This window comes from Silene latifolia, chromosome 2 (genome assembly GCF_048544455.1).
Source record: "Silene latifolia isolate original U9 population chromosome 2, ASM4854445v1, whole genome shotgun sequence".
Classification (NCBI taxonomy): domain Eukaryota; kingdom Viridiplantae; phylum Streptophyta; class Magnoliopsida; order Caryophyllales; family Caryophyllaceae; genus Silene; species Silene latifolia.
This window is the reverse complement of record NC_133527.1, coordinates 129,615,227-129,687,315: the sequence shown is the minus strand read 5'-3', so window position 1 is coordinate 129,687,315 and position 72,089 is coordinate 129,615,227. Positions and strand designations below refer to the sequence as shown.

The 72,089-nt window shown below is 38.5% G+C and overlaps 3 protein-coding genes across 3 annotated transcripts; all 3 read right to left on the bottom strand.

The window, feature by feature from the left end:
* Nucleotides 1–27,093: 27,093 nt before the first annotated feature.
* Nucleotides 27,094–31,900, bottom strand: LOC141641310 (protein FAR1-RELATED SEQUENCE 7-like). Its single transcript, XM_074449980.1, has 5 exons — nucleotides 31,870–31,900; nucleotides 29,545–29,756; nucleotides 28,569–29,072; nucleotides 28,216–28,457; nucleotides 27,094–27,718 (listed from the first exon to the last, which is right to left on the bottom strand). Exons 1-5 carry the CDS (start codon nucleotides 31,898–31,900, stop codon nucleotides 27,094–27,096), a joined length of 1,614 nt encoding a protein of 537 aa, XP_074306081.1.
* A 75-nt stretch (nucleotides 31,901–31,975) lies between these two features.
* On the bottom strand, nucleotides 31,976–37,799 carry LOC141641309 (uncharacterized). Its single transcript, XM_074449979.1, has 6 exons — nucleotides 37,499–37,799; nucleotides 37,157–37,351; nucleotides 32,962–33,581; nucleotides 32,486–32,632; nucleotides 32,308–32,362; nucleotides 31,976–32,208 (listed from the first exon to the last, which is right to left on the bottom strand). The coding sequence occupies exons 1-6, from the start codon at nucleotides 37,797–37,799 to the stop codon at nucleotides 31,976–31,978; spliced, it is 1,551 nt and encodes a 516-aa protein (XP_074306080.1).
* Nucleotides 37,800–40,235: 2,436 nt separating this feature from the next.
* Nucleotides 40,236–45,196, bottom strand: LOC141642977 (protein yippee-like At5g53940). The gene is made up of 5 exons (XM_074451978.1): nucleotides 45,006–45,196; nucleotides 41,696–41,739; nucleotides 41,196–41,304; nucleotides 40,568–40,623; nucleotides 40,236–40,447 (listed from the first exon to the last, which is right to left on the bottom strand). Exons 1-5 carry the CDS (start codon nucleotides 45,099–45,101, stop codon nucleotides 40,375–40,377), a joined length of 378 nt encoding a protein of 125 aa, XP_074308079.1. The 5' UTR covers nucleotides 45,102–45,196; the 3' UTR covers nucleotides 40,236–40,374.
* Between the last annotated feature and the right edge of the window lie 26,893 nt (nucleotides 45,197–72,089).

Here is a 72,089-nt window from a genome sequence, read left to right as displayed (position 1 = left end):
GTACAGTCAATAGTCACTCTGTAACTCGAGTCTATACCACGAGGTAGGGAAGGTAATCGAACCGGTATCTTGGCTCAGAGGTTCTATCAAAACATGGCCAAGACACAACACAGCCCTAGCCTAAAATCTGCGCAGACCTAGACATGCGGATACACACCACCGCACCCAAGACCCACAATTTTATAAAACCATGTGAGTACCCTAAGGAGTCCACCAAAGGGTTGGCTAGTACTTAAGCTGACCACTTACTCTCAAAATAAGTAACGAGGTCATGCCCCAACTTGGATATAAACCCACCAAGTCAGGAACACAAAGGCTATTGAGCGGTGAACATACACTCGTCAAAGACTATAATGGCCTATCTATGATGAAGGCCGAAATACTCACCTAGGACCTAGTCCCAGCTAGTCCCAGCTTGAATACTTTAGCCCACACCACACAAGACAAGTAGGATACCCAATTCAGCTGACAATCCAACAATATCTCCAATATCAATAATAATCCAAATTCCAGCTAACTAACAGTACCATAATCCATGAGAACAAGCTAAAATGGCAACAAGGCAAGAAGACTCAAGTATAAGGCATCCAAAGCATCCAACAACCAACATGTGAAATGATAATTACAAATATCAAGGCATAACATAAAACCTCCAATAACAACCAATCTTACCTCAAAGACAAACCCTCGACCCGAGTCCCGCGACGGGTCATCGGTCAAATCGAGTCGATGGTTTAAACCTAGTTTGACCAAACTCGTTCGGTCAATCGGCCCCATTTCGTAGTCTTTGCCTACTTTGGCCCAAATCATAAAATTTATCACAATATACTTCTCATGCTATTTCTAATTTCTATCATGTGAAAAACGAAAGTAACACATTATCAATCACCTAAACACTTAACAAACAACAGGCACAACATTAACTACTAATGTGACATTAATTCGTCGAGTAATTCGGAATAGTTACCTTACGCTAGCAAAGAGACAAGTAATAACTTGAGAAAGCTTCTAAAACCCAAAATTACTCTTCATCTTCAACCACATATGAGCCACCTAAAATAATTATGTGAAAGGACGATATTAACGAATTATCTTTATATAAAATATGAGACGGAAATTAATTTAATTATATTTTAAATAAACCAAACTAGCGTCAAAACAATTTATGGACACGGCTCAAAAGTTATTATGACAACCTCAAACTCGGCCTAACCACCAACTACACATGGCCTCAAACTCGTGACTTAGCTAGGCCACGGCCGGCCACGGCTAGGCCACGGGAGTCCGACACGACCACCACCCGACTACCCATAGCCACCCTTCACCCTACTTCATAACTTGACCCAAAAATCAGTCCAAAACAGAACCCAAAAGATGCCTAAGTTCGACCCCAACTCCAGTCCTCAAATGCAAAGTGAAAACCCACGATGACGGCTCTCGTCCCCGCCCAAAACAGTACCAATCGTCCCCTTAAGACTCCATTCTCGCGCCTAAAAAAAACAGACCTAGCGAGCCAACTAAGTCAAGCATTTAAAACGGTTTTAGAGCGGAAATCCACAAGTATAAAGCCACTCAAAAACAGACCCTAAAGACTACAAAAATCGCCCCAAACACGAGTCCAAATTAGTCCAAAACAATCCCTACATGTCAAGTATACACCGTCTCAACTATAAAACACACCAATTATCACCCAAAACAATCCATACATGTCAGCATACACCGTCTTAAATATACCACTTACTAGCTAGCATCCCAAATGATCCCTAGAGGTCAGAATACACCGTCTCAATCATCTCCACATATCAGTATACACCGTCTCAACTATACAACTGACTAATTAACATCCATAAGGATCCCTATATATAATTATACACCGTCTCAATTATAAAACAGACTAACCAGCATTCGAAATAAACATATTTTACAAGTAATATTGAGTAACCTATCATTGTTACCTTTTTTCGATTGAACTAATCATTTATGACTAACAAATCTTCTACCGGACCGTCTATCTCAAAGACCTACAACCGTCTTATAATAAATAAAGCTGAAAATATAAATTGGGTTTGTAAAAATACGTAACGAAAATGAATTTTACTTACAACGGATTGACAGAACGATGGGAGCAAAGAATATGGAACGAAAATCATTGATAACGGATGACAAACGGAGTGGCAGGATCAATTTAAAAAAAAAAAAAAAATCAAAACGAAGCGAAAAGAAGAAAAAGGAAGGAGAAGAAAGAATGTTTGCGTGAGAAATGGGAGCAGACTTGCACCTGCCTGCTATTTATTATACGTACGTTTCTTCATCGTTAAGAAACTTCGATAGTTATTAAAACCGTTTCGAGTTAAATTTAACCGGTTTAAGTAAAAGTTTCAGTAATAAAACGGAATCAATAATAAATAAATTTAATGAGTGAAAATAAAATCAACTCAGCTAGTTAACTTAAATAATACAATATCAGCTTGAATCGGAATTATTAGTGATTTTTTACAAAACTAACGGATATTAATAAAAATTGCTAATTTAGTGAAATAAGTTCAAAATAGCTAATTGGACGGTTTTGTTCCCAAAATTCATCTCGGGTTCACTTAAAACAACTTTCATAAGGACTCGTAAAGAAACGGAAATTATTAAATAAATAAACTCGAACTAATTTCAATAAACTCGAACTAATTTCAATAAACTCGAACTAATTTCAATAAACTCGAACTAACTTTAAATAAACTTATTAATGATTATTAAAATTAATGTATCGAATTATGATGAAATTAATTAATTAGCTAAGCATATATATATAAATCGTTAAATGATGTAATTAAATTCAAAATAGCAATTAAAAAAAATTTTATCCAACTTAATAAAATACGGGGTGTTACAGAGTTCTAAGCAGGGAATTGCTAGTCTTTTCGGAGAGATGAGCATCTCAGATGAAGACGCCACGATCCGCTCGTCCAGGAGGGGAATTCGCTCGGATTGTTGCAGAGGTGGACGAGCGTCTTTGGGCAAATCTGCTCGGATTGTAGCTAGGGAATCCGAGTGTCTTCAAGGCTTGGACGCTCGGATTCTGTTTCAGAATCCTTCTCCTCACTTTCTTCTTATTCTTGTGAAATTAGTCTTTAGTTCTTGCCTCCTCTTCATACTAGTCCATCTAATATCATCAATAAGCTTCCAAGTATGCACGAAAGACGGGAATTTCCGCCTAATTATCTTCTTTCCTACAAAACATACGAAATGCACTAGGAAAGCAAAATAGGAAGCATTTGACGGATAAAATGGATATGGAATGTTATATTAGTATGAAAAATGGGTTCAATTAGGGGACTAAATGTGCGCAAATATGAGTCACATCAAAGAGTTGTCCCAACGACCTCCCTCTCATTAAGCACTGGGATCGGAAAACAATGTCTGAAAGGTTACATGGTGAGCTAGACAATAAGCGTTTGGATCGCCAAACTTTGTCCTGGTCAAGTATCCTCGATGCCTGGAAAAGGAAGTGTTAAGCATTGGTGGTATCCCCACTAATAACAAAGTTTTGGCCATTGGGAATGTGGTCACTGGTGCGACAAAACAGCTGGCTTCCACTTCGGACAAGAAGAAGTTTATCGAGATTGAAATCTCATTCGGTGTTGAAGATGATGAGGAGTTGAAACCTCGGGTTGTTGCTGTAAGTGTTCTTCACTACATTTGTCAATTATAATTACACTTCTTATTTAAAGTTACTCTTTCTTTCATTAAAATTATATTTTTTGTTGTTAAAATTACACTTTTCTTCACTACAATTACAATTGATTTCGTTAGAGTTACACTTTCTTAGGACTGTTGTAATTACACTTCTCTGCACTAGAAGTGCTATTTTTATTGTTAGAGTCACACTATTTTGCTGTGCAATTCTAATGCATCTATACCTTTTTGTTCTCTTTTTGAGTGTAGATTGTCCCTGAGCGTTATTTGAAGTTGCAGAGGATTGCTACCGTCTTCTATTCATGGTATGCAGATGCAGCCATGACGCACAAAAGGTTAACAGGAGATCTTATGGATTCAAGTGATCCCGTCGCTACACGATGCACCCAATCATTCTTTCAAAACCAAAAGATGAAGGAATATGTTGTAGAAATGCAACAGATAGCTGAACGAATAAACGATTCTGTGAAATCAGCGCCTATGCTGCAACACAGTGGGTCAGGAACAGTTAGTTCAGGCGATTAGGAGGAGTGAGGAGGTGGATAATGAGGCAGACGGTGAGGAAGGCGAGGAAGAGGCAGACGAGGAAGAGGATCAGTCGGGAGAGGAGCACGAGGGAGAGTTTGATGAAGATTTTGGGAGAGACTTGAAAAGTGGGGTAGCCGCTACACTTGAATATGTTGAACAAGACAAAGATAGAGCACGCGTAGTGTCTACAAAACAAATTATGGAGGCCGTGCAATTTTACAACACGGCTGAATTTAATGAAGCTGCTAACAGAGAGGATGACAGTAGTGATAACCGTTTGGACTTTGGTAATTCCCGAGAAATTCGTGTCATTTACAAAAGGCGTAAAGTAGTTGAAAAGGAGGTGGACGTTGGTGAACCAATTTCAGAAGTACCACAGGTATTTGACCGTGAAGTTGAAGAGTTTTACACAAAAGAAGAGGTTGATGAAGCTGAGAAGAAATTCTATGCGATGATTGTGCCTCAGAAGGAATAAGATCAGCCTTTAATTACGAAGGATTTAGTTGCTGGGGAGCTTGAGATAGCGAATAAGGAAATTGAGGAGGGTAAGTCCACGGAAGCTAATCCCCCTGTAACTCAGTTTTTATTTTCGACCACTGAGATTAATGAAGCAGAGCGCCTTGCTGATCAGCCGGTAGCTGAAGTTCAAGGAACTGGAGAGGTACCTGCACTAGCCTCTGTGAATGTGTCTGCTGAGTTGTCGGGAACGGCTGTCGATGTGCCTGAAGTTACGATTGCTGAGATGGATAAGGATAACGACCAGACTGGGGAGCGTAACGCTGATATGGACCTAGAATGGACAAGTACCATATTTTTTAGTTCGCAATTAGATGAGGCTGTACAAGTGGACCTAAGATCTGGGATGCTAATGGGGGTTGTTGGTGTGGACAAGGAAGAAGCGGACAATGTAATTGTGGAAGCTAAGTCCACGGAAAATGTAAACCCTGTAACTCGGTTCTTTATTTTGTCTGCTGAGCTTATTGAAGCAGAGAGCACAGCTGAAAAAGCCTTAGTAGAAACTCAAATATCTGGAGAAGTACCTGTACCAGGCGCATGTACCATGCCTGGTGATAGCTCGTTAAAGGTTGACGAGGTGCCGGAAGTGGCAAATTCTGTGCAGGAAAAGGATGTGATGGACATAAAATGGACAAGTACCGTCTTTTCTAACGCGGAATTAAACGACGCTTACAAAGGGGCCCCAACATCTGGTTGTGCTCTCGATCAGCCAGGGGGGAAGAATGGTGACCAAACTATGGATTTAAGTTATCAGAAGGTGGCGGAGAATATGGTGGATGATGCGGCACTGAAGGATCATGGAGGTAATCCATTGAGCTTTAGTGTTTTGAAGTGGCCCTTGTTCATGGATGAAGTTACACTTTTCTCCACTAAATTTACTATTTCTTGTGTTAAAGTTACACTTGTCAGCTTAAATTACACTTTTGTCAGCTAGAATTACACTTTTGTCTGTTAAAATTACACTTTTGTTTATTAAAATTACACTTTTGTCAGCTAAAATTACACTTTTGTTTCTTAAAATTACACTTTTTCTTGCTAGAGTTACACTTTTGTTCGGAATATTTCTTTGTTTTTATTTTCTTTTCTTAAAGCTGGTCTGCTGACATTTTCCTTTATTCTTACAGATGCGGTGGCGGAGAATGTGGTGGATGATGCGGCACCGAAGGATCATGGAGGTAATCCATTGAGCTTTAGTGTTTTGAAGTGGCCCTTGTTCATGGATGAAGTTACACTTTTCTCCACTAAATTTACTATTTCTTGTGTTAAAGTTACACTTGTCAGCTTAAATTACACTTTTGTCAGCTAAAATTACACTTTTGTCTGTTAAAATTACACTTTTTTTTATTAAAATTACACTTTTGTCAGCTAAAATTACACTTTTGTTTCTTAAAATTACACTTTTTCTTGCTAAAGTTACACTTTTGTTCGGAATATTTCTTTGTTTATATTTTCTTTTCATAAAGTTGGTCTGCTGACATTTTCCTTTATTCTTACAGATGCGGCAGCAGAGGATGCGGCCGTTAAGTCTCTGGAGTTTACAAGCACAATCTTTTCTGAATCAGAATTACGCGAGGCGGTCGATGGGGTTGGCGGCAAAAATAAAGGGACTAGCGATCATGGCGAGGTAACATCTGCTGTATTACCAGAGTCAGAAAGCGTGGAGATTCCTATCCCGGCAACGTACGTCCCTCATAGTGATCTTAGCCACCATCCATTCTTACTGCACTCGAGTGAGCCCTTACCTTGCATGGATCACGTATTTGAGAACCTCGGGTGTTCTATTGACTGTGGGGCACCTGCTCCTGATCAGTGCTTTGCTACGAGAACCTGGCATTCAGTCAACAGCTCCTTGCGCCAGTGTTTAGCGACAGGAAATATGTTATTGACTATGTGTTTAATCAATTAGATGCGTTTAACCAGTGGTAAGTCAATTGTATTATGCAAGGGGCCCTTATCATTCCTAATATAAGAAATTTGGTTTCCCTAATTAACTGTCTTTGTTGTAGGGAACAATTGGTACACTTTAGCGAATTTTATTTCATAACTCGGGAAGACATTGCAACTTTGAATCTTGGAGAGCAAATCATGACTATTGTTATTGATGGCTGGTGCTTGCTTCTCAACCACATCATGAAACCTTCGGACATTTCCCGTTGCTTCTTTGGCCTAAGCCACACTGTAAGTGATTCTTTTTTTGTGGTTGTGTATCACTATTACTCCAGTAATAGTGAGATTTATCTTGAGTTGCTGAAATTACACTTTGTGGATAAAATTACAATTTTATCCGTTAAAGTTACACTTTTGTCAATTATAATTACATGTTTACTTGTTAAAGTTACACTTTTTCTGATTGTGCCTAAAATTACATTTTTAGCTGTTAAAGTTACACTTTTCCTGATTTCAATTACTCTTTTAATTGTGAAAGCTTGACTTAGCATATACCTTCTGTAGATACCCAGTATCTGCACCTCCCAAAAACCACCCGATGATGATCGGACTATAACGTGTTTTTGATATGCGTGAGTGGATCGGCTATACATGAGACGGTTTAATGCACTACTCGGATATGAAAAATGATTTCAAAAGTTTTCTAACTTCATTTGCATTAAAATAACACTATTTAGAGTTAAAACCGTCTTCGGACCCAAAACCGACTCAGAAACCCGCAACTCGAGTCAACCCAAATCTCGAATGTCAAAAATAATGCCATGAATGTTTTCATCATGTCATTTCCATTAAAATTACACTAATTAGAGTCAAAACCGACACCGAGCCAAAAACCGACTCAAAATTCAAATCCCGACTCACACGGGTCAAACCCGAGTCAAGCACACAAAACACCTACCTCAAGTAACACCTAAAATCATCTTATTAGATGCCCATATTGTTACACGACATCTTATATGAATACCACATATCAACAATGGATGGAGAATATGCAAAATCCAAATTTGCGAAAGGGAAAGTACACCCCATTGAGTCACGGGGTGGCTCGCGCCTCAATGGGGTGTCTCCTTAGCCTCCAAGCAAAATCGACCGACCTACCATCCCACATTTCTCTATAAATACCCACCATCACACACCATAATCTTCACGCGAGAGTCCGCCCCCTCACATCTCCCTTAAACTACTATACTCGGCTTCCTAAGTCACAAAATCGACACATGCTTACGACCTACCGATCGTAAACACAAGCCTTACACATATTGTTTGGTACCGTCGCCGTGCATTCGACTGATCCATTCGACCAACTCAACTCATTAATCAACATGTTTTAATTAACATATTTTCAACTCATTTTCAAAACCAAATCCTTTTTAAGGCACTCTTTTAAACTTATTTGATCGCGATTAGTCACAACGAGAAAATCGTCTCTAAAGTCGTCTACTTCGAAAACATCAAAATACGTAAGTTTGAGGGTGTAAATATCTCACTTTAATTAATGTATTTACTGTTTTGATGAGTCTATAAACACGAACGATGCATAACACGATTCAAATTTAGGTTAGACGAGCCAAAACTGAGTTTTGGCCTGAGGCAGAAGCCCCTTATTGTGCAAGGTGGCTCGCGCCTCAATGGGGTGCCCAGGTCAGACTCAAACGTGTTTGAGTTCGTCTTTCCTTCAATACTTTCTTTTATTTTTACTTCTTTCCTTGTACGGTTTTTACCATTTCAAATGTTTCAAACCATTTTTATGACAAACCTTTTAACCATAAATCATAATCACCCTTGGTTCCTTATACCATGACGGTTTAATCCGTGACTCGGTGATATTAATTGGTTAATTACATTTTAAAAGAAATCTTTTTCTTTTATTTACCATTTTAATTCATTTTTATGATAAACATATTTTGGCCATTATAAAAATCATCCTTGGTCCTTTATATCATGATGGTTTATTCCGTGACCCGATGATATTGTTGGTTAATCACATTTTAATGAGTATTTTAACACCCTTTTCTTTTATTTACCATTTTTCTCATTTGTTTACATTTGCAAATATATTAGTCATAATTCATAATCATCCTTGGTTCTTTATACCATGACGGTTTAATCTGAGTACGATGACAAACATGACTAATTACAAATAATTGACCTTAACATATTTAGTTCAAATCAAAAAATTTCCTTTTACGATTTTACTATGCTTTTCAAACTTGCAAATCCGACAACGAATATTACTAATATAATAATAATTATTCCGAGTCATGCAAATCATACTTGCAAATCATTAATCACAAAGAACAGCTTTAAACAACCTTTTTTACAACAAGGAGACACCCTCTTGGCTCGCCCCATGGCTCGCGCCCCATGAGGCTCCTGTTTTCATATTTTCAAATCTGGGTAGAGCCCTTTCCCTCGCCAATAGGCTCGCGCCCCAATGGGGCTGCCTGGCACTATTCTGTCTCATTTTTAGCATTTGTCTAGGACGATCACGATTACGGTTAATCCGAACACATGACGGATCAGATTGACAAGCTTACGTTTTTACACTTTCTCATTTGACACCCTTTTTTCAAATAAATGGATCGTGTTAAGCATCATAATCCGAATTTGGTAAATGGATGTTTAATAACCATTTTAACATGTAAATCAATCTAAATCCAACTTGACATCTTATGCTTGATATTTGGATTAACGAACCGACTTAGAAAGCTCACATGTTAGGTTAAAATTTTTGGATGTGCATTCATGCATTTACACCGTTTTATCAACTTTTGCACTTAAACAACCACGATCGATCAGTAGAGGCCGCTAACGCGGGCGGGATTGGGTGTCCGATTAAAGTGCATCCCAATACGTACCCTCACCCCTTACTCAGAACCTTTGGATAGTGGATGGCCTTATCCAGGGCGCACGAGAGTCATTTTAGGCATAGAATGCTAAAAAGGGGACGAGTCCTTATCTTTAGTACCTATGTCAAGCACCGCTTTTTGCCTTGGTTGACCTAGGTATAAAGTGGATTCGAACGGGTTCCAAGCATCTCACAAATGCTTGGTGGCGACTCCGAACATCTCTAATCGTTTCGAGACCCTTACCGAGACGAAACCGACCGATCCAAAGCGATCCGGTCGAAAGCATTTTTACGCCGCTGAGCGTGGCTTTCAAAGAAACCGATGTACGTCCACAGATTGGCTAGGCGTGCATGTGGCCCATGTCCACGATTTGGCGACTCCGCTGGGGAGAATTAGGACACTTGTGTCTTTGTGATCCTTAGAGGTGAAACTCGAACGAAGTCGTGGTTTAAAGTGCATTAATTGATATTACGGTTATAAGTCAGGTTCCTTGTGCGGGCCCACAACCTAACCCTTTTCGGCCAATTGGCTCGTCTCGTTGGCGTGAGTTTTCTCATCTCCGCGTTTTGAATCCCGATTGAGTCAAGCATACCGTTGACGTTACACATTTCTGTTTCGTCAAAGAGCTTTCATCACTTTCGAGCACGAGGCAAGGGCACCCTCCTTACACATTTTGTTTGGATTGGTATCCCCCTCGCAAATCGGGGTTTGATTGCTTGGTGTGTAACCCACCCTCCTAAGCAAAACCCGTGTCAGCATTATGCATAATATAATGAAACTGTGAGTGCTTATGTGCTAATTGATCATAAGTCCTTCCGTATCATTTTCAAACTTTCAAAAACACCTTTTTGCGCCGTTATATTGGCCATTTCAAACCTCGGTCTTTTGCCGACTGTTGCACGCCTTTCTAGGCCGTCATAATGACAATTTTCAAACCCGGTTTTTGTAACCATTTCAACACGCCTTTCTAGGCCGTCATAATGACAATTTTCAAACCCGGTTTTTATAACCATTTCAACACGCCTTTCTAGGCCGTCGTAATGACGATTTTCAAACCCGATTTTTATAACCATTTCAACACGCCTTTCTAGGCCGTCGTAATGACGATTTTCAAAACCCGGTTTTTGCAACCGTTTCTAAGCACCTTTTTATGCCGTTATAATGGCCATATCAAAACCCGGTTTTTTATATCCATTTTAAATGCACCTTTTCATGCCATCGTAATGACGATTTTCAAACCCGAGTTTTCACAAACCATTTCAAAATCCCCTTTTTACGTCGTCATAATGGCCGTTTCAAACCTCGGTCCCTCGCCGACCGTTACATTCTAAAAGTGCCCTTTTATGCCGTTATAATGACAAATTCTATCCTCGAATTCACAAAATTCGGAATCAACTTTCAAACAAAAACGGTTTTCAAACCGTCGTAATGACGATTTCAACCCGTGCAACTTTCCAAATTTCAAATCTCGTTTTCGAAATCAAATTTGGCTTTTCTAAGCCATCGTAATGACGATTTCAATTCTCACAATTTTCGATTTGCATACCGTCTTTCAAAGGTTAAGCGGTTTTCTAATCCTTTGTAATGACGAATTTAATCCTCACAATTTCCAATTTCAAATCTTTGAAAATGAATTTAACCGTTTTCAGATTCCAAATCCAATTTCAAATCTTTGAAAACAAATTTAACCGTTTTCAAATTTCAAATTCAATTTCAAGTCTTTGAAAACAAATCTAACCGTTTTCAAATTTCAAATTCAAATTTCAAATCACTGAAAACAAATCTAACCGTTTTCAAATTTCAAAATCAAATTTCAAATCATTTGAAAACAAATCTAACCGTTTTCAAATTTCTATCCAATTTCAAATCTTTTGAAAACAAATTTAACCGTTTTCAGATTTCAATCAAATTTCAAATCATTTGAAAACAAATCTAACCGTTTTCAAATTTCTATCCAATTTCAAATCTTTTGAAAATAAATTTAACCGTTTTCAAATTTCAAATTCAATTTCAAGTCTTTGAAAACAAATCTAACCGTTTTCAAATTTCAAATCAAATTTCAAATCTTTGAAAACAAATTTAACCGTTTTCAGATTTCAATCAAATTTCAAATCAATTGAAAACAAATCTAACCGTTTTCAAATTTCTATCCAATTTCAAACCATTTGAAAACAAATTTAACCATTTTCAAATTTTCAATCCAATTTCAAACCATTTGAAAACAAATTTAACCGTTTTCATGGCCATTGTGATGATGATTCCAAATTCTTCAATTCTCGATTTTCTAATCCGTGATTCGGAATTTCAAAAATCGTCTTCGGAAAACAACACATTGTTTTCAGAGCCGTCACAATCTTAACTCAAACCGTCTTTTGAAAACAAACTTAAGACAACTCTTCAACTGATCGACTTTCGGAGATCTCTACTCTTCGGAAGCCGTCCATAAAACGACAAATGAACCTTTTTGAAAATTTCTATTTTCGAAAATTTCAGTCCACCTTTCCGATTCAGCCTCGAGTCGATTAGAGTCCAGTCGATTTCAAGTCAAGTCGTCTAGATAACGTCGAATCTCCGCCAAAGTTAATACCTACCCTCTGGTCCAGGCCGTGTCGCCTAATTGTCGAGACATCTTCAATGGCGTTAGCAGAGTCAAAACCTCTCGGGTATTAAACCCATCTTTCCCCTAAATTACGGGTCAAAGGTCAGGTTGTGTACATGTCTGTTCCAACGGCATCACGCCAAAAGTGCACATCCAAACTGAGTCGGAAGACGTCTGTCTAGGCATCATTATGCCAAAGTCGACACTCGAGTCTAAGTTCAACTTCATGCACCAAGAGTTCAGACACAAGAGGTCATTCACGATCTTTAATGAACTCATAACCTGGTCACGCCGTCGTGTCTTCACGACAAAACTACCTTTTCTACATATGTGTCGCACTTGCCTTTGTTTGTGCAACCTCTTGCCAAGACAAGTTATGACGTCTATCGTTATGTCAATAGGAATCCCTTGGGTGCCATCAATCGTCAACCAGAAACTCAAGAAGCCGATCAATCTGCATCCGCCATGACTTCTGCTGAAACAAACAACGTGGTCCTTCGACTCCTAGCTACCGTGGAAAACTTGAGCACTCGTCTCTCCCAAGTTGAGGTCAAAATGATAACCGGGAATTTTCCCTCTTCCGATATTGAGCAAAGGGTTAAGCTCCTTGAAAGCCGACTACTGGCCAAAGACCAAACCAAAACCAGACGACTTCATAGGTCCTTCCATGATCTGCGTATGCCTTATGCCACAGCCTTGGAAAGGCTAACCTCCCAAGGAAAGCTCAAACCAATTGGTCCAACTCCAGACCCTCTACCAAACAAGCGAGGACGTAGATGGGACGGAAAACTGTTTTGCCAATATCACCAAGGTCGCGGGCACGATACTGAAATGTGTCTTCCCCTAAAAGGTGTTATCCTTGACATGATTAAAAAGGGAGAATTACCACTACCCCCCTCAACAAACAACAAAAACAACCCTCCAGAAAACCCTATTGGACACAGTCAGGAATCTTCCCTAGACTGCTTTCACCTCAGTCCTCCTGACGATGAGGAAATTCATGCAATTGATGAGGATGGCATACAAAGCGGTATAATGATGCTCTCCATCTCTATCAACAACATATTCTCAAAGCTGCAAGTTGCTATCGATGACTTGAACACCCGAATGGCTAATTTGGAGAAGAGGTTTGGTAGTGCAGAAAATGAACCTGACCATTAAGGAAACCAACCCTTGGTTCACCAACCAACAGCTGTTGAAAATGAGGAGCCATCCGATGGTTCCCACATCCACGAACCTACCAACAAAGAACATGAAATTACCTCACCAAAATCCCCTTCAAAATACAAAACAACTTCCCAAGAACTTCCCATTGACAATGACCAAATCCTGCTTCCGCCCAAGATTGACAAAAACAAAAACAAAAACAAAACTCACAAAAACATCCCAAAAAACACCAATGTGAGAACCATGGGAAAACATCAAAGGGTATTCACAGATCTGGGAATAACATATGGCACTGCTCTAGAGATACTTGCTTCAGAAGGTATGCTCCAACCCATTGGTCCGACTCCGGACAAACCTGAACACAAAAGAGGTCGCTCATTGAACGGAAAGGCCTATTGCCAATACCATCAAGGCAAGGGCCATGACACCGAAACCTGTTTCAAACTCAAGCATGCCATTCAAGATATGATTTAAGCTAGCAAAATCATAATTGCATCTCTCAGTCAGGACAATCCTCCTGAATGTCTCAAGTCAAACACCAAGGTTGAATGTTCTCAAAGGACATTCACCAACCTCAACACAACCTATGCCGCAACTCTTCAAAAGCTTGTGACTGAAGGGAAGCTACAACCAATCGGGCCCACTCCGGACCCGTCTGGTGCTAAGAAATCCCGTTTCTGGGACGGCAATGCATATTGCCAATATCATCAAGGAAAAGGTCTTGACACTGAAACATGCTTCAAACTGAAACATGTTATTCAAAATATGATCGACAACCATGAACTGATAGCTTCATCCCTATGCCAACCAAGTGATGAAAACAACCCTAATGGACATCTCTTTCTGCAAGGAGACAAAAGCCTCATCGACTATTGTCCTCAAATCATCCCCAACAATGAGAGTGAAGTGCTCAAGTGGGTCAATGCTCAAGATCAAACATTCAAGCCGCTGGATGCTGCAAAGGAGATCCTTGAGGAGGAAAGTAATGATTAGGAGTCCGTATCTACGATTAAGTCTAAGTCCGAGTCCGAGTCTTAGGCTTTCTCATATCTATCCTAGTGTTTGTCCTTTTATTCCTAAGTGACAAACTGGGGGCTGTCCCCATGATTCACATGTATTCATCGAGTCTCTGCTAACATCTTATTTATTTAAATAAAAGCACAATTTCCAGCTATCATATATTCTCCTCTTTACTATTTCCCGTTGACAACGAGAATTGATTTGAGAATTGATTTAAAACAAACAACATCTTCCAATTCAATGTGAGTACACTCGAGTGACGTTCCGTACCGAGTAAGCAGAGGACTCGAAGCTCCGTGTCCATTCACTTTACCTATTCCATGTCTGGCAATAAAAACTTTTCACTATCACCCTATTTAGAACGAGCTTCTACCAAAGGGATCCTACGACAAACCTAGATAACAAACCAGGACATCTCCTTGTTCATGTTCAATGACAGAAGGCAAGCCCATTCCCCACAAAAAATATCCCATCACCAATTATCAACCTTTCACCAACGGATACATCCCCGTCTGCACCTCTACCTTCCTCGAACGAAGGACGGCAAAAAAACCAATATCCAAAGCGAAAGGCCAAAATCCAAGGCCCAAGCCAATAACCATTCAATTAAAACCAAAGCGAAAGGCCAAAATCAAAGGCCTAAGCCAAGAACCATTCACTCAAAACCAAAGCGAAAGGCCAAAATCAAAGGCCCAAGCCAATACCCATTCCCTAAAGTCAAAGGCCCAAGCCAATATCCATTCGCCCAAGGCCAAAGTTCAAGGCCAAGGCAAAAACCAAAGCCGAAATCAATTCGCTCAAAGCAAAAAAACCAAAGCCAAAGGCTACTCACCCAACGTCACGGCCAAGACCAAAGCCAAAATCAAAACAAAACAAGATTAAAACCCTTTTCTCAAAATGGCCAAAATACGAAGAAAGCATCCAACACACAAAATCCTGGACAAGTGAGTCCAGAACACCCAGTCCAGGACCAACAAGTCCAAAGCCCAAGTGATGTGAATACGGTACGATGTTTCAAAAGAAAAATTCTACGGGAAAATACCGTATCACGGAGTGCCAAAAAAAATAAAAAAAATAAAAATAAAAAAAACGAAAATAAGGCTTGAGGCTCACGGTCAAGCTTGGGAAAGGAGGAAAAGAAGATTAATGCACCATCATTTAATCCTATTCTAGTTATTTGTATTTGTTTCTAGTTTTTTGTTATAGTATTGTTTTTCCATAAAATTTAAATAAGCTTGTAGAAAACTAGGATAGATTAATTAGCATTTGAATTAAGGGTCCAAAAAACCACCAAAGCTCTCTTGGGTGAGCCGTGTGGTAGGCTATATAAGGCCTCTTTGGTGTATTTTCTTTTCATATGTTGTTTGATAAAAATTGAGTTAAATCTCTAAAATCTTGTCTCGGTTATTTGTGTCGTTACACAAGTGCTTTGGCTTAAGAGGTCGAAACGAGTATTTCGAACCTTGCTTAAACGAGGGATGTGCTCCTTAGTTTGAGTCGAGTTATTCGACGAGTATCGGATAATTCAACCATTGGCGTGGTTATAGGTCTAACCGCGACAAATATCCTTTATTTTTCCCTTATTTTCAAAAAAGCTAAAAAAATACAAAATTCAAAATGTCGAATCAAAATCACGAGTCTTCCGCTTCCGCAAAATTCACATCAAAAGTGGTATCAGAGCTTCGGCTCTCGGATATCTTGAGCATAGAAGATCCTGTGGAATGCGATTCTTTCTTCAACCAACCATCTCTCGACCTTTCACTACCACCTATCTTCGACATATACAACGACGAGGACGGACTTCGTTGGTCGGAGCTCCAACACGAGCTAGTAGACCAATATGATGCTTGGTGCGAATTAGGCCCCAACAACCGCGACAATATTGGTTTAATCAACCCAACCAATGATGGATTCATGCCCGCCACACGCATCGAACAAGGCTGCCAAGGAGGTTGGCTAACCCCTAATATCGATTTGGGTGGCAAGCAATCCTTGCCGGATCAACCCACGGCACAACCAGGCCGTGACCCCGAGACACCATCAGATTACGGTCCTGCACCACCCAACCAGCCCACCATCGACATGGCCGTTCAAAAGGACGGATTCCCTTTGCCATCCCGTAACGAGACTTGCCATGGTGGATGGCTCACGACGCAAATGGAGGAGCCAACCGAGATTGCAAGCATATATCGATTTGAAGCAAAGGGTCAAGGAGGCCTTAAGTTCATCCTTAGACGGGTTCGGACTAATGACCCACCAAAGATGGGCGGGACTCAAGGGACCTTGGAAAGGAAAGTCGAGGAGACCGATTAGATTGGCTTGAATCCTTATGCTAGAAGGGGCAGGGGCAAGACGATAGCACCGTGGGCAAGGATAAGGGAGTCAATTGGAAGCAACAAAATTGAGTCAAGCGATGAGGGCAGCACGGCCGCGTCAAGGGTTGTAGTTAAGGCATTACAACCACGACTTCCTAGGCGTTTTAAAAATGTGAACCGCAAAAGGAAGCGACGAAGAATTGGGAACCATGAAGAATCGGGACGATTATTCTAAAAGAAGGAGGAATTGATGTGAATACGGTACGATGTTTCAAACAAAAAATTCTACGGGAAAATACCGTATCACGGAGTGCCAAAAAAAAAAAAAAAAAAAAAAAAAAACGGGAATAAGGCTTGAGGCTCACGGTCAAGCTTGGGAAAGGAGGAAAAGAAGATTAATGCACCATCATTTAATCATATTCTAGTTATTTATATTTGTTTCTAGTTTTTTGTTATAGTATTGTTTTTCCATAAAATTTAAATAAGCTTGTAGAAAACTAGGATAGATTAATTAGCATTTGAATTAAGGGTCCAAAAAACCACCAAAGCTCTCTTGGGTGAGCCGTGTGGTAGGCTATATAAGGCCTCTTTGGTGTATTTTCTTTTCATATGTTGTTTGATAAAAATTGAGTTAAATCTCTAAAATCTTGTCTCGGTTATTTGTGTCGTTACACAAGTGCTTTGGCTTAAGAGGTCGAAACGAGTATTTCGAACCTTGCTTAAACGAGGGACGTGCTCCTTAGTTTGAGTCGAGTTATTCGACGAGTATCGGATAATTCAACCATTGGCGTGGTTATAGGTCTAACCGCGACAAATATCCTTTCTTTTTCCCTTATTTTCAAAAAGCTAAAAAAATACAAAATTCAAAATGTCGAATCAAAATCACGAGTCTTCCGCTTCCGCAAAATTCACATCACCAAGACCCATGAGTCAACCACACAAAGTCCAGGACCAACAAGTCCAAAGCCTAAGACCCATGAGTCAACCACACAAAGTCCAGGACCAACAGGTCCAAAGCCCAGGATTAAAGAGTCCAACACACCAAACCCCGGACCGACAAGTCCAAAACACCAAACACTAAAACCTCAACCAAAACTCCTTCACCCCTAAGTCCTTCAACAGACTGTTACAGGGACACCCATCTAGGATCCTGGGGATTCCCCTCAAGATCATAACCAACATCGCTTCACCCTTAAGTCCTTCTAGAGACTGTTATAAGGAGAACTATCTAGGCTTCTGAGGATTCCCCCTCAAGCTCGTAATATCACACCTTAACCTTTAAGGTCCAGACATGGAAATCTGATCCCATGTTATTTACCAACCATTTCGTGCTCAGGCCACATCAAGCCGGAGACCCCATTCCGCACCACACTACAAGCCGTTACCCATCGGCCTAAACACCACAAAATTCTTGCTCCAGATTTTTATCTGTTAAGCAAACCCATTATTACCAAGCTCCACATTCCCTAATGTTGAAGCCATTTTTCACCACAATCCCCACGGAGTCCTCGAATGCTTTGCTATCGAGAACGGGGCATACCTAATCTACCCTTAGAGTCCACTTTTTAGTGTGCTCAAATGATAAGGAACATTTTCACAAGTTACACCTCTTCGATTCATGATCAAGAGGTATTTATCTCCAATCAACCTTCGGGTCACCAAACGGAATTTTCCGTCGTGACGCTCAACTCCAGATTTTTATCTGTCAAACAAACCATTATTACCAAGCTCCACATTCCATAATGTCGAAGCCATTTTCACCCTGACCCAGATACGGAGTCCTCGAATGCTTTGCTACCAAGAACGGGGCATACCCAATCTACCCTAAGGGTCCACTTTTTAGTGTGCTCACATGATAAGGAACATTTTTACAAATTAGACCTCTTCGATTCATGATCAAGGGGAATTCTCTCAAATCAATTTTTCAAGTCACCAAATGGAATTTACTGTCGTGATCCTCGCACTTTAAGGTCCTAACAACTCGCTTAGACACACACACTCAGAACTACGATCTGGTTTGATTTCGCACACACGCAAATACGTAGGCAGTCTTATTGCTAGGGCACAACCACATACCCACACACATTCAATTTTCAAACCTTCAATTTGCAACCCATTGCACACACACGCAGAACTACGATCTGGTTTGATTTCGCAAACACGCGAATACGTAGGCAGTCCTATTACAAGGGCACAACTGCACGCTCCTTTCAAAACATTTCCAATTTTCAATCTTCAATAACCAGCTCAGAACTACGATCTGGTTTGATTTCGCAAACATGCGAATAGTTAGGCAGTCCTATTACAAGGGCACAACCGCATATCTATTTTAATCTCAACCATCAGCATCAATCCTCAAAAGCAACCCACTCTGCTGCAAAATTTAATCTTATACCTCTCTACTGGGGGCTTCTTCCTTAAGACGTCTCTCATTCATCCTTTTGCCAAATTCTCACCTTCCCACTCTGGGGGCTTCTCTTTCGAGACGCCACTCATCCTTCATCCTCAAACATCTTTTGAGTCTCAACTACAGTCCAAAATAAAGCCGCCCATAGCCTAGGGCTCGGTTCGGACGATGACAAGGTCTTGGTTCAGCTCTCCGAATCATCATACCTCGAGAAGGGATCTCAACCAAGCAAACAAGGGCAAAGATATCTGGAGAAGATAATCAATTCATGTTCCCCAGTCGAGCGAACCTTCTACCTCAGGTATTTGATACGCGTCGTCACCCTTTCTTGGCTAGGAGTTGCACTTACACTGGCAAAGTCTGTCAGAGTCAACCCCGTGTTGTGTCGACCCTGACTTTGTGTCACGTTCACGACTGCCCATTTGTCAGTCTGTCAGTATGCATCTGTTTGAGTCAGTGTCCCAACAGCCACGTGTCTCCAATCTATTAAGTCACGGATCTACGAGTAACAAGACTCGCCTTTAAGCTTCACAACATTCAAAACCTTTATCTCCTCTCGTGTGAGATATTATATGCTAGTTGCTTATATGCTAACTGCTTACATGCTTATGTGCTTACGTGCTTATATACTTGCGTGCTAGTTGCTTATATGCTAACTGCTCACATGTGTATGTGCTTACGTGCTTATATACTTGCGCGCTAGTTACTTATATGCTAACTGCTCACATACTTATATACTTACGTGCTTATATGCTTGCATGCCTACGTGCTTGCCTATGCGACTGCGGATTTGTGTGGTCACTAACCATGCAGATAATCTTGAGAAGAAAAAGGCACTCCAACTGAGTACTGGGTTCTTCCAGACAAACGGCGGCCCATCAAGTCCAAGAGCTTTAACCCCGCCGATTACATGGCTTGCGCTACCTCCCAGCGAGCAGCAACTCATATCCCCGGCGAGTCCTGAGAAGTTTCCGACTCCGCAGCGAGTGCCGATTTTTAAATGGATGTCACTCATGCTATTTTCCACAGTCAATCATTCGACCATAGATGGCTGGCGAGCCTTACAACGCATATGGCTGGCGAGCCTTTGTCCGCAAACAAGACACGACTCAAGGACGTATCCCGAAGATGCCTCGGGTACGACTCCTTTTCACAAGCTGGCGAGCCTTTGTCCGCAAACGAGGTACAACTCAAGGACGTATCCCGAAGATGCCTCGGGTACGAATCCTTATCACAGCTGGCGAGCCTTTTCACGCACACAAGATACGACTCAAGGACATATTCCGAAGATGCCTCAGGTATGACTCCTTTCTATGGTTGGCGAGCCTCAAAACGCACCGCCTTCAACACCGGCTGGCGAGCCTTTGCGCGCAAAAGATTCAAGGACGTATCCCGAAGATGCCTCAGGTATGATTCCTTCTTATGGCTAGCGAGCCTTTATACATAGTCTAGTAGACTTTAAACGACCCAAACCGGAAGTCGACAGACTCTAAACTATTCCCGACGGCAGGTCCTTGAGTCGAATCCCCGAGTCGCCTCAACGTCGCCCTTCCCGACGGCAGGTCCTTGGCTCAAACCCTTTTGAGTCGCCTCGACATCGCAATGGTCTTCAGGTTGTAATCTTCGATTGACCCGGAGATCATACTTTGACTTTCGCCCTGTCCAAGCCTCAGTCAAAGTGGGGGCTTTGTAGATACCCATTATCTGCACCTCCCAAAACCACCCGATGATGATCGAACTATAACGTATTTTTGATATGCGTGCGTGGATCAGCTATACATGAGACGGTTTAATGCACTACTCGGATATGAAAAATGATTTCAAAAGTTTTCTAACTTCATTTGCATTAAAATAACACTATTTAGAGTTAAAACCGTCTTCGGACCCAAAACCGACTCAGAAACCCGCAACTAGAGTCAACCCAAATCTCGAATGTCAAAAATAATGCCATGAATGTTTTCATCATGTCATTTCCATTAAAATGACCCTAATTAGAGTCAAAACCGACACCGAGCCAAAAACCGACTCAAAATTCAAATCCCGACTCACACGGGTCAAACCCGAGTCAAGCACCCAAAACACCTAACTCAAGTAACACCTAAAATCATCTTATTAGATTCCTATATTGTTACACGACATCTTATATGAATACCACATATCAACAATGGATGGAGAATATGCAAAATTCAAATTTGCGAAAGGGACAGTACACCCCATTGAGTCACGGGGTGGCTCGCGCCTCAATGGGGTGCCTCCTTAGCCTCCAAGCAAAATCGACCGACCTACCATTCCACATTTCTCTATAAATACCCACCATCACACACCATAATCTTCACGCGAGAGTCCGCCCCCTCACATCTCCCTTAAACTTCTATACTCGACTTCCTAAGTCACAAAATCGACACGTGCTTACGACCAACCGATCGTAAACACAAGCCTTACACATATTGTTTGGTACCGTCGCCGTGCATTCGACCGACCCATTCGACCAACTCAACTCATTAATCAACATATTTTCAACTCATTTTCAAAACCAAATCCTTTTTTAAGGCACTCTTTTAAACTTCTTTGATCGCGATTAGTCACAACGAGAAAACCGTCTCTAAAGTTGTCTACTTCGCAAACATCAAAATACGTAAGTTTGAGGGTGTAAATATCTCACTTTAATTCATGTCTTTACTGTTTTGATGAGTCTATAAACACGAACGATGCATAACACGATTCAAATTTAGGTTAGACGAGCCAAAACTGAGTTTTGGCCTGAGGCAGAAGCCCCTTATTGTGCAAGGTGGCTCGCGCCTCGATGGGGTGCCCAGGTCAGACTCAAACGTGTTTGAGTTCGTCTTTCCTTCTATACTTTCTTTTATTTTTACTTCTTTCCTTGTACGGTTTTTACCATTTCAAATGTTTCAAACCATTTTTATGACAAACTTTTTAACCATAAATCATAATCACCCTTGGTTCCTTATACCATAACGGTTTAATCCGTGACTCGGTGATATTAATTGGTTAATTACATTTTAAAAGAAATCCTTTTATTTTATTTACCATTTTAATTCATTTTTATAATAAACATATTTTGGCCATTACAAAAATCATCCTTGGTCCTTTATATCATGACGGTTTATTCCGTGACCCGATGATATTGTTGGTTAATCACATTTTAATGGGTATTTTAATACCCTTTTCTTTTATTTACCATTTTTCTCATTTGTTTACATTTGCAAATATATTAGTCATAATTCATAATCATCCTTGGTTCTTTATACCATGTCGGTTTAATCTGACTACGATGACAAACATGACTAATTACAAATAATTGACCTTAACATATTTAGTTCAAATCAAACATTTTCCTTTTACCATTTTACTATGCTTTTCAAACTTGCAAATCCGACAACGAATATTACTAATATAATAGTAATTATTCCGAGTCATGCAAATCATACTTGCAAATCATTAATCACAAAGAACGGTTTTAAACAACCTTTTTTAAAACAAGGAGACGCCCTCTTGGCTCGCCCCATGGCTCGCGCCCCAAGAGGCTCCTGTTTTCATATTTTAAAATCTGGGCAGAGCCCCTTCCCTCGCCAATAGGTTCGCGCCCCAATGGGGCTGCCTGGCTCTATTCTGTCTCGTTTTTAGCATTTGTCTAGGACGATCCCGATTACGGTTAATCCGAACACATGACGGATCAGATTGACAAGCTTACGTTTTTACACTTTCTCATTTGACACCCTTTTTCAAATAAATGGATCGTGTTAAGCATCATAATCCGAATTTGGTAAATGGATGTTTAATAACCGTTTTCACATGTAAATCAATCTAAATCCAACTTGACATCTTATGCTTGATATTTGGATTAACAAACGGACTTAGAAAGCTCACATGTTAGGTTAAAACTTTTGGATGTGCATTCATGCATTTACACCGTTTTATCAACTTTTGCACTTAAACAACCACGATCGATCAGTAGAGGCCGCTAACGCGGGCGGGATTGGGTGTCCGATTAAAGGGCTTCCCAATACGTACCCTCACTCCTTAATCAGAACCTTTGGATAGTGGATGGCCTTATCCAGGGCGCACGAGAGTCATTTTAGGCATAGAATGCTAAAAGGGGGACGAGTCCTTATCTTTAGTACCTATGTCAAGCACCGCTTTTTGCCTTGGTTGACCTAGGTATAAAGTGGATTCGAACGGGTTCCAAGCATCCCACAAATGCTTGGCGGCGACTCCGAACATCTCTAATCGTTTCGAGACCCTTACCGAGACGAAACCGACCGATCCAAAGCGTCCGGTCGAAAGCATTTTTACGCCGCCGAGCGTGGCTTTCAAAGAGACCGATGTACGTCCACAGATTGGCTAGGCGTGCATGTGGCCCATGCCACACCTTCATTATAGTAGTAACCAATTAACTGTAACCTTATGATAAGTCACACTAAAGGACTATTTATTTTTTTAAATTAAAGGACCCCGCGCGGGAAATATGGAAGGCCCGAAAGCGGGGAATAGAATTTAACAAAGATGAAGATATTTTTGGTGGCTGGGATGCTTGGGCTGAAACCTGTGTTACACCATTTCAGCTTGACACGGACATGGTATGTACCAAATCATATAATCTTGTTGCTTAAAATTACACTTTTGTTACTTAAAATTACACTTTTGTCAGTTAAAATTACAGTTTTTTCTGGCTAAAATTACAGTCTTTTCTTGCTAAAATCACACTTTTATCAGCTAAAATTACAGTTTTTTCTGTTAAAATTACACTTTTGTTGCTTAAACTAACGCTGAAACTTTTGTAACATGATGCAGATTTTTCTGCCTGTGTTATATGTGATGGTGATCATTGCAGTTGTGCGTGCATAAACTTTTTAGCCGAGCAGATTGACTATCTTGACAACCGAAAATACGATGACCCAATAGAAACGCTGTCTTACGGAGGGATTGCACGTATTTCGGTTAGTTTTTTATGTCCGTATTTCGCAGCACACTGACGCGTATTCATGTTCAGACAAACTTAATGGGGAAGTATTTACTCTCAAAAGGTCTGTCTAAGGGCTCAAAGGTTAGCAGGTTTAAGATCGTAAACATTGAGTTCAGTTGGCAAGGCAAATTGTTGGGGAGAAATGACTGTGGTGTTTACATGATGCTACATATGATGCTTTACCACGGGAAGTTTTTTCAATGTGACCTCGGGAAAGAGGAGGCTATGGACCTGTACCGTGCTGAGATTGACGCGACCCTCATCCTCTGTGACATTAACAGTTTCAGACCAGACATCTTGCGTCGGATTGGTCATTTCAAAGAGGTTGTTGGACATCCATTGACGAGGAACTTGAATGTTGTTAAGAGAAAACCAGATGGTGACATAGGGCCGAGCCCCACAAAACGTGCCCGCACTCCTGATTCTGGAGAACCCGCAATGGAGGCGACACTTGTCACCATGCGCACTCCGTCTGGTAAAGCCCTCTCCTCTGTCAAGAGCCAGCCTCGTGGAAAGGGGGACGGTTTGGGCTGCTCGCTCGACTGTGGTCGAGGTGGTTACAATACACAAGTTGTGTCAAAGCTGCTACGGAACAACCAAGCGTTAATCAAGGATATTAAACAACAGAGAAAGCACGTTGCCTACTATTGCTTGTTAGATGACCACATTTTTCCAGAACGGTCAGTTGTGGTGAAAAATTTATAATTGACAGAGGTTTTATTTTCACATTTGCATGATTTTTATTAAAGAGTGGTTTAATATTATGAGTGCAGTGAACAACTGGTTTGGTATAACCGGCACGCAACGCTTTGGAGAGCTGACATTATGTCCATGGCCCCTGAAAATCATATGTCGTTGAATGTCATCGAGTGCTGGTCGATGTTGATGAACAATTTGAAAAAGGAGGAATATGGCGACTAGGAAAGAATGTCATTCTTCGGTATACGTCACATGGTACTGCCATTAACCTATGTTGTTCCTGATATCCACTATTATTACACCTTTGTTGGTTAGAGTTACAGTTTTTTTTGTTGTAGTTACACTTTGTTAAAGTTACACTTTAGTGGTTTAGAATTACAATTTAGTGATTTAGAGTTACACTTACGCGGATTTAGAATTACAAGTTAACACATTAATCATGTTCACTCCTTACCTTTTTAGGAGCTCCTATTGGTATTGTTTGGAACGTTTGAGGAGGCAGACACACAGTCTGACAGCATCTATGATAAGCTTTACCAAATTTGGGACACCTTCATCCTGGATAGTGGTAAAACCTTCAACCTGAAAACGGATTTACTCTTTGTCCCATTTTGCATGGACGACCATTTTGCATGTGTATGTATCAATCACAAATCACGTTCGATCAACCTGATTGACCACCAGCGGCATTCTGATTTGCAGAAGTCAGCAATGGGAAAGGCGGCGCGTCTAATTGTAAGTTGTCGTCCAATATCTTCTATACAGAGAAAATTGTTTATATTAATCAGAATTTGATGTAAATTCGTACATATGTAGGCTAGCGCAGTGATTGATTATCTGGATTCACGAGATAAAACCAAAGATCAAACCAGAGGAAGGGAAATTCCTCATTATGCGGTCCTCTAGATACCTTTTAGTGGATGCTCACCTACTCTCAACACACCAGAGTCGGGGTTGTTCACCATGATGGCAATGCTATTATATAAGGGTGTTCCTTTTATTCATGCCGACCTCGATAAGAAGAAATCAAGGCGTTATTTGGTGATTTAGCTAATAGCTACCCTTGTTCTAGCAGACATGAACGTTTTACGTGAAGGTGTCCTCGAGAAGGTCAAAGCTTTTATTAACAACAAAGAAAAAATGTGGAAGGAATTACAAGTGAAGCGTAAAATATTTCGTGCCGTTGTAAAAAAATAACTATCGTACGCTGGTTGTAAACTTTTTTTTGTATGAAACACCTTGTCTAATGTAAACATCTAGTTCATACATGGTATCATTAGGCAGTTATTTTTTGTTAGAAACTGTTAGCAGATCCTTATTGGTAGCTATCCCTATTTTGTAATAATATGAATGTAATGTATCTCTTTTGTAGCTATGTCATAAGGCTTATAGTCTGATAAAGTGTAATTCTAATAATATAAGCTGAAATTCCCCGCAGATTCTAATCAGATAAAGTGTAACTTTATTCATCAAATTTGTAACTCTAACTAAAAAACCTGTAATTCCAATCAGATTAATTGTATTAACATTCTGATTTTGCAAATTCCAGTTCTTTGATGTTACAATTTATAATAGTTTAGTCCAAAACAAAGTACTTCAACAAATTCCAGTTATTTGACTTCGACAAAGTACTTCACGAGTTGCAGCTTGATGTTTCGTGAGAATTATACATAATACATCCAAAAAATTTGTAACAGTGGAATAGTGATTATTCTAAGATGTCACTTTCCTTATCCGCTATCTCAAACTTAGCCTCCTCAAATATGTAAACAACTTGTTCATACTTGGTATCATTATCATTAGACAGTTAGTTTTTGTTAAACAATGTTAGCAGAGATAAGTTGGTAGCTTTCAACATTTTGTAAGACAATGTCACTTTTCAAAATAATATTTATGTCATTAACAGATGGTGTAATAATATTTATGTTGTTTTGCCAAGCTATGTCATAAGGCTTTACAAGAGATGAAGTGTAACTTTAATCATATAATCTGTAATTATAATCAGATAAAGTGTAATTCTGATAATATAAGTTGTCATTCTAAACAGATTCAACTTAGAAAAAGTGTAACTTTAAAACATAAAATTGTAATTCTAACTAGACAAACTGTAATTCAAAGAAGATAAATTGTAATAAGAGTAAAGATTTTGCAAGTTCCTGTACTTTGATGTTACAATTTATAACAGTTTCGTCCAAAACAAAATACTACAACAAAATAGATTGTAATACCAACGGCTATCAGTTGACTTCACTGCAGTTTGATGTCTAAACAAAATACGAAACATCAAGCTGTACCTCGTATTTTGTTTAGATATCAGTGAGAATGATACATAAGTCATCCAAAAAAATTGTGCTGATTATTGCTTATTATAGTGATTATTCTAAGATGTCATCTTCTTCCTCTTCCGCTTCTTCTTCCTCTTCTTCTAACGATTCCTCTGATGAAGGTGACAATGGTGGGTGCTCTGCAAAAGGGTTAGGGCAGTTCCTCTTATCATGGTTAGCTAATCGCTTGCAATTTTTACACATGAGTTTTAGCTTGCTTGCCAAGGCAACTGCTTTTTCCTTAAGCGACAACATTCTCTTCCCGCTTCCCTTGTTTTTTGATTGCTTGAGCGGCAAAATGGTTATCTCGTGACTAGCAGAATAGCCAAGAATTTTCTCCAACTGTTGTTGTTTATTCAATGGTGATCCTAAGGGTGATAGTTTCTCCTTAAACTCTCTAATTAGACTAGAAAAGTTGTCGACATCAGCCTTGAATTTGCCCATCAGCATAGCAACTGTCTGATGAATCTCTGTCCACATTATTGACATCGTAATCTGTTTTCCATCTATTATATCAACGTCCTCAGCTGCTTCACCATTGCCATCGAACATTTTAGAGCGGATTGCATCTTTGCACCATCTGTTAACAACACACAGTTCTGGAATTTTCTTCCCTCCATTCGATGAGTAAATCCATATTACATGTCGGCATAGAATGCCTTTCCTTTCAAGCATTCTGCAGGTACGAGTTGCTTTAAATGTATCTAGATCAACAATATAGAGTAATATGTTAGTTTAGATAGTTAGAAAAAAGTGTAACTGTGACAAACTAAAGTATAATTCTAACCGACATGAGTGTAACTCTGTGATGTGTAATTTTAATAAAGATAATGGTAATGGTAATGAATAATTGTGTAACGCCAATAAGCCACAATGATACCTGGGCAGTATGTAACCTGATAATTTCTGTCCCTGTTTGAATCTCTTACAGTTGTCACCTCTAAAGAGTCTGCCTCAGAAAAACCCCTGCTTTTACAAGTATCGATCGAGTACTTGACCTCTTCTTGTAATTCCTCGAATACTTTATGACTGTACACTTGCGCCCCGTGCACCTCGATAGCCAGATGCGTTGATATTTTAGGGGAAGTGTGTCTGTTACCGTTGTCAAGCTTCTTCTGCGTGTGTCTTTGTTGGTTCATCGCGCTGTCAAAACGCAGCGAAAACTATACTAACGTTCCCGACTTGCTCTCAAATATCTTAAAAAAACTATTTTTGCTCTGTGATCTTTGGGTTGTCCTCATTACACCACCCATCTCTAGGTCCCTACAATGTGCCATAACCCACTGCCTCCTTTTAGCATACATTTCTTTAAACCAATCAATGTTATTAACTGTGTGCTCTCGGCCTATTTCTTCCCATTTTGCATCGAACTCTGCTGCTTCAATGTATTCATCCCATATAATGGCATTCAGTTTCTTTACAAATTCAGAATAATCTTGTCTCGTCACTCCAAACTTGTTTGGCACTTTGTTCATGATATGTCACATACAATATCGGTGGCGCGCTGTCTTGAAAACGAGGGGTACCACTTTAAGAATGCCAGCATCCTGATCGGTGATAATATACTTAGGCTCCTTCCCACCCATCGCAGCCAAAAAACGGCTGAAAACCCATTGAAACGACTCCGCGTCTTCATGTGCAACCAGCGCGCCACAGAACGTGATTGATCGTTTATGGTGATTTACCCCGGTGAAAGGTGTGAAGGCCATGTCATACTTATTGGTGGAATACGTCGGATCGAACGACACTGCATCACCAAAAACAGAGTAGTTCCTCCTAGCGATACCGTCGGCCCATATAGATTTACTCAGACTACCGTCAGAATCAACATCATAGTCAAAGAAGAATCCTGACCTATTAACAGCCATTTCCTTAAAGTGGTCCACGAACATCTGACCGTCTCGTTCATGAATGTAGCATTTCACATCTCTGTGAAAGTTCTTAAAATCATTTAAGCTAGCTCCAATGTTCTCAAACCCATTAACATGTTCCTTCAGAATTTTGTAAGTCTTTGTTGCTCCTATTTTCAGCTGTTAATTAATGACAATCTTTTAGAAATATTTAAAAGTGTAACTTTAACGGTTAATATAGTAATTATAATAACCAAACGTGTAGTTGCAATAACCCAAAGAAAATATAATTCTAACCAACAAAACTGTAATTTTAGGAAGGAAAAGGCTAACTTCAACAAATCCAACACGGTGTCATTTTAAAGCCAAAGTAATGAATACCTAGAATACTCACCCTTGAATTATAAAGGATTATCATTTTGTGATAATCCGTTATGTTGCATGCCAACTGTTGAAACTCTCTGTCTCTGGAAGATATGAGTTCATGGTTGTGGCCACTGTGGAATTTGTCAATTAATAATTCCCCATTACTCATAAATAGCCTAATCCTCGCTTTGCACCTAACGCGCCTGACTTTGTATCTCCTACCTGAATCCTGGCGGCCACCACACTTCATTTGTCCCTTATGTGTGAACCCCTCTCGGTTGCAAACCAACAGTTTAGATTTTATTTCCCCGCCACGCCATCTCTTCGCCGTGTATTTCCGCACATCAAAACCACAAGCAACAGCATAAATCTTATAAAATGTCACTGCCTCCTCGATTTCTAGAAATTCCTGCCCAATATATGGGGTAAACTTTTCTTCAACGTCCCTGCAAAATTCTTCCTCATTCGGCTTTCGTTTTTCATTGTGCTCAATTGTATCTGTCAATAGTCCAATGATTAACAATTGCATACATATCATGTTAAAGTTACCCATGTTTTTGTTAAAATTATACTTTGTCTGTTAGAATTATACTTTTTACAATTACAGTTACACTTATTCATATAGTGCTGAAATTACACTTTTGATTGTTAAAATTATAATTTTCTCTGTTAAAATTATACTTTTTACCATTACACTTACACGGTAGAATTATACTTTACAGTTCATCATCTCTTTCTGTAATTACACTTTTTTTTCGTTAGAATTACCAAGTTCACTTTTGCAGTTCCAATGATCAACAATTGTATACATATCATGTTAAAGTTACCCATGTTTTTGTTAAAATTATACTTTTGTCTGTTAGAATTATACTTTTTACAATTACAGTTACACTTATTCATATAGTGCTGAAATGACACTTTTTATTGTTAAAATTATACTTTTCTCTGTTAAAATTACACTTTTTACCATTATAGTTACACAGTAGAATTCTACTTTACAGTTCATCATCTCTTTCTGCAATTACACTTTTTTTCGTTAGAATTAATAAGTTCACTTTTGCAGTTAGACTTTTTAATTTCATTCTCCAAATTACACTTTTGGTTGTTAAAATTATACTTTCTACCATTAGAATTACACTTTTGGTCGTCAGATTACACTTTACAGTTCAGCAATTATAATAATTGTTTGTTACAATTACCATGTTCACTTTTACAGTTACACTTTTTTATTCCTTAAATCACACTTTCGTCTGTCAGTATTACACTTTTGTCTGTTACAGTTACACTTTATATTTGTTCACGCAGTCATTTAACTGTCACGTTGCGATTACTGTATTAATAACAAACTGTCACGCAGTCATTTAACTGTCACGTTGCGATTACTATATTGACTCTTATTAATAACAAACTATAATTTTACAAGACTACAAACAACTGTAATTTTATCTACCAAAATAATAATTCCAACGTCGATAAGTGTAATTTCAACTATGACCTTAACTACGAAAAGTTCCATTGTTTAAAGGTTGAACTTCACAGACTTCATGTTAAACTCTAAATTGTGGATTTACAGCTTTGAAATAATAAAAACCTAGCTTAAAAATAACCTAAATTACATATACTTCTCATATGTATGCTACCGTTGCTATTTAACCTAATTTCTTTGATAAAAAAAAAAACAAACCAATCATTATTTAACGTTGGATGAAACAAATGAATAAAAGATCCAATAGTTACCATCGATAAATGGAATCATCTGCAAATCCGCCATTGTTGATGTTGGAATACGGTCTTGTTCTTTGGCTACTTGTTGTTCTTCGAAGTGCATCTTCGTTGGCCTCTTAATGTAATAATGGAAGATGATAAAGGAAGAAAGTAGGATTTTTATTTGCTCAAAATTATCGCCAGGAGTTGCTGCAACTTGTATTCGGCCGCCCTTATTATTTGTTGAGTTGATTTTGGGTCCGCTATCTGATGTTTGCGTATGTATCCTCTTTATGTTAAATAATAGAAGTTGTTGATGCGTAAACTCCTTACTTCGAATTAGCACTTGGAGTGGAGTAGCATCCTTTTTCTAGAACTCCATATCATTCCTGGCTAACCAAATAGCCCATAATGTAGAACAAAATACTGTTATACAGAATGGACCTCCCTCACAATCGTTCTTCAAAAAATAAGAGACAAAATCTGAAATCCATTGTTGTAAGGCTATGTGTCGGTTCATAGACGAACGAAGTCCTAGCTCTCCACTTCTCCATATTCCTTGCGTTATTTCACAACCTGTTTCAGGAAACCTTTTGCATAAAATACAATACGGTGGTAATGGTAAGCCTTTATTTATTAGTAGGTCTTTTGTTGGTAGAGCATTGTGCATCAATTTCCAAATAAAAAGTTTGCAGCAAGGGTGTAACTTTAGCTTCCATAAATGGCGCCAGAACTACATAGGACATTTGCATTTATTTTCACTTCATCAGAGATAAGAGTCTTGTAAGCAGAGCTGACTGTATATCGTCCATCACTAGTGTATTTAAAATAAATGAAATCATCTATATTGACATTTGGTAGTTCCATGTTGATGATATGCTGGACCGAAGAATCATGAAAATGGTACCTGAGAGTTGCCATATTCCAGCTACCGTCATTGTTAACAAGCGCATGTACTGAAAGTGATGCTTCTTGGGGAACCTGATTGCTGAGAATGGGTTTACTCCATTGATCTAAGGATCTGATAGTAAATTGATTTTTATGCCATTAACAAGCTTCCACGCAAATCCATCTTGCAATTTGTGCGCTGCTTTCAGTATACTTTTCCATCCCCATGAAAGTCTATAATGGTTGCTTTTTAGTGGCGGTATAGCACCACAGTCTTTGGAGTACTTTGCTTTGAATACCTTAGAGAGAAGTAGTTGTGGGTTGTTCATAATTCTGTGATAGTTCTTAGCCAACAAGGCTTGATTCATCACTTGTATATTCCTTAATTGTAAAACACCAGACTATTTTGGCATATGCAAAGTTTTGTTTGAGAGCCAGTGTATAGATCTCTTTTTACCTGAAAAAGCCCACCAGAATGCGAGAATGGCTGCTTCAATCTTTGCAGTGACTCCCTAAGGTAATTTGAATATTGACATTACATGATTTAGGGATGCAATGAGAACTGCATTGATCAATACCAGTTTAGCCGACTGCGAAAGATTGAGAGTATTCTACGAGGTTAGCTTATATATCACTTTGTCTAACAGATAACCAAATGGAGCTAATTTGTTGTGTCCAATGTCTGCTGGTACTCCTAGGTATACTCCAAAGTTGTCTTTGTATTGCATAGTCAGTAACTTGCTTAGATACTGTTTGAAATCAGGAGGAGCATTAGGACTGTACTAGAGATAAGATTTAGCGTAATTAACCATCTGTCCCGATATTTCTTCAAAATCTGCAATGATCTGTTTTACTACGATGCAGCTTGAGGGTGTAGCCTTGAAACAAAGTAATGAGACATATGCATATAGCAAATGTGTGATTGGGATATTATATCGCGAGAGCTTTATACCTTGGATTTCTTTGTTGATTTGCGCCTTGTCAAGCATAAGAGATAAACAGTTCATGCAGATAATAAATAAATAAGAGAGATTGGATCTCCCTGACGAATTCCACATTTAGGAATAAAACTGTCTGTCGGTTCGCCGTTTATTAAAATACGATAAGAAACAGTGGTGACCGCTTCCATAATAAGTTGTTGCCATTTGAGGGAGAAACCATGCCTCTGAAGAAGAAGATACAAGAGAAAATGCCATGAAACTCTGCCAAATGCTTTGTTCATATCGACCTTCATTGCCATATAACAGTTTGTTCCACTTGTCTGCTGATTGACATATGTCATAATTTCATGAGCAATCAAACAATTGTCGTATATAAGTCTTCCTTTGATGAAAGCATTTTGGGATTCAGGAATGATATCCGGCAACAAGCTCCTGAGTCTCTTGGCTAAACATTTGGATGCAATTTTGTATAAGACGTTGCATAGGCTAATGGGTCTAAGTTGGGAGACCGTTTCAGGGTTAGCAATTTTTGGGACTAAGGTGATAAGTGTTTGATTCCATTCTTTCAAAATATGCCCTAAATTAAGAAATTTTAGAACCGCAATAGTGACATGCTTTTCCACTGTGTGCCAAAAACGCTTAAAGAAAGCAGATGTCAATCCATCTATTCCAGGAGATTTATTATCACCAATTGAGAAAACTGCATCCCTAACCTCTTCTGCTGTGAACGGACGGTCCAACCACTGGCTTTGATCAACTGTAAGGTGTAGGGTAAAATCCGTATAATACCCTTTAATTATAGGATTATAACGCAAAATTTACATGTGATTATAGTCATAAAACGAAAAACACAATGAAACGATAAAGATATAGAAATAACCTTCGGTCCTAGTGCAAAAGGCAATGAGAGACCAAGTTAGATCTCCTCCTAATCGTTGCACCCAAGATGTCCGAGTAATGCCCTTGTGCTAGAGATAATCCCCTAATTGCCTTGCAATATCGAGGGGATTGTTTTGTGAGTTTGTGTTGGATGAGAGATCCGGAATTCGGGAGGCACAATTCCCAAAACCCTAATTATTTTAGCAAAATGAATATTAGGTTAGACAAGAGGAGAAGCTCTCCTTTTGTCTATGTAGGTCTCGGCCAAACCGAGTGAGAGGAGGGAAATGGGCTTTTCATTTCCTCTTCACTTAAACTCGTGGTCCGGTCCATAATTCGCTAAGTGTATACGACGCGGTTTCATTATAAACTGTTATCGGTTATCGGAAATTAAGGCATCAACTAATAATACGGGTTAGTTGAATTATTAATACATGTCCGACAAAACAGTATTGTATAATTATATTCAATATACATTTAATTAAATATAAAACGCTTATATTTAATTTTACGAATTAACTGGTTAATTCGCCTTTAGCCCATGATATTTAATCCGTATTAAATATAATATCTCAACATCACATTTTGACTAATTATTAGTCAAATAACTCAGACTAACTGGTTAGTCAAATTTGGCATCTACATGATTGTATTTTCATACCGTCACATCACTCAAAACGTATCCTATAGGTGTGACTTTTAGGGACCAGTTGATCACCGCCATCCGTATGACAATAACGTCAAACTTATCTAGCAAGCCAACCGTTATTGATAAACGTGGATCAATTGATTATGATACAAAGTATACCCTTTGATCCTTTTAGAGATTTATAAGTCCTTGCACTAACCGTTAAGGACACCAACCCCAACAAGCTCCCACTTGTCCGTACAAGTGTATGTGCAATGACGTTATCCGCACTAACCGGAGGACACGGCTCAACAAACTCCCACTTGTCCGTACAAGTGTATGTGCGATAACCGATTCTCATATTCATTTAAAATTTCTCCCACTCAATGTAAAACAATTTGCGAGTTCGGATCCACAAAGGTCGTATTTTACAATCGATCCGGATCTAGAGTGGTTTCCCGACTAGAGAGTAACTTAACCGATAAAACGAATCCGTATCCGAGCATGGCCATGCATTTCGATTCTGACTCCTCGAGTGGCCCCGAGAAATATCGAGTACACCTGATAAAGGCTGAATATTTCCTTCAACTCGAACTCCTTCCGATCTAAGCACACGCATGAAATGACCCCAGAAACAATCTACTTGGCCCCCCTGTTACGGATGACCGTGAGAAAGAAACCAAAGTCACCCAAAATCTGCCTTAGTCTCAAGAGACAGTCGATAGTCAAAAGAATCGACTCTTAGGATCACCATGGAGGTCCTATCCACGACCGGCACCGAATGTTATAAAACATTTAGGACTCCACGTCGATGTCACAATTGTGTCCTACGAAATATCCGTATAAATCGCCTCGTGATTGGTCAGTCAACCTGTTGACTTATGGCTAGTTGAACCCACCATCAACCAACGTCACAAAATAATTGCCAGAGTTATCAGCTCATGTGGGCAATTAAGGACTGAAAAATATAATGTTCGTTCAGTTCACTTTGTGGTGTTCAAAATTTGTCGTACAAATCCACATGAGAAAACAAAATATATAAAATATCAAAACGATGATGTTGTATAGGGTACAAAAGCGAATGAATCTAATCCATAAAAGAGTACTACAACTTAGGAACACGTTTAATTCCCATGGAATTTACGTGCCCTTCATGCTTATCTTGTCGTAATGCTTTAGTGAGAGGATCTGCTATGTTATCATCTGTAGCAATCTTTTCTATCACTACTGCCTTTTGCTCCACGTAATCCCGGATTAGATGAGCTTTCCGTTGTACATGTCTAGACTTGTTGCTAGACTTTGGCTCCTTAGCTTGGAAGATGGCACCACTATTGTCGCAATAGATGGTGATCGGGTCATTCGAACTAGGCACTACAGATAGCCCATGTAAGAATTGACGCATCCATATCGCTTCCTTTGTAGCTTCAGACGCGGCATAGTACTCGGACTCAGTCGTAGAATCTGCTGTAACAGTTTGTTTCGAACTCTTCCAGCTGACTGCAGCGCCATTAAGAGTAAAAACGAATCCAGACTGAGATTTCGAGTCATCACGATCCGTTTGGAAGCTAGCATCTGCGTAACCGGTTGCGCATAGCTTTTGTTCGCCTCCCCCAGATCTTTCATCTGGAAATGGTTTTTCAACCATACTTTCACCGAAGTTAAGAGAGGTATGTCATTCCCAATCAGGAGTATGTCGTCAACATACAATATTAGGAAGACAATCTTGCTCCCACTCGACTTGATATATAGACATGGTTCCTCGACCGATCGAGTAAATCCATTTTCTTTTATCACTTGGTCGAAGCGATGATTCCAACTCCTTGATGCTTGCTTAAGTCCATAAATGGAACGCTTAAGCTTGCACACTTTCTTAGGATGTGCTGGATCGATGAAACCTTCGGGTTGTAGCATGTACAACTCTTCCTCCAAAAAACCGTTTAAGAAGGCGGTTTTCACGTCCATTTGCCAAATTTCATAGTCATGAAAAGCGGCAATCGCTAAGATAATCCGAATGGAACGCAGCATGACTACGGGTGCAAAAATCTCATCATAGTGCAAACCTGGCACTTGGGTGAAACCTTTAGCAACTAGTCGTGCTTTGTAGATATCTTGTTGACCTTCCACAGAATGCTTTATCTTGTAAAGCCATTTGCATTGAAGGGGACGAACCTTAGCGGGTAAGTCAACAAGATCCTATACGTTGTTCTCATACATGGAGTCCATCTCGGATTGCATGGCCTCAAGCCATAGCTTTGAGTCGAAACTAGTCATGGCACCTTTATAGGTTGCGGGTTCACTACTCGTTAAGAGTAGAACGTCATCTATGTCATGTTCCTCGACCATACCAATGTATCTGCCGGAGGAATAGAGACTCTACCCGATCTCCTAGGTTCCTCGGGAATATTCACGCAAGCCGGGATTGAAGGAATTGGTTCCTCCAATAGTTGCTCGGTATTTGGTTCTGGAATCTCCGACAGGTCGAAGGTTCTATCACTCTTTGCATTCTCGAGAAATTCCTTCTCTAAGAATGTCGCACTAGCCGCAACAAAAACACGTTGTTCGGTTGGCGAATAGAAGTAATGACCACGTGTTCCTTTAGGATAACCTATAAAGTATGTCTTGACCGATCGCGGGCCGAGCTTATCTTCAGGTCTCCACTTGACATAAGCCTCGCAGCCCCAAACCCGTATAAAGGACAAGTTAGGGACCGTTCCCTTCCATAGTTCATAGTGGCAAAGATTCTAGTGCACTAAATGATTGTTGTGCTGCTGATGCCAAGTGTGTATTCACTTGGTAAAGAGAATGAAAATGCTCTATAATAAAGTTTCTAACCTGAGATTCGTTATAGCACCAAATACCTTCATTATCTTTTAATGCACCAATGCGATTTCGATTTTTTTGGGTTCTTGCTTTCTGAAACAAATATTTGGTGGGAGCATGACCTTCTTGTGCATGCCGGATTTTCGCTCTTTGAAGCCAATAATCATGAGTAATTTCAACTTCCCTTTTTAAACAATTCTTCAGTTGATTAAAATTGGCTGCTCTTTGCAAATCTGTAATATTTACAGTTGAGTTCATGAGGTCAAAGTTGATATTCCTCCAGTTTATGCCATACAGTTTCCTGTGTTGGAGTACCTAATTCATAATTTTGAATCTAATATCTGCCATTTTCCTGGACAGTGAATACATATAAGACCCACCAAAAGGTAATTGCCAGTTTGTATTAACCAATTCCTCAATATCCTTATGTTGCAAACACCAGTTATCTATTCTATACGGAGTCCTTTTTCTTCTTCTAGCAGGGCTTGCGTCTAACATAATAACCGCATGATCAGAAACAGCAACTGGATAATGCCATAGACGAGCTTCCGGAAAAAGACAACACCAAGAGTTAGATGCGTAAGCTCTGTCAAGCCTTTCAAGAATTAACTCATCACTTTCCCTATTGTTGGTCCATGTAAATTGAGGACCTTGATAGGGTAGCTTTAGCAAATTTGACATTATTCTCCACGAGATGAAATCCTGCCATCCTTGTATATAGGTAGATCCTCCTATCTTATCTACTGAGTATTCAACTTGGTTGAAGTCGCCTATTATAAGGATCTCAGAGTATGTTTGTATATATGACAGTAAGGTATTCCAAACTCTTGGTTGATCCGAAACATTGGGCGCCCCATAAAGGAAGATTATGTATGTATCAATTGCCTCCAAGGTTACATATTTACAAAAAATAAAGTGCGGGTCAGTAGCTATGGGGAATAGATTGATTTGTGTTCCATAGGAGTAGCAGCCTTCCACTATGACCTTGTGAACCTTGTGAATCGACCCCACAAAAATGAGGAAACTTGAGATGATGAGTCTTATTTACAGCTACTGTAACAGAGGTTTTTGTTTCTTGTAAAAAAACTATACCAGGATGATTTGAGTGGACTAAGCATGATAAATACGGAATTGTCAAGGAGTCCACCCCGCCTAATCCTTGATAATTCCAACACAAAAGCTTCATTGCTTCCGTGGTGGCCGTTGATGGGTCGCCACCTCACTCTGTCGTAGAACGTTGGTATTACTACATAAATGTAAATGACCGCCCTCCAATTTCAAAGCTTTGTGATGCCGGGATGTGCAATCTCTTTCCTCTGATATGAACATATCCTCTATCTTTCTCTTAAGTTTAGGAGCCACTGAGCTTTTCATACTGATCTTTGATTGTGTTATAAATGACGGTGCAGCAGATTCAGAATCCATAACTGGGTTAAAAGCAAAGTGCTTTAATCTGATTTCTAACGAAATTAAAGCTGAGAAATTTCTTTTCTTTAAGGTCCTAGTTCTACTCCTTATCCTTTCCGTGACTAAAAAGGTAAGGAGCGTGTTTGGTTTATCACAAAAAGTTCGGAGAGACGGTCTCTCAATAGCGTTATTGAGAGACGTCTCACATGATGGGGTGGAGGACCCACTAAATTTCTTTTTTCTCTATTATGTCTCCCACTAAATTAGTGGGGGACGGTCTCTCATGAGACCTACTAGTTTATTTATAGACAGTCTAGGTTTCAGTTGCTTATTGTAATCTCCCAGATTGTTAACAAAGCATACATTCCTCCTTTTAGCCTCTTTAGTAGTATTATAATTCAGACTAGTAACATCAGTTGCAAATGAAAACGAAATTGGAAATAGAGGCAGTTTAGGAGATGGATTGCGCAACTCAGGAGAATTGCTTAAGCTAGTTCCTTCCTAAACAAATACTCGTTGTTTAGGCTATGTTTAACCGGGTACGAAGCTTGGTACGAACAACAGTCTGACGCTCAGACTTGCATGAGATTTGTAGAATTTATGCATAAAGCTAATAGTACTCTTGAGAAGTCTGAGGGTGGGTCTTGGAAATCCAAGACCCACTTTAAGACCCGTAAATAGTGTATTGTGTGTGTAAAAGTGAGTCCTATTTATTATTATTGATGATACTTTTGATAGGTTTGAGGGATAAAGTGGAATAAATAAGAGAGTCTGAGTTAACTCTTAATGATAAAATGGGTCATTTTTACTGTTGTTAAGACTCATATTCAGTATGTGGATAAACTTATTATCTATAGTCTTCCAGTCTCTGGGGTGCTTTGCAGCTGATTGTAAAACCTCCATATCTGCACAAATTCTTATTTCAGACCGCCATATCCGTCTGAAATGGTCAGACGGATACCATTTCTTCTCACAAAAAACCCATTTAGGGTGTGAGTGGGAAAGCACATGGGGGTGTCCCACCACCCGCATGTCTTTCACTGTGAGAGTGCCTTAATGATGTTTAAAGTAAGCGGTCTTAAGCGAACATTTTGATCGCCATATCTGCAGTTTGGGGTGTGTTGATTTTGATTTTAATGAGAGTAGCTCTCTTTATGGCTGTAAAAAGACAATTGCTTTCCACTTTTCAAATTGTGATAGTCTGCTTTTGATATATATACTACTTGATCGAGGCTTCGATCCAATAATTGATACATACACTTCTGTTTTTTGCAGCTTGTCCAGCAGTCCGGTAGGTTTGAAATTTTTGGTCGACTCCGGCAAGCTTTCCGATCAATTTCAGGGTAGAACAAGTAATTAATGGGAAAATACTGTTGCTTTTAGGTCGACCTCCTTTCAATTGACAAACTCATTTAGCTGTCTACTTTTTTTCTCCTCTTTTTCTGTCGTCGCAAACGATTTCCAGGAATTGACAAACTCATGTCTGCAGTACTCGCCCAACTACGATAGGTGGGTAGCTATTCCAAAAATCATTTTTGCACTACTCTATTCTTCTGCTAAATTTGGGGTTTGTATTTGTAAAAATGATCTTTGATTATAGACCAGTTCATCTCTAGGCTTATCTATTAGGTTTAAACGCCCCCGGGTCTCACTCTTGTCAAATACTACACACATGATATGCTCCTAAGTTGAAGAGTTTTGCTTTCGCAATTGAAAACAATCCGTCTTCACTTATGTAATTACAGCATCTTTAACATCTGCAGAATTTTAATACATTGTACTTGACGCCAACATTATAATTACAGCAGCGGCAAGTTACAAATATACATGTTTACAAATAACCCGACTACTAAGTATATTCTGGATCACTGGAACGTGATTCTAGATTAAAATCCTCGCTCACATCCTCTGTTATCCTCCATCTGTTGGATATGTAATCACCACCACAACTTTAAGAATATATCTATACATTAACAAAAGGCCAAAATAGCTGCCAAAAAAAAAAAACAAAAGGCCAAAATGAAGAAGCTCCGTGAAAATACCTTTCAAGAACCGCTTTCCCTTCTTTGTACTTCTGGTTTTTTTCAGGTGCAATCATCTAAAAAAGGGCAAGGAAAGACAGGAAAGAGTGTCAATTTATATAAAGAAAACCCGTAACCTCCCAATATTCCCCCCCCCCCCCCCAACATCCTCATCAAAATCTTAATCCCAAACTGATATAGGGTCGGCTGATATGAGTCATCATTTGACACCATTAATGACACGTAAAATCATGAGAATATTGAAAGGAAAATAAAAATGACAAAGGATCGAAGTTTTGGGGGTCATAAATTTAGTGACAAAGGAGCCAAGTTTTGGTCAGTGAAAATTCACAGGATCTGAGTGCCCAATGAAGTTTACAGTCGATTCCAGTGCATGATATGAGACTACACTATAGTGCTTAGCTTAAAACATGCGAATTTTGATAAGGTTAATCAGATTGACTATATTTACATATAAAATGTAACCGCTCACGCAAATAAATTGCAACACAGTTTCATTTGATAATATGTGAGCACTAGCCACTAGCATAGCTACTATCTGAGTTCATCATTAATTCATGACTAGACATGAACAAATCCTTGTCTAAATATAAATATAATTAAGAGATATGGAAAAACAAAACTTTACATATTTCCATCCAAGAAGTTGTCCACAGCCACAACAAAATATATCAACAACAGTATGCATTCCAGACATCATAACCCTGTTCTCTTCTGGTCCACATGACACATTAACCCTGTACGAGGATAACAAGGGAAGCAAAAAGAAAGAGTTTGATCAGGTAAATAATTTCAGATGTTATTTCACATCAATAATTAACCTTGTACAGACTTGGATTAGAAATGGCAAAATAGCGACTGATGGTGAAATTTTTTACATTAACTGATCAGAAGCTTCTGGTACTTGTTAAAGTTTTTTGTTCCGTGATTACTTGCTTGTGTTCACTTACACTTTTACGGTAATCGTCACTTTCAACCGTACATGGCATTAGTGACGGGCTCATAGGATCGATCATAAGCAATTAGGGCTAGCAAGAAGATAAAGCTTAAAATAAATATAAAAAAAATTTGTGATTATAGAATAGTAATGTCTACATACTGAGTGGTTTGAAGGTGTGAAGAACTTACACATTTTCGAAAAGATAAGCCCGTCCTTTACGACAGCTGAATGACTGATGTTACAAATGAAAATAAAAATTGTGGTATTAGAGAAAAGCTGTGAAATTCAAGCTCGCAAAAGTAATTTTTAAATAGTCACTAGAATTTCAAATAAGTACTCTTACAGAGGGATCATGATGATCACATGCAATACTCGGAAGATGAGCATGTAAATGATACAAGGGAAAAAAAATTGGCAATTACTGTTAAGGCTTTGATATAATGTACTCTGTATGAGCTTAAAGCCAAGACTTCGCTGATCTAGGGAAATAAGTAATCATACAGAGAAATTATGGCGATCACACGCAATACTCAAACCAGGGGCGGACCGGGGGGTGCGCACAGCAGCGCACGTGTGCACCCTCGGTTTCCGGATTTTTTTTTTTAAATTAAAAACAACAGAAGTATGTATAATATAATGCTGTCATGTAATTCAGAAACTATGAATGGTCTGGTGGGTAGAAACAACTTCTTTAGCAGGAGAAGTGTGGGTACGAATCCCCATTTGCTCATTTTTGGTAATTTATTCATTATTCCCTTCTAAACTCTAAAGTCTCTTCTCCCTTCCTTTTTGTTTCTTTTAGATCAATAATTATGGTATCAATGGCATAGATTTCAAGGTGGATGTGGAAATTCCAAGTCAAATGAAGCAATTTACCAGGCAAAATGAATTGTTCATAAAGACACAATAATTGGATATTTCATTTGAACATGAAAGCTTTGCATTTTTCGAAAATTTACTGTTTCTTCTTCTGTCACCCAAAATATCACATTGATTATGATCTCCAGAAAACAAAACGTATTACTGATTCTTATTTCTTATCATGAACAATATGCCCCTTTACTGTTCCCACATCTCTTAATTTATTAACCATATCTCAAATTTACTATGTGCTTCGAGATAATATTGTACCATATTGTGTAACTTAGATATAAGTATATAACAACAATAAAATTAGATATGTATTTGTTCTAGAATCTTATTAAACATATTAAAACAAATGTTGTATTGTGCAAAAAAAAAAAAAAAAAAAAAAAAAATTGAATAACTGCAAGCTAAAATGTTAAGGGATATCACAATGTTGAATTGTAATACAAATATTTGTGTTAAATTGTATATCACATATTCTCATTGAAGATGGACACATTTCGTCACAAGCTGAAGACAGGCCAAATGTCGTCATTTTAACGACAAATGTGACCATTTGTCCTGACAAACTGTTACAGTTTAGAAAATTGTTCTGGTTACATTTCGCCTTAAATGGGTCACATACCCGTATTCAGCTTGTGACAAAATGTAAATGTGACCCGCGTGGTGTGGCAGCAAGACTTATTGATTGTGTATAGGAGTATATCTTTAAGATAAGAATTTTATTTTGGTATAATTATTATAATGTGAGTTTTTTTAACTATCCCATATTTGAAATTCTGGTTTCACCCGGTTGTTACCGAGAAAGATAAAGAAGCCTTGTAAACCGAGACTATCCAAGAAACCAAACATTAAACGGAAACAAAATGCGCTGCAATTTTTTTTCAAGTTTGCACTCCCATATCTTAAACCCTAGGTCCGCCACTAACTCAAGTCTCAAACGATGGAAGATTAAAACAAGATGAGCATGTAAATGATACACGGAAAATAAAATTGGCAATAATTTTTAAGGCCTTGATATAGGGAAAAAGGCTTAATTAATGGACCTCTCCAGCTTCACAACATAACAATTGGCATTTGGCAACCTGTGGTAATATCTAAGTCGACGGTATCTTATGTGTGTGAAATGGTGAACCTAAATGATAGCTAAAACAGGAAACTCAAGTGAGCAATTGCGGCTAACCCAATAAAATTCCAGAAAGAAATTTAGGATGGTGGTTCCTACTTTCCACTTCTAATAACAAATAACAAAAGTGTAGGCTTCAATATTCCTGCCTCTGTCTGTTGACTTACGTCTGTCAGTCTGTCATTGAATTATGTCAACTTGAGGATTGAGATGCTGAACAGCTGTGGCTTTGATCTGTAAATCGTTTCCGACTAGCAAATATTCCTAGTAATACAAAGCTGTGTAACCTATAGAATATTCAGTTCAGATATGCGCCCATTCCCGAAACTCAGATTTGTACTCGAATGCACGGATAATGCAAACAACCCCATCACTAATACAACATAAGACTATGTACATTGCAAACAACCCCCTTACCAAACCAAACCCTAGGAAACTTTAGATAGGCACTGGAATCATGATATAGTATGGAGTATCTAACAAATCAAAGCATATCACAAATGCAGAGTCAACGAACAATAGGCTATCCTCATCATCAACAAGAATGAGGTATTTATTATCTATTAATCTATTGTAGCACATACAGGCTCTACCACTCTCTTAACAAACACAACGCACTTTATTTTATAAATGAGGATTTAAAAAAGACATCCTAAAAGAGTAACAAGACTAATAATGACCTAATGAGACCAAGAAAAACGATTTTGAAGGAGCTATATTAAATAAAGACTATGTAGCATGTACCGCTAATTAAATGTGTATCCTTTAACGTTCAGTAATGCCACAAATACTACAAGGATTAGTAATTACGGAGAGTGAGTTTACGGTATAATAAAATAAAGTAAAAAAATAGATCCTACATCTCTAAGTAAAAGTTTCAAATTTTTCACAGCTTGACGCGACCCTGCTAGATCCCATAGTTCCGTAACTGCCCTTGATCAGGCTACTAAGGCAGTAGTTCCTACAACAACCTTCCTATGATTTCAATACCCAAACCACAATCATCAAAGTTCAAATATAATCTCATAAAGAAAATATTGAAACCCAAATCAGCATCCATTCTCTCTTGTTAATACCATGAAACAGCAGCACCATCATCATCATCTATGACAATAAAAAAGCGGAACTAGGAATTGAAATTAGGGAAAGGCAAAAATCCGTGGGAGAATAGAGCTAAATAGGAAAAAGATTGAAACTTTGAACTAAAAATTCAAAATTTTCGTTGCTCGAGGCGAAAGCCAACCGGGCTTCTAGCTCCCCTAGTTTCGCCACTGCCATTAATCAAAAGTTAATCAAGTAGTATTTCCTATAAGCAAATCACAATCAACAGAACTCAAATATACCAATAAAAACATTAAACCCCATAACAGCAACCAATTTAACTAATAAACAAGTAATTAAAAGAATCAATTACTTCAAAATTAAAGTAGATTGCAGCAAAATCAAATGATAAATAGGGATTTGTTTAATTGATGCAGTAATTAAAAATAAAAATTAAAAATTACCCGAGAAAGAATATCATCAGCAAGAGCTAAAGGGGTGTCACAGAATTTGCAGCGGTAAGCTTTGTCATCCAACTCCACCAGAAATACTCTCCCCATTTTTGTCTATTTTTCCATAAACTAGTGCAACATTTTTTTAGATAGAGAAGACTAGCATTACGTGTTAGACCATCCCAAGCAAAGGTCGTTCTAATTAGGTCACCATTTATACTTTACCCTTAATTATTTTTCATTTTCCCAAAATTTTTCATTTTTCCAATCATTTAACATTTATTCTCCCTAAATAAACTCTCTTTCATCCTATTACTTTTGCTCCTACCCAATAAAAATACACCACCTCATTTTCACTAGGTCATGAAGGAGGTCATAAGGAAGGTCAATTTGGTTGGTAAGAGCATCCGCAAAGGTGGAAATCGAGCTCCCCATATACACTCTCTTTCCTCGTATGGGGCTCCTCATTGTTGCACAAACCTCCCCAACATTTGGGGCTCCACTGTTTTTAGGGAAGGTCCCCAAAAGAAAAGTAAGGCAATTTGTATTACTTTTGGGGAGGTTCCCAAATTTTTGTGTGTGAATTGGGGAACCTCATTGTTGCATAGATGTAGTTATAAAATGGGGAGGGTAAATGAAAAAGTTAGTGGAAAATGAGGTGGACGAATAAGAAAAGGAAAGAGAAAATATGGGGAGCCTCACCTTTGCAGATGCTCTAAAGGTCACAAATTGACCTTTTGGCTTTAAAGGTCATCCTAATTTTTGTGTTAAGTGATAATTAGTGTGACCAAGTAAGGTCATAACCTAGCAATTAACCTTACTTGAAAATGGTCTTATTGAAACAGTCAACCGTGGAAATTAATCCCAACTTCTTGGGTTAGGTTGGGACAGTCAAAATTGCGACTTGTAATCTCACGTTTTTACTTATTTGTCATTTTGATATCAACTGATTTGTCATTTTGATGTCAACTCATTTAAGCGTCTTTTTATCGTAAATTATATCCTACTCTCAGAAATAGGGAGCAGAATACTCTCATGATAGTTATAGAGCCATCGAGGAAAAAAATAAAAAATAAAAAAAAAGGTTTTTCTCAACTGTACCCTCGCGTATCAGAGATTACTAATTATACCCCTAAGCTTACCTAATGGTTCCCAACCGTGACTAAACTTGGCTACTCCGTTTGTTTTGGCAGTTAAGTGCTACCATGGCACGCCTTATGCCAACATGGCTACTTACATGGCATTATATTGACGGTTTTTCTTATTTATCGTCTCACTTACGTTTTATCGACTTTTAATTATTTGCAATGACCAAACTACCCTTATTATTTTCTGATTCCGAATCAAAATCGATCTAATTAAATCCAGAAAATTTCGCCCAAATCCTCTTCAAACCACCCTCTAACTCAGTCTTATTCAAACTCAGAAACCCGACTTCACATCGTTATTGAGCCCAAATCCTTAATCGCAGCATCCAGCACCCCAATAGCTTCACACAATAAATAACATGGATTTGGGGGTTAGGGTTTCAAGGGTACCTGAGAAAGACGCCGCAACAATGAGCGAATAAGGAGCGCGATAGTGGATTACGTCGCAGCAGGGGACGCAGTGGCCGGTGTCGACATCGGGTGGAGAGGTACAGATCAGCAGCGGAAGAACGGTGTCCGACAGATATGTGCGTCACATCGGTGAGCGACGAGTGTGGCACGGACCCACGGAGGCTGACAGACGTGGGGGCAGAGCAAGGTAGGAGGCGGTTTGGGTTGAGGAATGGGATAAAGTGAAGAGGTTGGTGAGTGTGAATAAGGCGGGACATTACAAATAATTAAAAGTCGATAAAGCGTGAGTAAGACGATAAATAAGAAAAACCGTCAATATAATGAAATTAAGGATATGACTTGTGAATGGTAGAAGGGGTTTTAGTAATGTCATGTTGGCTGCCAAGTCATGCCTTGTTGGCACATTAAGCGTGCCATGTTGGCAATTAACGACATCATTTGACGGAAAATTGGAGATTAGCCACGGTTGGGAGCCATTAGGTAAGTTTAGGGGTACAATTAGTAATCTCTGATACGTGAGGGTACAGTTGGGAAAAGTGAAAACCACGGGGGTATAGATGGGAAAATCCCTAAAAAAAAATAATAACTAGCCACTACATCTTCATACAGTACGTTATTAGTTTGTTCTTCTTTTCAAATTACTCAATTTACAAGTTTATTAAAATCTTATCATATTCATGAAATTCATAATTTTAATTTATTTGTACTCAAATTTATCAAGTTTATGAATCATAATCATCAAAATAAATCATCATATTCATTTAAGTTAAAATGAATATAATTGTGTCTTAGGGTGAATATCACACTAAGTTATATATATTCATCAAATTACCCTGTCATATTCACTAAACTCAAAATGAATATAATGGTGTTATATGATGAATATCATAGTACCTAATACATATTCATTATGTTACACTATCATATTCACTAAACTGAAAGTGAATATAATAGTTACATATGATGAATATCACACTAGATAACATATATTCATCAAACTAAATTACCATATTCACTAAATTAAAAGTGAATATGATAGTATCATATGATAAATATCACACCCGAAATCACAAATTTAACCATGAATAATGAAAGAAAAAACGGAAAAAAATCAATTCAATTAATAGTATATGCGATTTTTAGGGTTTTAACGTAGTTTCAATACTTACCTGATTAAATAATCGATCAAAACATAAAACGAGATTACAAAACTAATAGGATGGATGAAAAATTAAATTTGTGCATAATTTATTTGGTGAATATAGAAGCTGTAGATTTGAAATAGGAAAAAGAATGGTTATTTATTGTATAACTACTTAATGGTGGGGATGTTGGGTGTTTTTATTTTATTTATTTATTTTTTTAATAGGGAGAGTATGAAGTACCATACACCTGGATGTAGGGTATAAGAATTGGATATATAAGCGTATTTTTGGGCCAAACACAATATTTTTTTAAAATTAAAAAGAAATTCGCAAAAATTAAAAATTCATATGTTTACCCTTAAAAATAGAAGCACCAAGTTATAATTCCAACACTTTCAGAAAATTAAGCTTAAAAAAACAAAAACTCATTTTTGAGAAGTATAGCCAAATATGCTCTGTTGGAAAATAGCTCAAAAATGTTGTTCATGAGTTATGGCCTTAGTTTGAAATCAGTCAGCATCAAAATCGCCCCTCATAACAGAGACACTCTTTACATAGAAGAAGAAAAAAAATTAATTTGTAATTTCAAAACCAAAATTAATAATCACTTCATTTCACTTCTATTGTCCTTCCTTCATAGTATGATAAATGACAAATTATCAATATTGCCCTAATTTACTAATCACCATTCCCTCCATCCAAATGACATTGCCCTCATTCTCGTTAATTCAAAGGATAAAAGTGATAATTTTACCTTACTTGAATCCGTCATAAAATAAAGGTAAGATATTTCATAAAATAAATAAGTATTACAATAATATATTAATATCTAATTAAGTTATTTTATGGAAACTAAGTTGGTCCATTATATGGTGAGATTTACCTAAGATTCCGTTCCCATTATTATCTCCATAACTTGCCGCTCACAATTTAGGAAACTGTTCGGTTGACTATTTGAAGGCAAAAGTCTATATAAAGGGAACGTATTTATTATGATTAAGGTTCACCAAGCCTACCTCATTAAGAAAATAGACCATCTAAATTGTGAGGTTGAGGGTTTGAAAATCAAAGTAGATTTAGGAATTAAGAATCCGGGTTATTCATTACGGAGGATCCATATTTCAAACAATGGCTGGAGGGAAATAATTGCTCTCTTTTATCGCTTCCGCATTCAGTTTATACATGTTCATTATATGACTATAATATATTAATTTAGATTATAGAACTTACAGTTGGTATCAGAGAGAGTAATTGCCTCTGTCTTACTTGAATCCGAAAAAAATAATTTTTGTCTTGACTTCTTAATCGCGTGTTGTGTATTTGGAGAATGCTCTTTCCTGGTTTTAATAGAATTAAATAGTTGAAGGAGATGGTTTAATCTTGCACACAAACTGTTGAATTTCTTGAATTTGCCGAATTTATCTATCTTCTATCATGCTCCGTATTAGGGAAATTAATTAACTGAAGGCAAATTCCACCACTTTGTCCGTATGTATACTGAATCACTTTTTCACATGTTTGATGTTTGACATATTAATTTCATTGCTTTATGCATGTAATACCCGCCCTACTACGGACCCGTTGACTGCCTGTTGACTGACCTTAGACACTTGTTTGACCTCTTAGAACCTTTCATACAAACGGACTTAGAACTTAGTGATCTTGGGGAATGGGAACTCGATCTAGCGTAGACCACTCGATCGAGTAGTCCTGTGACTTGATCGACTAGAGGCCACTCGATCGAGTAAACTACATACTCGATCGAGTATGTCGAGTTCAGCGTTAATATATAAATCGTGAAGTCGTAAACCCAAATCAGTTTTCATTTTCATTTCTCCCAAAACCTATCGACGCCACACCTTCTCTCTCACCATATTTCAACCTTTTTGAGATCCCACACACTTGAAGACACCATGGGGACGAACGCTTGAGTCGGGTCGCGATCTTGTCGCCGGAATGCCAAGCATAGGTAAGTCATCATCATCATCCTTAGGTTTCGTTGTGGTTATGGTTGTTAGTAATAGAGGTTTTCCTACTGGTTGTGATAGGTGTTGATGGAGGTTGCCTTGCCTTCATATGGATGTATGCGATGTTGGCTGTTGATTACTAAAGGTTGGTTTTTGCTACTTAGTACTGTTGATTGGATGTCATGTGTGGTGCGTGTTATTTCCGATTGTGTAATAGTATTATTGTGTTTGTGTGCAAGGTGCGTCCCTGGCTGAGTGGAGTCATCTTCGGGAATGTCTTCACACCCTTGTTCCGCCCCTTGTCATTCCCGTCACAAGGGAGATGTGCACATTAATGGTCATTGGCTTATTCGCTCTACAGTTTTGAGCGGGGCTTAGGTGGTAAGGCTGCGGTCCCCACTGGCGGTGTGGATTACTGGTTGCGGTTAGTAATCTGGCAGGACTATACCTTCGGGTTAGTCAGGTGATTTGTGAATTATTGGAGTTGGAGGCTTGTACTTTTGTTGTACCATGTTGTGTATGTTGTTCTTTAGTTACTGACCTTGTGTGATTTTGTCCATGTTTCTTTCTTATTATGTGTCTGCAGTGATCCATTACGGCGAGCAGCTAGTCTTAGTAGGTGTTGATATATAGAGCCTAATTGGGTGCGTTGGTGGGACATGTCTTTCACCGAGTCTTGGCGTTGAGTATTTTCACCATAGTTATTTTGCTCATCAGTTGTATCTTTCGTTTGTTGAGTTTAAGCTTGTAATAAACTTTAATAGTTCTTTTATTGACGTTGTGATATACTATTCCTCAGGCAACTGAGATGGTAATGCCCTTATCTACTAGGAAAGGTCTTGTTAAGGCTCCTTGTTAGATGGGGGTGTTACAAAGTGGGATCTGAGCGACGATTTTGGAACTTGTAACCAATGAACATAATAAACGTAGTGAGTCAAATAAAATGAACCTGGTGTATGTATGTTGGGAGCCCTTTGCGTATTTGATTTAGGGTGAGAAGACGCCCTCATTCCAAAATCATAGCCCCAATATACTAAAGTCAGCCACTTCGAATGGGGATATTAAGTCGGAAATTGTATGAACATGTGTGTGTGTGTGATGTGCAAGTATATGCATAGAGGTAATGTCACGTCTGTAGTTGCTAGAGTATGTGATGCATGATCGTTTTTTTTTAATAATTGTGTGCATGGGTATGTGGATGGTACAAGTGGGATGTATTAGAAGCATGTGTATGGATATGTGGTGGCATATATGTTGATAACTGGTTTGAACGTTTCCAATATTTGATGAACGGTATAAGTATATAATCGTTGTAGGATTAGATATGTATGTGAATAAAATAGAACATCGTTGCCACTATGGGTAGACATGTGGGTTAAGGTATGTAATAGTAGATTCATGATAATTTGGAACGCAATAGTGTGGTGTTATAATGTATCATTTGCAATGATTTTGTTATATCAAAGTGATAGAAGTTGATAGTACTAGTATAAGGGATAACTAGCGACGAGTTCTAAGTATGCTTTAGACTCCGAGCAATATGTTGTTTTGCAGGAACGACCAATCAATTCAGATCATTCGTTAGGGATTTTGACTTATTACTCGACCGAGTAAGAGGGAGTACTCGACCGAGTAGGTGGGTCACTCGATCGAGTTAGCTGAAAACAGAAACGATGTTAATTCTGCCTTATACCGAAACTCGACCGAGCACCCCTAACTCGATCGAGTAGAGGCTACTCGATTGAGTGCCGCTGTTACAGAACATGGGTCTTTAAAATTTTCGGGACTTATATCTTATATCCTTCTCATTATTTACCCCTTATTTCTTCTTTCTAACCCTAAATCTCTCATATTCTTTATTCTCTACAAAAAATTTGGTGAAATTTGTGCTTGGTTTCTTCCAAATCGTCCTAAGTTCATTCGTCTTATTAGATTTACAAACTAATTCAAGGTAAACTTTTTACTTCTTTCTTTGATTTTGATGTAATTAGAAGCATATGTTAGCATTTTAATTCCTGAAATTTTGATTTTTATGCCTTACGATTGTGTTATAGTTGCTAGATATTTATGCCTTACAACCGACCTCCGACATACACGATAATCACAATATACAATAAACAACATTTCATGCCGGCCAAATACATTAATCATTATGAGACACATTCCCAAGTATGTTATGAACATTTCATGTCGGCCAAGTACAAGGTGAAATGAAGGAAGGATAAGGTGAGCAATCTCCTAATCCAAGCTTGAATTCCATTAGAAGGTGTTTGTAAGGGTTTTAGAGATAAGAGAGAGGATTTGGAGTGATAGGAAAGAAGGATAAAATGATTTAGGATAAGATCCCGAAATATGCTTTATCATGTACTATTTAGCTGCACTCGGTTGAGTGCCGAGTCCACTCGGCTGAGTGCCACTCACTCGGTCGAGTACTGTCGTATTAGGGCGAGTACCAGCCACTCGATCAGTGGAACGCTCTACTCGGTCCACTACAGACTCACTAGGTCTAGTCTAGGTTCTACTTAGTCTAGTGTATGACTATAGTTTACTCTCGAGTAGTCTCTCATCAGGTTCGATGGTCATCTTACGCATCTCAAGGTTCTTGTACGAGTCCCACCAAATCTGGGTATTACATCATGCAAAAACCAATAACCCAACAATAAAACAAAGGGATTAATAAGGGTAATTAAAGAAAGATTTAGGCCCTGTTCTTTTGGACTGAAATTGTCTGAACTGAACTGAACTAAACTTAATGGAGTGAATCAATCGAATCAACTTAATGGAGTGAATCAACTTAAATCAAATCGAATCGATCGATCGAATCAATCGAATCAATCAATCAATCGAAATAATTATAAAAAGATATTATTATTATTATTATTATTATTATTAATAAATATTATTATAATATTATTCATTAATAATAATAATAATAATAATATATTAATATTATTATTATTAATAAATATTATTATAATATTATTCATTAATAATAATAATAATATATTAATATAATCTAATAATCTAATAAGATATATAAAAAATAAAATATTAATATAATAATAAATAAAGTAATACTAATAATATATTAGTAATATAAATGATAACATTATTAATAATAATATAATATATTAATAATAATAACTAAATAATAATTAAATAATAATAATAATAATAATAATAATATAATAGGTCTAATGTAATAACTTATTAACATAATAATATTAAATATAATAATAATAATAATAATAATAATAATAATAAATATGTGATTAATAATATTAATAATGAGTATATTAATAAAATAATAAATATTAAATAATAACTTATTAATATAATAATATTAAATATAATAATAAAAATAATAAATATGTTATGAATAATATTAATAATAATAAATATATTAATAAAATAATAAATATAATAATATAATAATAATAATAATAATAATAATAATAAATGTATTAAATATAAATATAATAATATAAACAATACGAATTAATTATTAATAAATATAATAGTAATATAATAAATATAAAAATAATATAATAAAAATAAAAATAAAAATAGTAAATACATTAATATAAAAATAATAATAAGAATATCAATAAGAATAATAATAGTAATGTTGAAATAAACTGAATCAATTGAATCGAATCAATTGAATGAATCAAGTGAATGAATCGAATCAATTGAGTGAATCAATCAATCGAAATTAAGTCCAAAAGAATAGGGCCTTAGTGTCTTACAATAAAACAGATGAAACCCTTGGGATTAGATCATGATTAAAAGACTAAGGCCCTGTTCTTTTGGACTGAAATTGTCTGAATCGAATCGAATCGAATCAATCAATCGAATCGAACTTAATGGAGCCGAATCGAATCGAATCGAACTTAATGGAGTGAATCGAATCGAATCGAATCTGAATCGAATCGAACGGAATCGAATCGAATCGAAATAATAATAAAAAGATAATAATAATAATAATAATAATAATAATAATAATAATAATAATAATAATAATAATAATAATAATAGTAATAATAATAATAATAATAATAATAAATATTATAATAAAAATAATACCAATAATAATAATAAATATTATTATAATATTATCGATTAATAATAATAATATATTAATATAATCTAATAATAATAATCTAATAAGATATATAAAAAGTAAAGTATTAATACAATAATAAATATAGTAATAATAATAATAATAATAATAATATATTAGTAATATAAATGATAACATTATTAATAATAATATAATATATTAATAATAATAACTAAAAAATAAATAATAATAATAATAATAATAATAATAATAATAATAATATAATAATAATAATAATAATAATAATAATAATAATAATAATAATAATAATAATAATAATAATAATAATAATAATAATAATAATAATAATAATAGGTCTAATATAATTGAAGAGTCGAGGACGAGGGCACCTAAGAGGGGGAGAGGGTGAATTGGGTGTCTATTTAAAATTTAAGCTTAATGAAAGCTTCTTTAAAACTCTTAAACACTTTAAACAATGCTTAGATGAAAGGAGAAGTCGATACTTAGAACTAGAGAGTTAGAAGTATTCAACAACGATTCAGCAAGCAGAAGTTACAGTGCACTCAACAGTTGATTCTGTAAATAAAAACGTGAGTAGAGTGCGCAGCGGAAATAAAACGAAATAGACACGACTAACGATGTTTTAAAAAACTGGTTCGGTCACTAGTCCGCGACCTACGTCCAGCGCTATTTTATTAAACGTCTCAGAAGTAAACTCATACAAATTAAGACCACCCCGAATAATAAAACAACTCCCCAACCTACTCCGGTTGCTAATGCTTAAAAGCTACTCCGCTTCCAAGACTTTTGCTTTGGGCTACTCCGCCGAAAGACTCCTTGCTTAAAGCTACTCCGCAATAAGACTCTTGCTTTGGGCTACTCCGCCGAAAGACTTCATGCTCAAAAGCTACTCCGCTTCGAAGACTTCGTGCTTAAGGATAACTCTATCCTAAGACTTTTGGTTCTACCCGTTTGTTACAAGACCACTTATCTCAATGTTGTTCACTCAATTGAACGGAGGAGATAAAGTTTAAGTACAAAACACGGGATCCTTGAACACGACTAAAACGACTAGGTGCAACAACAAACTCAAGTAAAAGACTCAAAAGATAAATAAACAAACTTGCAAAATATTCAAAGATTTGAAAATGATAAACGGTTTTGCAAAGTTAATTTACTCGATTGAAAGCTTAAGTCTTTTTCAGTTTAAAACTCGTTTGTTGCACACTTGTAAAAATGAATTAAGCAAGCTATTTATAATGTTCAAGTAGTATACTTTACATTAAAATATCTTACACTCATAAGCACAAGTGATTAAAATAATGTAAGTAGTTTGCTTGGGCAACATGCAAAGCCATCCGAATTTCTCACCAAGAAACCGAGTATTCTTCCTCAAGAAATCGGTGCCTAAGATTGCAAGAAATCAGGTTGTGCACACATACAAAAATAGGCTGGGTTTTTCAACAAGAAACAAGCATAAATGGTTGTGTTTATGGGAACCATAAACATTTCCATAAATGTAAAAGCAAACAACCCATTTATAGTAAGTGTCTTATTGTTTAAGCAAACTCCTTAGCAAGTCATTGAAAGCTCTATATTCTTTAAAAGACTTCAAAGTATTTCCAGAAAACATTTGTGAAAGTTGAAAGCACTTTAACAAAGATTCAAATATTTTCGAAATATTTCTTTCAAAGACGAGCCTTAATTAATGTTGACTCAATGTTGTTTTTGCACCTAAACGTAAATTCGTGTTAAACGATCACCTTACAACACATGACATTAGCACTAATGACTATCTTCATCTTTGATCTTCATGATGACATTCTTGATAACCTTGAATTGACAATTGGAGCTTCATGCTACATGGTTAAACTTAAGAGGCACACAATTAAATAACAAATGAGATTAATTTGTCTTAAGGCATCATCAACACTAGCTTAATCAAATTGGGTTTCTTCAATTTCCCCCTTTGATGATGGCAAGACAAATAAAATTCAGTGTGCAATTCCCCCTTAATCCATGGTCAAGGTTAACAAGTCAAAACATGATCAAAATAAGATGCATAAATACATGGTCATTGAAAATTAGTCAAATTTTTCGTTAGCCTAGGTAGAACATATTATCGTCAAGCAAACATAGGTACGGTGTACGCAAGCCTAAGAGTCATTGAATCACCACCTGCAATTTTAAACAACTTCCCCCTCTTGACATCATCAAGTAGGAAGAACACAAGTCTAAATAAGGATTAGAGTTATACAAAACAAATTGTTCAACAACTAACAACATAACCAATATTAGTAAAAGATATCACAAACATAAAGCCAAGGTAAAAAGGGATTAGAAAGGCTTTTGTTTTGATTAGGCAATGGCATGGTTATGGCAAAAGGCTTGGTACGGCATTAGGCATAGGCTATGAGCAAGAGATCAATCATCGGTTTCTTCGGTTTCATCTTCTCCAACCAACCCGTGAACCATCTCCATAAGCTCTTCATTTTGACCCTTAACCTCCTTGAGTTCCTTACGCAAACCCGACACTTCCAAACGAAGACCCGCAATCTCACTCATTTGAGCATGTTGGAGATCCAACAAGGCTTTAACATCCTTAGTGAGACGTGTCATAGAAGACGATTGCATAGAGGAGGAGGCGACATCCGTAGCCTTCATACCCGACCAAATACGAGCAAGTTTATCACCTTCAATTTTCAAGTACATTTGTGATAAAACTCCCGAGGTCATAGTGTCACACATGTGATCCACACCGAAACTAGTCGAGTCCACAATATCCATTTTCTCAAAAATGACCGATAACCACATCCCATATGCTAACACGGTGGAACTATCAACCTTACGCTTCTCAACAATCTTAGCAAGATGATCAATGTGAGAGAACATCAAAGCGGGTAGGTTAATTTGAAGGTGTTTAACAAGATAATAAATCAACCACATGTCTAGCACACCACACACACCACGGCTCTCATTACATGGAATCGAGGTTCTAAAAATGAAATTGAAAAAGAACCGGTGGTTTATTTTGATTTCTCTCGGTTTTAGTGTGATAGGGGACGTAGCTTTGGGACTTAGAAACATTGTAACGGTCAAGGAACTTATACCATCAATAGTCGGCAAACCACCCTTAGGAAATGAGGACAACCCGGTTGTAGGAATACCGAGCAATTTCCCGACAATTTCAACATTGAGACATAAGGGTTTGTTATTGATAATGGCGGTAAGACTACCCGATTGGACATCGACTTTGACCGTAGTATAAAATTGAACAATCTCCGCTAAATAAACTCGATTATAGAGATTAAGAAGACTCTCCCACTTTTGTGCATGAATTGCATCTTTAAAGAATTTAAAAGCGGGGGACGAATCATACCATTCGAGTTCATAGCGACGGCCCGAATTAAAGTTCCCTTGAATGACATGCTTGCAACAATCAAATATTTCCTTTGGAAAGTGATACCCATGAAGAATTTCAAGTGCCTTGGACTTGTTCTCATCAAGAGGTTGCTCAATAGCAATCATAGCACTATTCGATTCATTGAATTCCTTTGCCATTTCCTCCACTTTCCTTTTCCTTGAGATAACCCGAGTCACTACAACGAAAACGCGGGAAACTGACGGAAAAATTAAGGCCATACTGACGGCATTTCCGTCGGTATTTCAATTTCCTGACGGAAAATCCGTTAGAAATCAGGGTCAGCTTATTTCGTCAGTAAAATACCTGTACTGACGGAATTTCCGTCGGTCTTCCAAAATACTGACGGATCTTTGACGGAAAATCCGTCTTTAATTCTAGGTCAAAAGTGACGGAAAATCCGTCAGTTTTTTGCATTACTGACGGAATTTCCGTCAGTGTTATCTGACACGTGGCATTCCACGTAGTTTTCTGAAATCACATTAAAAGAGGGTAGTGACGGACTTTCCGTCAGTATTTTCTTTTTACTGACGGAAATTCCGTCAGTTGCTAGACACGTGGCAGATCAGTCTGGTTGAAAAAATGACATTAAAAAGAGGGCAGTGACGGAATTTCCGTCAGTATTTCCACTTTACTGACGGAATTTCCGTCAATTGCTAGACACGTGGCACTTTGACTTGGTCAACGCGCCAATAGATACTGACGGGGTATCCGTCAGGAAAAGTTACTGACGGAAATTCCGTCACAAATCCGTCAGTAACCCGTGTTTTCTGACGGCCTCTTTTTTCCGTCGGTAGGGCCGTCACTAACCCGCGTTTTTCTTGTAGTGAGTGGACATTCTCCTTGCTTTGCCTTTCGGTTTGGGAACGGTTTCCTCCTTGAATAACTCGTCATCATTGAAGACGGCATTCAATTTCTCCGTGTCAAGTTCCGTTTCCACAACCGTTGCCTCACTCACGGTTTTGCCTCTCCTTTTTCTCCTTTTATTTCCAACCATATCCTTCAACATCTCATCATCACCAACACTTCCCTTCGATTTCGATTTTGATTTCGATTTTGATTTTGATTTCGATTTCCCATTACTCTTCTCACCGGATTCCTCAACAACATTCTCAACACTCTTTTCTTTTTCCTCACTTTTTTCAATTGATTTTTCAACACTCTTTTCTTTTCTTTTTTTCAATGTTTTCCTCATTCTCCTCTTCACTTTCATTTCTCTTTTCCTCACTGTTTTTCTCTCCTTCCTTCTCGGCATCCTCATCAACAATCTCCTCATCATTTTCACTTTCCTTACCAACACCAACATCAACTCCCTCAACTTCTTGAATGATTGGATTTCCATCATCATCAACTTCACCAACAACCCGTGTGCTTCCTTCTTCACCTCGGTTTTTTGCATGCGGCATATTCAAATCGAATTTTTGATTGAACACCCGACTTGAGAATCTCCTAGCCTCGGCAGCTGTTTTAGGACGATTAGCAACTGATTTCTTCCTTGTCATTGGGGTTTTTGGCACAAAGACTCTAGGTTTTTTTGGTGGTTTTTGATTTTGGGCAGTTTTTGATCCAAGACTTTCGATTTGCGGTTCAACCGATGGTATTTTCGGCTTGTAGGAGTCTCGGATTTGCTTCAAAGTTTTCTTAGTTGATTTTGGAGGCATGATTCTTATAGTGAAAGTAAAAGTGACAGTTGGGAGAGGTATGCTTTTGACGGTTTTGGCGAATATTTGGGGAAGGTGTAATTTTTTAAATATTTTGAAAGTGAGTAAAGAGGTCATGATTTAAGAGTTGAAAATTTGGACATGTAGTAAATGAGGTGAATAGTGTTTTAGGCTTTTTTATTTGATTGGTTGAGAGGAAGGTGGGTGTAGCCGGTTAGGTGGGGTTTAGGCGGCTAGGACATGGGTAATGGGGAAAGGAGATTTGATGGTTAGATGATGGTTGAGTGGCTCCATGTGAATAATATCTTTACCCATTGGATTTACATGCAAATTAATCATCTAATTCATTGATTAATACTAACACATAATCACTTATAAAAACAAATGTAACATCTGCTCTAGTCAATCATCGAGGGCAAGTCGTCATAAAATTTTACGCGGAATCCAACAAACCAATTTCCAACCGAAGTTTTACGAATTGTTCTCTTTCAAGCGGTTTTGTAAAAATGTCGGCTATTTGATCTTCCGTTCTACAAAATTTAAGACGAATTTGACCTTTTTCCACATGATCACGTAAAAAATGATGTCTTATGTCAATATGCTTAGTCCTTAAGTGTTGTATAGGGTTCTTTGAAATGTTAATGGCACTAGTATTATCACATAAAATTGGAGTTGAATCAAAGATAATACCATAGTCTCTTAGTTGTTGTCGAACACAAAGAACTTGCGCACAACACAATGCGGCACTTACGTACTCGCTTTCAGCGGTGGAAAGAGCAACGGTGTTTTGCTTCTTTGACGCCCATTGATGCGTGTCTAAAATATGATGTTTCGCACTCTATTCTACACGCATTTCAGAGCTCATTCTTGTAGTTTATGCTATATTTCTCCCTATTTCCGTCTACTTCCGTATTTTGTACTTTATTGCAGAAATGTGAAGAATTCAACGGGAAATCAAGCCAAATCCGTCCCCGAGTAATCTGCATTGCAAATGACGTAAAGGAATTGCTTAAGGAACGAGCTTGGTGCGCAATCCAAGGCCCAAAAGACAAGTCCACGTGTTTTGAGAAGTCAAATAGCAGCTCAGCCAGTCGATCGACTACCACATTCAGTCGATCGACCAATGCTCGGGTTCCAGAAGCTACTGTTTGCTGAGGAGCAGTCGATCGTCCAGCCTTATCAGTCGATCGACCAGATTTCTATTCCAGACGTGAATTGAAAGACCGTGAATCTTGAAGCCCGTGAAGTTTAGGTTTAGGAAATAAGATGTTGCGTTGATTGCTATATAACGTAACATAAAACCATCAGTTTAAGCATCTAAGTTTTGATCCTAGTTTCTATCACAAATACAGTACTTTGAGTTTTATTCATTCGGGTAGCTAGGGTTTGGAACATCGGTTTGACATTGGATTTTCCTGTTCTTATTCTTAATTGTTCCGCTGAATCTCGGTATTCCTTCTGCCCTTATTCCAATTTTATTGTTTTACTTTCATTGTTAGTATAGGTTTGATAGCTAGTGCCCCAAAGCCAATTATCGTTTTATCATTGTTGTTATTTACTTTAAGCATGAATTCAGTAATTGTTATTAGTTTAATTGTTGTTATTACTTTCATCATGAGTAGCTAATTCTTTAGTGCTAGGATGTAGGCGATTTATGGCATAGGCGGCATTAGATTAGGGAGGACTGTCTCGCGTGTTGGTCGATCGACTGACATTGCGGTCGATCGGCCCGACCTCGTAGGGTTTTATATTCGTTTTAATTGTTTTAATCTTGTATTTAACGAATCGAATGCATGCGACCAGTTAGATACCTATTTCGTGACTGACCCATTAGATCGAAAGGTAGGGGAGGTTATTAGACCATCAATTAATTCGACTAAACTTTGCTAAGATCGAAAGATAGGTATAGTTTGGACCATTAGTCACTTTTCAGGACGAAAGTCAGTATTAGTGACATTAGGGACCTATAGCGAGATCGAGAGATGCTATTTGTTAAGAGTGGACCGAGAGGACCTCTTTATTTCCCGCCTTACCTGTGTTTGATTCAGACCGACTTAGTTTGCTGCCGCCGAAGCTATAATGACCCGACCATCCTAGTACCCTTCTTTTATCTGTTTAATTCGTTTATTTAGTTATTATCTTTGTTCACTTTAGCTGTCGACCAATTCAATTCAACCCCCACAATAGTTACCTCAGACTGAACATAAATCAACTAAAGTTTACAACTGCCTCCTTGTGGTTCGACCCTGTTACCACTAGCCTAGGTTAGTCTTAATAGGAATTATAAATTTTATCTTTGATACTCACAACGACGGGTATCAAATTTTGGCGCCGTTGCCGGGGAGGCAATAGTCCTAATTTTAGTTGTTTTTATTTTTAGTTTTTCTCAGTTTAAGGGACTTCTGTTCCTTAAACTCTTCTTATATTCTTTTTGTAGTTTCTTCTTTACGCGCAGTCACGGGGTGGAGAATTAGTACCATTGAACCCCGAGCTTGAGAGATCCTTGCGCGAGTTGAGACGAACACAAAGAGTATTACCGACAGAAGAAGAGCTGAGTACTCTGTCAAGCTATCACGAGAACGATCTGTTCGAAGAAGACCCACAGTCTTCACCCGTTTCCACTTCTTCAGCCGAGACAGTTACTTCTCCGGAAATTCCAGTCATGGCAGAGGAAGCAAGTATAGCTAGTTATTCTGAGCCGACAGCCGACAACTTATATAAGGGGTTCGAGTTACCAGGAGATGCCAGGAAATTCGAACCAAAGCCTGCCTACATCACTATGGTTGAGAGAAACCAGTTTGGGGGAGCTGCAAATGAAGATGCAGCTAAGCACATGGAGACCTTTATTGACTATCGCCGCTCCATTCCCCCACCGGTGGCGTGACCAGGATCAAATCAAAGAGACCATGTTCATCTTCTGCCTTCGTGATGCTGCAAGGGAATGGTATAGAGATTTGGATCGGACCGCTCAGGAGATCACTGATTGGAATACATTGGCATTGGCGTTCTACAAGAAATACTTTTCTGCTTCAAGGACGATCGCTATTAGAGCTCAAATCACGGGCTTTAAACAAGGGCCAGATGAGAATTTCCACGAGGCATGGGTCCGATTCAAGAAGTTGGTGCGAACCATACCGCACCATGGGTTTGAAAAGTGGAGCTTGTGCAATCATTTTTACAATGGGTTGTACGACGATCAGAGGGCCATTTTGGATGCTGCAGCCAACGGAAGATTCGCCGAAAATTTGGGAGCAACCAAGGGGTGGAAGATCATTGACGATCTAGCTACCCACAAGGCCGAGTATGGGAATTCGAGAGGGAACCAAAGGAGAGGTGCTGAATCCTCTTCTGTTGCCGCACTTGAGGCTCTTACTGCGAGGTTTGACAAGTATGAGCTAGGAGGAGCTTCTAAGGGTGGGATGTACCAAGTCAATGCTGTGTCAGACGGTCCTTTTGTCTGTGAAAGGTGTGGAGGTGAGGGCCATGTCTCGAAAAACTGTCCTAGCCCCTTTGAATCTTGTGCTGCCTTTCAACACTATAGGCATACAAACACCTATTACGAGCCAAGCCACCCAAACTTGAGTTGGAGGAGCCAAAATGTCCAAAATCCAGCCCAACATCCGCCGCAGCAACAACCCTATGTCCCCCCTCATCAAAAGCAACAACAATACCAGAAACCTCCTTATGTGCCGCAACAATAACAATCACAGAATTCTGAATTTTCCGAGCTCAAGAATCTGTTGCTAATGGAGTCCCAAGCAAGAGAGGCCGGGATGAAGCTACTGGAAAGCCAAATAGCTCAATTGGCTAGCAAAAATAACACTCGAGCTCCCGGACACTTGCCCACTCAACCGGAACAAAAGGAGACCCTAAATGCCATCACCTTGAGGAGCGGGTCCACACTTGATGGTCCTGCCATGGTTGAGGACGCTGTTGGAAAAGATGAGCCGGAAACAAGTCAAGAGAAAGCTTCAACGAGCAAATCAAAGAAAAAGACGTCTGCCAGGTATTTCAGTCGATCGACTGACATACCTAGTCGATCGACTGAAACACGGGTTCCAGGAGCTTCTGGAACTGTACATCTCGGTCGATCGACTGAGGACAGTGGTCGATCGACTGAGATCGCTGTTGATGCTGATGAATTTCGTCCTTTAATGCCAAATAACCTACGAGACCACTTGTTTCGGGGTACCACAGTCCCGAAGATTTTAGAGGCAGACCCGAGTGCTGATGGGTCAGTCTCAGTCCCGAAGTTCGACCCAATGACGGTTAACGGTTCTCATTTGAGACGGTCTGAGGAGGGGTCTAGCTTCAACAAAGAGAAGGTGACGGACTTTCAGCCTAAGTCCAAGGATGCCGGTGCGCGTGAATTGGAGGAGAGGGCTAAGGTACTCCTTACAGCCCCATATCCGGAGAGACTCGTGCCGACCAAAGAACAGGTATCTTTCAGTAAGTTTGAGAAAGTTATCCGTAGTTTGAATGTTCAAGTCCCCTTCCTTGAGTTGGTTAACCAAGTGCCCGCTTATACCAAATTTATGAAACAACTGTTGTCCAAAAAGCGGTCACTTGAAACAGTGCACACTGTCGCACTTACGAAGGAGTCTTGCTCCTATCTATCTCACACTGCGCCCCATAAGTTAGAGGACCCGGGTAGCTTTTCCGTTCCTTGCAAAATAGGTACCTTCTAAATTGAGAAGGCATTATGTGACCTAGGGGCTAGTATAAGCGTCATGCCTTTGAGTTTAGCTAGGAAACTCAAGTTGACCCGATTTGCTATCACAGACATGACAGTTCAGATGGCTGACCGATCTGCGGTCGAGCCTATAGGAGTCCTAGAGGACATACTCGTCCAAATAGGGAAGTTTTTCTTCCCTGTTGACTTTGTTGTCCTTGACATGCCTGAGGATGCCCATATACCGATCATCTTAGGTAGGCCGTTTCTGCACACTGATGGTGCAGTTATTGACGTAGGCTCTGGAACATTGACCTTCAAAGTTGGGAAACATTCTATCATTTTTGCCCAACCTGCTAAAAAGAAGGACGCCATGTGGCCTGTTACTTGTAATACGGTCTCTGAAAAGAGATCGTACTTTGTGCTTCCTGAATTGTCTGTCCCTATTACTACTGCTGTGTTAACCCCTCCGCCCCGGATTGGGAGCAAGGAGGAAGAATTTGTTGTCTTAGATAATGCAGGAGCTGGTTTGGGGAAGGAAGTGCTACAAGTTGTGCCAGCTGTAAAGAAGCCTATCATTCAAAGAGGAGGTCTTGGATGCCTAAGCTATGGGACCGATGAGGTAGTGGAAGATGAGCCAGCTAAGGTGAGATGGGCAGATTTGGATTCCGACGATTCCGAGGGAGTCCTTGATTGGGGAGATGACGAAGCTGATCAGCTGAGCTCTCCGACTGTTGAAGCTAAGAAGGGTGCAGCTGATAAACTGAGCACCATTGAGGCTACCTCTAGTAGCCAGAAGCCGACGAAGTGGGCCATACCGTGGTCCTTCTTGATCAACTATTAGTTGATCGAGTTCGTTATAAACTTCATTTTATTTGCTTTCGAACAATTTTATTGCTTTTGTGTGCGCGAAACTTCGCTTTTATTCTTTTTGCTTAGGATTTTTAAGTACTTTAAACTTCGTTCTGGGTTTTGCGAAATTTTGGGCGCGTACTATTGTGCATTTGCAGGTATTTAGAGCTTGTTAGCTCAAATCATTGAGCAATTACGAAGAAATAAGACGCGTAGAAGATGTATTGATCGATCGACCGGCACCATTGGTCGATCGATCGAATTGCGTGGTTTCTGATGTAAGCTTCATTCTGTTCACCCGGTCGATCGACTACCCCTATAGGTCGATCGACCACTTCTGCTGCTATACCTGTTCACGACCTCTCCCCTGCTGTGTTTGGTCGATTTGCGGACTTAAGGGAGTTTTCTACTCCACTTTATTTTCCGTCAAATCATTTATTTCTTCTATTTTCTCATTCGTGCACAATTTTACCGTTGCAAGAATTGTTTTCTTCGGTCTTATGCGTGGTTTCTAATTGTCTTTTCAGGTCCTTATTGGTAGCACTGCTGGCTACTGAAACCTCCTAGCTCACGCTGGTTTGGGGAGGTTTCCTTTGCTGCGCTTAAAGTCTTGTGAGTTCCATATCTTTCCTTTGTGTCTTGCTTATTTAATTTCTCGCAAATTCCCATTTCTCTTTTCTTTCGCTATATGATTTTGCACAATGGGGACATTGTGCGATTTGGTTTGGGGAAGGGTTCTGCGTCGCATATCATTTGCTTGCATTCACGTTTAATTCTGTTTTGCATTGTTTATTTCATTTCTTTTATATATACAGAAAAATTCAAAAATTGAAAAAAATTCAAAAAATTCCATAAAATGCACGTTTATTTTAGCATATAGGTCGAGTCGGAACGGTAGTATTTCTATGATGATTTTGCATTTGCACCTGTTTTGCCTGAGCCTTGCTAGATTAACATGTTATTAGTAGAATCGTAAATGCATATCTACGAGTTTTCGTTGAATTATTTGCTGGACTTGAGACTTGACTTAGGAAATTGGCAACCTACATCATATTTCTGAGGTTTAGAGCTTATAACTGGTGACATCTATGACCGGTTTATTTAAGAATGTGAGTAGTACTCCTTATGAGACATGTTTCCTTAATTTGCATGAATATGAATTTCATCTACTTAATACCTGTATGCATTCGGTTTGTGGTTTGTTGACACATGTGGAAGAGGTTTCCTTTTCTCACTTTCCCCATAAGCTCCACACTGCCAAAAATATCTTTTTTGTCCCATTTACTACATCCTACATTTAGCTGTCCCTTGTCAAGCTAGTAGTCTGTGTTCTCGGGATTGTCACTACGTTTTTGGTAGCATATGCTCTTATGAGATTTTGTTGGGAGAATGAAAAGGGGGAAATGAAATGAAAAAGGGAAAGAAAGAAACAAAAGAAAAGAAAAAAAAATGATGAAAAAAAATGATTCGGCAAAGAAAATAAAAGTGTCCTGTACTGTTCAAAGCAGTCGATCGACTGCCCCTTTTGGTCGATCGACCAATGTTCGAGAAAGAAAGAAATCAATTCGCATAATTCAATCCTTATCTTTTGGCGATTTTTGCTCCCATGTTTTATTCGTATTTTATGGGGAGTTAGTTGATTACTTTTATCTCTGGAAATTGTGAGATTTGTGCTTGCTATAGCACCGTTTCGTTTGTTTATGAGCAAGAAGTTGGATGTTGCCACTTGGTTCCGTTTTGGTACTAGCTTGATCACCTGTACCTCCACTCTACCATAAAATGTTTTGCCTCTTCTTACCCATACCTCACATATCCCATATATACCTCGGCATGTGTCATTGGTCATCTGTTCGGTTGGAATGCGTATGTACGGTTATAGAGATCATTTTCATATTTTATTGCTGGCATGTTTTCATAGGTCGTAGTTAGGTGAGAGTCATTACAAAATTTACTTCTTTCTATCTTACATTAATATCACCTGTGCTTATTGAGTGTTTTGAGCGACCCGTGAGAGTCCAGTTTGATAAGTCTTTACAGTCAACGGTTCAGCAGTTTTTAACGACTTCATAACTCGTTTGCATGATTCACATTACTAATTGATTGTTGGTTGTGCATTAAATTGGCCTAGGCTTTACTTGTTGCATTTCGCTCTGAGATTGAACTCGTTCCATTAGGTCATTAGATCGAGTCTAGTTCTTGCTTGGGGACAAGCAAGGTTTGGTTTGGGGAGATTTGATGCGTGTCTAAAATATGATGTTTCGCACTCTATTCTACACGCATTTCAGAGCTCATTCTTGTAGTTTATGCTATATTTCTCCCTATTTCCGTCTACTTCCGTATTTTGTACTTTATTGCAGAAATGTGAAGAATTCAACGGGAAATCAAGCCAAATCCGTCCCCGAGTAATCTGCATTACAAATGACGTAAAGGAATTGCTTAAGGAATGAGCTTGGTGCGCAATCCAAGGCCCAAAAGACAAGTCCACGTGTTTTGAGAAGTCAAATAGCAGCTCAGCCAGTCGATCGACTACCACATTCAGTCGATCGACCAATGCTCGGGTTCCAGAAGCTACTGTTTGCTGAGGAGCAGTCGATCGACCAGCCTTATCAGTCGATCGACCAGATTTCTATTCCAGACGTGAATTGAAAGACCGTGAATCTTGAAGCCCGTGAAGTTTAGGTTTAGGAAATAAGATGTTGTGTTGATTGCTATATAACGTAACATAAAACCATCAGTTTAAGCATCTAAGTTTTGATCCTAGTTTCTATCACAAATACAGTACTTTGAGTTTTATTCATTCGGGTAGCTAGGGTTTGGAACATCGGTTTGACATTGGATTTTCCTGTTCTTATTCTTAATCGTTCCGCTGAATCTCGGTATTCCTTCTGCCCTAATTCCAATTTTATTGTTTTACTTTCATTGTTAGTATAGGTTTGATAGCTAGTGCCCCAAAGCCAATTATCGTTTTATCATTGTTGTTATTTACTTTAAGCATGAATTCAGTAATTGTTATTAGTTTAATTGTTGTTATTACTTTCATCATGAGTAGCTAATTCTTTAGTGCTAGGATGTAGGCGATTTATGGCATAGGCGGCATTAGATTAGGGAGGACTGTCTCGTGTGTTGGTCGATCGACTGACATTGCCAGTCGATCGACTGACCTCGTAGGGTTTTATATTCGTTTTAATTGTTTTAATCTTGTATTTAACGAATCGAATGCATGCGACCAGTTAGATACCTATTTCGTGACTGACCCATTAGATCGAAAAGTAGGGGAGGTTATTAGACCATCAATTAATTCGACTAAACTTTGCTAAGATCGAAAGATAGGTATAGTTTGGACCATTAGTCACTTTTCAGGACGAAAGTCAGTATTAGTGACATTAGGGACCTATAGCGAGATCGAGAGATGCTATTTGTTAAGAGTGGACCGAGAGGACCTCTTTATTTCCCGCCTTACCTGTGTTTGATTCAGACCGACTTAGTTTGCTGCCGCCGAAGCTATAATGACCCGACCATCCTAGTACCCTTATTTTATCTGTTTAATTCGTTTATTTAGTTATTATCTTTGTTCACTTTAGCTGTCGACCAATTCAATTCAACCCCCACAATAGTTACCTCAGACTGAACATAAATCAACTAAAGTTTACAACTGCCTCCTTGTGGTTCGACCCTGTTACCACTAACCTAGGTTAGTCTTAATAGGAATTATAAATTTTATCTTTGATACTCACAACGACGGGTATCACCCATGAGATCAAACACGGACCTAAGAAAGTAGCCATCCCGGATGTACTCTTTCGATCAACAACGCTTCCGGCATAATCTGCATCCGAGTATCCTAAAAGCTCAAAAGTACAATGTGAGGGATACCAAAGATACAAATTAGACGTTCCAACTAAATACCTAAGAATACGTTTTACGGCAATGAAATGCGATTCTTTAGGACTAGCTTGGAAACGAGCACATAGACATACACTATATAAAATATCCGGTCGACTAGCGGTCAAATAAAGTAATGAACCGATCATACCTCGATACATCGTTTCATCAACTTTCTTACCATTCTCATCTTTGTCAAGCTTTGTGGACGAAACCATGGGTGTAGAGAAAGGTTTAGAATTAGTCATACCGAACTTACATAACATCTCCTTTATGTACTTTTGTTGATGAATCATCACACCATCTTGAGTTTGCTTGATTTGAAGCCCAAGGAAGAAACCTAGTTCTCCCATCATACTCATCTCAAACTCAGATTTCATTAGTTCCGAAAAGTACAAATAAAGGAGTTCATTCGTTGCACCAAATATTATGTCATCGACATAAATCTGTACAATCAACAGTTCACCACACTGTGACTTTATGAACAATGTCTTATCAAACGATCCACGCACAAAACCATTTTCCAAAAGAAAATTTGACAAGCGATCATACCAAGCTCTTGAAGCCTATTTTAAACCATAAAGTGCCTTGTCCAATTTAAAAACATGGTTTGGAAATTCATTGTTCATAAAACCCGGTGGTTGCTCCACAAAGACCTCTTCTTCTAAATAACCATTTAGAAAAGCCGTTTTGACATCCATTGGAAACATTTTGATGCCTTTGTGAGCTGCAAAAGCTATGAGCATACGTATGGCTTCAAGCCTAGCTACTGGTGCGAAGGTTTCATTATAATCAATGCCTTCTTGTTGTTTAAATCCTTGCACCACTAGTCTAGCTTTATTCCTTACGATATTGCCTGAATCATCTAGCTTATTGCGAAAGACCCATTTAGTACCAATTACGGTACAACCAGTAGGTCTAGGGACAAGATGCCATACCTCATTCCTTCTGAATTGATTTAGTAGATCTTCAAGTGCCATGGTGATGTTCGTCGGTTCAATTTGTGAGAGGAATGCATGAGATGCAAAGAAATCATTAAGGGATGATCTTGTTTTCCTTCCCGAATTCAAGTCACTGGTCAAGTTAGAAAGGGGGTGAGATTTTTGGTGTTTCCACTTCTTTGGTACGATTAAGAATGGTGAGGCTTCTTGGGGTTCTGACTCAACAGTTCGCTCAACTGTTGGTTCTGGTTCATTTTGTGTTTGAGGGTTTGTTTCTGTTTGTTCATTTTGTTCAAGTGTACCCTCATTCCCCCTGGATGTCGTAGCCTCATTTTGTGGTTCAAGTGGTTCTGTTCCCCCTGTCTATTGGCCAGTTCCTTCAATCAACAGTTGATCCGACTGTTGATTCGGCTCCTCTTGTTCGTTCTCTTCGTGTACATCATCCATGTCATGTCGGATCATTCCAAGCTCATAGTCCTCATCATCTTCATCATCCTCTTCCTGTGTATTAGAATGAAAAAGACTAGACTCATCAAATATGACATGCACACTTTCTTCCATTTTCATGGTTCGTTTATTATACACTTTATAAGCCTTGCTACGATCCGAATAACCGACAAATACGGCCTCATCACTACGAGCATCAAATTTACCCAAATTATCCTTTCCATTGTTGTGAACAAAACATTTGCTTCCAAAGCATTTCAAATAGGATAAATTAGGCTTTCTTCCTTTAAGCAACTCGTAAGGTGTTTTGTTAAGCATTTTTCGGATCATAACACGGTTATAAATGTGACATGATGTGTTGACGGCTTCAGCCCAAAAATTCTTTGGCAACTTACTACTAATGAGCATAGTCCTAGCCATGTTTTCAAGTGTACGGTTCATACGCTCTACAACCCCGTTTTGTTGAGGTGTAGCACGCGCGGAAAAGTTATGGCTAATACCGTGCTCATCACAATAAGTAATAAATGAGGAATTTTCAAATTCGGTTCCATGGTCGGATCTCAAAGATATGAGCTTTTTATCAAACTTGTTTTGGACCTTTTTCAACCAAATTAAAAATTCATCAAATACTTCATCTTTAGAACTCAAATAGAGAAGCCAAACGAATCGTGAGAAATCATCAACAATCACACATAAGAAACGACTACCTCCTTTACTTCTAACACGCATAGGACCACATAAATCAATATGAAGTAACTCAAGAGGTTTAGATGTACTAACGAACGTTTTGGATTTAAAGGAGCTTCTTACTTGCTTCCCCTTAGCACAATCATCACACAAACTATTAAAGTAAAATTTCATATTAGGAATGCCGTCGAGTAAGTCAAGTCGCTTAAGGGTGTTCAATGTTCTAGCATTTACGTGACCTAATCTCTTATGCCAAAGCCATGGGTCGTTCTTTTTCAAAGCACTCATACAAGACATGGTACAACTAGACAATGCAAAAAGATTAGTTAAGTAAACATCTTTAACACGTTTTCCTTCAAGAACAACTTCCCTTGTATTATCATCTAAGACACGACATTCACTAGCACAAAATTCAACGATATTACCATTATCACACATTTGAGATATGCTAAGGAGATTATGCTTCAAACCTTTGACAAGCAACACTTTGTTGACACATTGTGACGATGACTTACCAACCTTCCCGATTGCAATAATTTCACCTTTCTTATTGTCACCAAACGTCACGGTGCCACCATTGTAGGCTTCTAGTGAGAGAAATTGGTTTCTACTTCCCGTCATATGACGTGAACATCTACTGTCCAAGTACCAATTGCTGCTGCCTCTCACTAATGCCTATAAGAAATCAAGAGGTTAGTTTAGGAATCCAAACGAATTTGGATCCCTTTTTGTGAGTTGCATTGTTAATCAAATATTTGCGAACCCACTCCTTTTTAGCAACCTTGATGTTCTTATTTAAGTCGTTTAGTCGGTTAGGACAACCATTAAAGTCATGACCAGTCTTACCACAAAAGTTGCAAACAATATACTCAGGAAGGCCTGCATATTTTCTCCTTCGAAAATCAGTCTTGCTTGGTTCCTGGTTACTGAATTTACAGTTCACTGAACTGTTACTTTGGAAACTGTTCCGGGTGTAGTTCCAGAGCAGGTTTGTTTTACCACGCAAGCTTGGTGAATGGATGTCCTTCCTTACCTCGACTCTTCCTCTCGGTCTCTCCTGAAACGATGAACAAACTGAGGGCTCGGCTTTGGACCGAGCGAACTCACTCCGACGCTCAAGTCAGTAAACTTAAAGGGATTAAGTTGTATGTTACTTGGCGAAGTATATATTGTAGAGAGATAAGGAAGATATTACCAGATTATGAGATGTTTAGGTTAGATTGTGGATCCTTTCCTCAATGAGGGTTGAGGAGTATTTATAGAGTTTCACCTTTTGTCACGTAGTGGCCAAGTGGCTAGCAGGTGGAAAGACTGATCTACCCTCGGCCGAGGGACCCATGGCAGGCCGGCGGGCCCTGTTGACTCCATGCCGAGGGGTTTTGGATGTGAGTACGCGAATATGTGCCCCGGCTGGCTAGTTGTCCCAGCCGAAGCCCAAGAGACAGGCCGACAGGCTGCGTCGGTTAGGCTGTCTAAGTTGTTGACTTGCTGTGGATATCTTTGACCTTGCTCAATATGTTGACTCGGTCAGCGGGTGCAGAATATGCCCCATCAGAAACCAAGTCCAGCTTTCTCTTCAGATTTTTGGGACTGATTTATGAAGGAGTCTAAAATGTTTTGGCTATCTTCCCATTTCCTGTAAAACTCTTTAGCATCATGCAACTCTTTGGTCAAAGTTTCAATTTTAGCAAGATGTTCAAGATTTAGTTTGCCTACTTTGTCGAAAGCGGATTTAGCATGACTACATTCATCACTAAGCAACATAGCAATTTCTTCAA

Coding starts and splice junctions, on each gene's coding strand:
- LOC141641310 (XM_074449980.1), bottom strand. CDS start 31,900: ATGACGGTAGCTGGAATATGGCAACTCTCAG. Junction 29,757..31,869: donor TGGAATATGGCAACTCTCAG/GTACCATTTTCA, acceptor GACTATTGACAG/ATACAATTGAGCACAATGAA. Junction 28,458..28,568: donor ATGCTGGCATTCTTAAAGTG/GTACCCCTCGTT, acceptor GAATTTGTAAAG/AAACTGAATGCCATTATATG.
- LOC141641309 (XM_074449979.1), bottom strand. CDS start 37,799: ATGTCAAATTTGCTAAAGCTACCCTATCAAGGTCCTCAATTTACATGG. Junction 32,633..32,961: donor TTATGGAAGCGGTCACCACT/GTTTCTTATCGT, acceptor TCTTATCTCTAG/TACAGTCCTAATGCTCCTCC. Junction 32,209..32,307: donor ATTCTGGTGGGCTTTTTCAG/GTAAAAAGAGAT, acceptor TGATGAATCAAG/CCTTGTTGGCTAAGAACTAT.
- LOC141642977 (XM_074451978.1), bottom strand. CDS start 45,101: ATGGGGAGAGTATTTCTGGTGGAGTTGGATGACAAAGCTTACCGCTGC. Junction 41,740..45,005: donor CTGATGATATTCTTTCTCGG/GTAATTTTTAAT, acceptor TTGTAACATCAG/TCATTCAGCTGTCGTAAAGG. Junction 40,624..41,195: donor AACTTCTTGGATGGAAATAT/GTAAAGTTTTGT, acceptor GCCCTTTTTTAG/ATGATTGCACCTGAAAAAAA.